The sequence below is a fragment of the Panthera uncia genome (genome assembly GCF_023721935.1).
Source record: "Panthera uncia isolate 11264 chromosome A1 unlocalized genomic scaffold, Puncia_PCG_1.0 HiC_scaffold_17, whole genome shotgun sequence".
NCBI lineage: Eukaryota > Metazoa > Chordata > Mammalia > Carnivora > Felidae > Panthera > Panthera uncia.
This window is the reverse complement of record NW_026057577.1, coordinates 76,512,699-76,584,787: the sequence shown is the minus strand read 5'-3', so window position 1 is coordinate 76,584,787 and position 72,089 is coordinate 76,512,699. Positions and strand designations below refer to the sequence as shown.

The following is a 72,089-nucleotide window of genomic DNA, read 5'->3' as shown; positions in this document are numbered from 1 at the left end:
TGAAAATGATTGACAAAAGGGTTTGATTAAATATATCACACTATTCTGCAGAATAGAATGTGTACAGTCAGTAAAAATAATTATGTTAAAAGCTACTAAGTTGAACATATATTAATTTTCCAAATTAAAAAATAGCCATTTATAAAACATTTTATATATGTAGTTAGGCATTTTCATGTTTGAGTATGTGTGTGCATATACAACATGTTACAGTGATAGGCTATCAGATTGTTTTAAATTTGTGGGCTCTAAGTGTGCATTTTCCAAAATTTTTATGATGAACATTTTCTTATTTCAAAAACCAGGATTAAAAAGTTCAATTTCTAAAGGTAATGCTAGACTTTCATTGTGAAAAGAGTTGGTATTAATTCGTAATGTGCTTAAAAAATAATTTGATAAAAAGATATTATTTAGCTTGTGATTTTTTATTCTGTTGTTTCTGGCGCCAAAATAATACTTATGCTTATTTACAACACTCTGGGACTCAAATCTGGGATCCTGAGCCTGCTGCTTCATCTGGCATATGTTTAACAAACAGATGGATCTTCCATTATACCCCAAGGGTCAGAAAACTTGGGCTCTTTCAAGCAAAGCAGTAAATTATTTAGTAACTTCCTCATGGTTCCATTAATGACCTGATAGATCAGCACATCAATGAAATGTGTAAAGTATACTAAATTGATGGTGGTATGAAAAATTCATTGAATACAAAAGGAAGAAACAGATTAATCAAAAAATAAGTGAGAAGAAAATTTGCCAACATACATTCCTCACAAAACCTTAAGGGAAATAATGAGGTAAACGAGAACAATGTAGAGAAGCATTAGGAAACAATGAGTTTAGAACCTTTGGAAGATGCTTTTTTGACTATATATGCTTAGAAAAAAATATATAAATTTCTGTTGTGAATTATGTCTTAAAAACATACTTGAAACAAAATCTAGAGGGCTTATGCATCGAAAAAAATTACTGGATTTGACTGCTTTTAAAGCATTCGATACAAATTAATTTTTTTGAGGGTTGGGCAAGTAACTATAATTTTTATTTTCCAATGTATCTGCCTAGTGATCTCCATGTACTAAGTGATCATGAAATCATTACTGAATTGAACAGAATTGATTGGAGTTTCCAAAAGTAAAAAAGTGGGGGAAAAAAGTGAAAAGTGATATATACAATTATATAAATCTGAAAAATGACAAGGCCAAATTCAGAAAACCTATCCTTTATTTGATATAAATGTTTTGCTCTCTAATTAATATTTCTGTATAGAAAGTACCTTTTAAAAATTTTTAGGTTTTAGAAAATTCATCCTTGTTTTAAGTTTTCCTGTGCCACTTATTTACTCTTTCCTTTTTAAGTCTTTTAAGACTAAGAACGGTGGGAGTAGAAATAGATGTTTTTTCAAGGTGAAACATTTTAAAAACCCAAAGTTCATAAATAATGAATGTATCTTGGCCTAGAATTTAACTGATGCACACAAAAGCTAGCCTACCCGATGAGGCTGACTTTCCCCTAAGCTTTGAAGGTAATAATAGCTTTAACCTTCTTAGATGAAGAGAAAAAAGAAAGGAAAAGCATGCCTCCAAGTAGGAGGCAGCTATGTTTATGAACCATGATGCCTGGCCAACAGATATTTTTGCATAAAACAAGGCTTGCTAACCATGGAAACATAAACCTAAATCATGTTAGTCAGCTCTGATTGTGAGACACAGCTGTAATGGAGAGTCTGACTGTAAAAACAACCTTGGTAGGTTTTCATGTTGCTTCAGCTAATATACATAGGTATTCACTCTGCAAGGGAGCATGAAAACAACAACAACAAAACAAAACAAAACAAAACAAAACAAAACAAAAACATGCTGCTAGGGTACAGACAAAAGAAACAAATAGAAAACAAAATTTAGATATCCACTAAGGAACCCAACTTATTACCAACTTCTTAAAGGTTCCTTCGTGATATCTGGGCAATCATATATCATCCTTCACTATTTTAAATTCTCTTTAATTAATCAAAAATTTTGGCTAAGGTATTCATTTGTTAAATGCAACGTATTGGCGATAAACTACAAAATAGATCCAAGAAGTCCAAGGTAATTTCTTTATGTACCATTTTTATGTCTGCAAAAGATAAACATTTTGCACACATTCTATATTTCATATCTTTTTATTTTAGTATTCTCCCATGAAATATATATTTATTCCTCACCATTATTAACTGAGATACCTCTGAAGCCTTAATGAATTGCATTTTAGTAGTGATATCAACTCTTTAATACTTAAAACTTGTCTTTAAGCCCAATTTTTGTAACCTATAGAAAAAGTAGTCTTGGATCCTATGACTCATGTTTTGAATCCACATTCTATCATAATAAGATAAATTTTGAATGATTAACCAGAATAAATGCCAGAAAGCCTACCATCCTCATAATCATAATTTCAAATATTTTATATTCCCAAACTATTTTCCATCTGGAAAGCTTACTCTTAATAACATTCCCATCACTTATGGAATACTTTTATTTCTTCAAGATCACCAACCCATTGATCTCTTCAGTTGTTTACAATCCATCAAGGCTGTCATGTTTTCAGATCTCTCATTGTCTAGTTTAGATTCCATTGCTAATCATTTTAATATTCACTTGCAAATACTCTCAAATGCCTTGCCTTCTATTTTTTCTTTTGCAATCACTTGGCAAAATCTAAACCCAGTTCTATCTATCATATAAATAGCTGAATACCTAAAATAATAATTATTCCCTATTCTCTTTCAAACAGAAGTCCGTTACATTTTTTCCTTATACCCATACTACTCATCATGACCAGGTAATTTAGGAAAGGCTGACTCAACCCCAGATGTAAATTCTGATTAGACTAAGCCGACTATATATATATATATATATATATATATATATATATGTGTGTGTGTGTGTGTGTGTGTGTGTGTATGTATGTGTGTGTGTGTGTGTGTGTGTGTGTGTGTGTGTATGGTCAAGTTAGCTAACATGCAGTGTAGTTAGTCTTGGTTTCAGGAGTAGATTCCTGTGATTCATTACTTACATATAACACCCAGTGCTCATCCCAACAAGTACCCTCCTCAGTGCCCATGACCCACCTTCTCCACCACACCCAACCCCCCACCCTCATCAACCCTCAGTTTGTTCTCTGTATTTAAGAGTCTCTTATGGTTTGCCTCCCTCTCTTTGTAACTTATTTTTCCTTCCCTTTCCCTATGGTCTTCTGTTAAGTTTCTCAAATTCCACATATAAGTGAAATCATTGGATATCTTTTTCTGACTTATTTCACTTAGGATAATACCCTCCAGTTCCAACCATGTTGTTGCAAATGGCAAGATTTCATTCCTTTTCATTGCCAAGAAGTATTTCATTGTATGTATGTATGTATGTATATGTGTGTGTGTGTGTGTGTGTGTATATATATACACCACATCTTCTTTATCCATTCGTCAGTTGATGGGCATTTGGGCTCTTCCCATAATTTGGCTATTGTTGATAGTGGTGCTATAAACATTGGGGACCATGTTTTCTCATTCTACTTGTTGGGGAGTGGTTGAAGCATGTAATTACGACAGAATTTGGGGCAATGAAAGAAGTTTCCTAAGTGGCTTCTAGAAACAGTTTTATTATTATTAACAGTTACAAAGAAATAATGGTGTTATAGTCTACCTTCTTTGGCTAGATGTCTGCATATGGGTCTAAAGCTTCGGCAACCATATTACATCCATAAGGGAGGCTGGTCTAAGAAAAGGTCAAAAACTTGGAGAATAGCCAAGGAAAGTTGCAAGAACTTTGGTTACTGCGACCCATTGACATAACTGGAATAATGAAACTTGAGACATCTTACTTGATAAAATAATTCCCCCTTACTGGTTAAGTTGATTTGGGATTCTGTCTTACTTATAAGCAAAAGTATTCTGAGAAATGTGGTTAAGTTGATTTGGGATTTTGTCTTACTTGTAAGCAAAAGTATTCTGAGAAATGATACTAATTAGCAAGTTAATCACATACCTGGTTTCCCTTTTAAATTATGATCAATTACTCTGCATAGACACTGTATACCACTGAGCACCGAGCAATCCCATATCCTTCCTAGTAATTTTACTTTTCTACTGATTGAAAATGCTATTTTATACCATCTCCTTTTTTTTTTTAAGATTTCCTTATCACTTTAATTCCATTCTTACTGATCATCTTATCAAAATCACAATTTTTTCATTCCTAATGTTTCAATCTTAGTGTCTGCATCCTACTTCTCCTTCCCTCTTGTTACATTTGAAGAAAACTTTATGCTTCTATAAAGTACCAAGCCCTCCGTTGAATTCTAAATCTCCATCACCCTTGGTCTCTAAAGGACTTAGATTCCCTAAGTCTTGTTTCTTCACTCCTGTTTTCTGTAAGAAAAAAATTGTTTTCTGTATTGCTCCTATTTGATCTCAAATTCAGTCTTAAACTTATTTTTTCTGGGTTAAGTCTCCACCATTTAATTAAGACCAATTTAGCAAAGCATTCAATAAATTTCATGTTTCTCAACTCAATATATGCTTTTACGTCATGTTATTAAAAACTTTCAACAGTATCTGATAGAATCAGTTGACCACTCCATCTTTCCCAAAACATTTTCCATTTCCCTTTCTCAGCCATGGTGTCAGCCTATAATTTTTCTTCTATTTCCATGGTAATTCTTCTTCTTCTTCTTCTTTTAATTCTTTTGCATATCTGTCTCCACTAAACCTTTAAAAGTTCAAGTTTCTCAGAGCTCAGTCTGGGGTCCTCTTCTCTGCTGAATGGACATGCTCTCCTATGTGACTGGGAACCCCCCTTCATTCTCATAACTTTTTCCCCCAAATCAAATATTACACACACAGACACATCCATATACATTTTCCGTAATCTATAATAAGTCAAGAACAGACAGGAGAATTCTTCACAAACTCTGGACATTGAGGTTTCTCAGATGATGATCTTATGACTTCTCCTCCCTAAATCTATATAATCTACCCAGGTAATTTCATTTTTACCCCATGATAAATACTGTCTTATGTTGATAATGTACAGTATCTTTACCTCCGTTCAAGAGCCATAGACTTAGATACCAACGCTTTGTGGCAATACTCAAATGTATACTTCACCTCCTTTGCCTTCCTGACCCATACCCAACTATCTACTTGATATCCTTACTTGCTCATCTCACTGAAATCTTACAATGGAAATCTTGATATATTGGTCATCCCCAGAAAATACTTATCTCAAACATAATCTTTTGTCAATCTGCCCTATCTCAGAATACTACAACTAACCCAATTACTGAAGAAATGAAATGGGGAGTCATTTTGACTTCTTTTTCTTTATCTCCCCAACCCAATCCATCAGTAGCTCCAACTGGTTTGTTGTGTGTATAAATTGTATTACATTTCATACACTTAGATCCATTTCACCTCTTACCACCTTACTCCTGCACACTACCTATTTATTTCAAAAGCCTTCTAACTAGTTTCTCTAATTTTCTCTGAACTCGCTCCAATGTAGTCTCCATATAACAGCCAGAGGGATCTTTTTAACACAAATTAGATTAAATCACTCTCTATTTTAATCCTTTCCGTAGCTTCCCATTTGCATTTCAGTTATAACAAAACCCAAATTTCTTGCCAGGCCTTTGTAACTGCGCAATCTGGCCCACGTTGGCTTTCTAACAGTGTACTAGTCTCTCCCACTAGCTCACTCAACCCCAGGCATTCTGGTGTTCTCTCAGTTTCTCTAATGGCTCAAATTAGTTTCTGTTTAGGAAGCTTTGAGAATGTAATTCCCTGGAATGCTCTCCCACTGGTTTTTCACACATAGATCTCTTTTCATTCCTCCAGGTCTCAATTTAAATGTACCTTCTTGGGGAAGAATTTCTTGAATCCTATGTAAAGGGGCTTACCCTGCCCCTACCAATACTTTTTTAATATAGCAACTACATGTTTCCTTCATAGTGCTTATCATAGTCAGTAATCATTTTATCTATGTTTGTGTACTGGTTTACTGTCTGTCTCCTTTACTGGAATATAAACTATATGTTTAGTTTACTCCACCACCTAGTGTGTGTGTGTGTGTGTGTGTGTGTGTGTGTGTGTGTGTGTGTGTATGTGTGTGTGTGTATCCAGTCCTTTCACTTTTAGGCAGAGCAACTAACACACAGTATGTGCTTAAAAATTTTTCTGGAATTAGTGACTATATTAAGACTCAATAATATTATCCATAATTCAAAGAGAAATGTGGGGTATGATAAACTTTTTACAGAAGTCCTTTAGAACTCTCCCTGAAAAATCCTGAGATACTAAGTCTTAAATTTTCATGCAACCTTTTCAATACTTTAATATTCAGAATTACGTACATTTATTTAAGCCAAGTCTTATTCTAAAATTAAACTTCAAAATCCTAAAGCACCTTTCGAAAATATAGTAAAAATTCCAAATTGAGGAAAAAAAAAAAAAAAAACTAAGGTAGGAAATTGCTTCAAAGTGGAACTAATGTATAACAGCAGTAACTATTACTTAGTGAGAAATGGTTTCACATAGACACTATGTTAACTATTTGCACTATCCTAAAACAGTCATCATACTGAGCTTATATTATCCCAGTTTTTCAAAATAGGAATACTGAGGTTTATGAAAATTAAGTAATGCCTATGACCACACAGCCAGTGGAGTGCGAATGCCACTAAGCCCGAGTGCTGAACCTACTATGTTGTATTTGCCACTATGATATTGTTGCTTCTCAACAAGGAAGGAAAAATGCAATAAAAACCAAGCGTGACAGATTGTACATATCTGCTTATTGATTACCCATTCTTACATGTTTTTTAGCTTGCCTTTCTGTAAAACAGACTGTAGAGCTGAAAACTGTCATCTCCAGACTGCTTTGCAGTATCAAGCAGAAGTTTGGCAATAAACTGGAACACAATCAGTCAGCCTTTGGGCAGGGACATCTGATCTGGCGTGTATAATCACAGAGGTATGCTTTTCTGGGGCAGCTGTAGCAGTTTGTTATCTAGCTCCTGGTGTCATAAGTGTTAGGAGATGTTTCCCTTTGTACAGTTTTTCTCCGGACCTTCTGGGGATTTTATGAACTAACTGTTGCTAATTAAATTATTTAGAATGCATTGTTCGTGCACCTAAGTACTGTGATTGGTTCAGTAATTGTTACTAGAGATAGGTTGCTATAAGTAACAGGAACTAAAATGTGGAATTGACTTAATGGATAGAGATGAAAATTCAGGTCTTAGATACTTGGCACTAGAAAATAGGTCACACTTTATACACAATGGAAAATATTTGGTTGGACTGTCATCTGAGGAACTTTGCAAAGCAAACTATATACTGACTGAGTCCTGTTGGAAAGAGTGGGACTGATCAGAATATTGGCTAGTGCTGATTCTATTACCACATTTAGGAAAATGAAGAGCTAGATGAACCCAAGTGAAAGGTAGATAGCTTGGAGGCATGGATGAGAGGAAATGCCACTTCGGCAAGAGAAGGGCTCTCTTCTCACAGTCTGACATCTGTATTGCCAGAGAATCCTATATTTTGAACTCTTAGAAGCCCAAAACAAAACAAAACAAAACAAAAACCACACAATTCGCATCCTAAATAGAAGGCATTGTAAAGCAGCAAACTTAATCAGAGATAGGACTGGTAGGCAGCCAGGCAAATGCAGCCAGTATGAAGGCAAAAATGAAATAAAGGGATTAGCCTTCCCCCAAACATATGATTTTAAATTACACCATGGCAATAACCATTAAGTTAAAGCAAGAAGAGGGGGCAGAATGTAATGGCCAGGCAATAAAGACAATATCCACTGTTAAAAATATTGACTAGATCATATCTTTAGCTATAGTTATACCTACAGGATAGTGACTGGACCTGTATAACCTGCTAGTGTGTGACAGAATTGTACGGTGGCCAAACATCTAGTCTGGACTGTAAACTCGTGCAACTGTCATTGCTCCACTAAAAAGGTACGAAACTATTCCCAGGATCCCCCAACACACAACTGCATGTAATTATTTTTAGAAACTGTACAAGAGGCTGAACTATCAGATCTGTGTAGCCCCTCACAGGGCAAAGTTAGAGACCACAACAATGCAATGAGAGAATACAGAGTTGTCTGATCCAGAGCTTCCTCTACCCCAGTTCAGGAGGTCCCTGCTATACAGGGTCCCTGCGGTCAACAGGACTTGAAGATTGCTATGAATGCTAATTCTCTGGGTTTTTTTCTTAATCCTCTATTCCCAAATGGAGGTTTTAATAACAGGAAAAAAAAAAAAAGGACCCACATTTCCTAGTCTGCACTGTTTCTTTACCCAACTATGAAACAGTTCTGGTCAGTGAGAGAAATATATTAAGGATTTCTGGAAAATTTCATTTTCCTCAGGTCATAGATAGATAATTTCTAAGGATGGCCATGAAAATTCCTTCTTTTGCTTTACAGGCATGTTCCCTCACCCCCAAGAGGTGGAGGTTTAGTTCCTGTTTTCTTGAATCTGAGATGGCCTTAGTGATTGACTTGACTGACAGGATATAGAAGGGATATTCAGAATTTCTGAAAGTAGGGCATATGGAAACCTGTTAGCGGCACAAAGTTTAGTGATAGTATGCCAAAGTAATGTAGAAAATAGAAAATTGTCCTAATGAATAGATATATCAGGGTAAGAAAAATGCCAGGCAGAAAGCTGAACATGCCAATTGGTTTCTGTTAGATGCAGAAGATAAGATCTAGATAAAGAAAGAATGAGCTAAAAAAGACAATATTCAACATTTTATAGAGGAATTTAGAGGATAAATAAAAGAGTTAGGACTTATTGGGCTCAAAAATAGAACTGTTTATCATGTCTAGTCTTTGCAACCTGCAAAAAGTTTCTCAAAATAAGAAACCACATCAGGGTAAAACTCAAACCCAGAATATTTCCGGTAACATGTAACAGGAGGGTAAAGTTCATTTTAGTGGTGCATTTGGAGCATCCTTCCCTGATACATAAGAAGCATTTATGACAAGCCTTCAACCGGATGAACAGGCTTCTATGAATATCACTGAATGTCTTATAGACTTTCCTAACTAAAAAATAGAGTTCCTAAGAATCCTAAAGATATGAACCCACACTATCAAGACTCTCAGACCAAAGTAGAGAGGAGCCTTTTTTGGGGGTGGGGGGTGGGGAGGGGGAGTGGGAATGTTGATTTTTTTTCTAATGGAGTGAACCCTAATAAAACTGGACTAAACAAGCAGTTCAAAACTTAAAAGAGCCCTTGGAGGCTCCAGCCTTCTGAAGGCAGAAAGCAGGCTGAGAAGACTACTCAGCAGCAAACACAGGCCAGTTGTAAAGGAAAAGAAGGGAAGTCTTAAGAGTGCAGCACCAGAAACCCAGAGGGCAGACAACTGGCACACAGCCTCATTCTCAGGGAGCAGGACTCGCCCCCACTCAAGGAACTGTTGATTCCTGTGTGCTCAGGCAGACTTCAGACTTCCTGTGCATGAGCGACTGCTATGTCTGTCAGACCGGATTTCTTTTTCAAATTGGGAGGTTTTTTTTTGTTTTTTTTTTTTTTTTTTTTTTTAATTGCAAATTCATACACATGCATCACCACTGTACTACTGAATGTGCTAGATAATTTATTGAGTTTATTTGGCAGACAACTTGTCTTTTTAGGCAAAAGGTTTCATTAGAGAGAAATCATGCTTGAGAAACTGCATTTGAGAAGTGAGACCCTCATCAACCCTTGATCCTGACTTAAATGATAAATCCTGGACTTTAAACCAATGTCATAATGCCTGCCACAACTTGGGAGACAGTGAAGGGCATTAGTCTACTCTGCATGTGGAAGGGAGATGAATATTAGTAGCCAGAGAGCAGACTGTAGTAGATACTCTCCAAAATTGGCCACCACTGATTCCTTGTCTCCATCCCCCTGTTGTTTCTCACATGATAAGCTAGGCTCTCATGACAAGCTTTCCTTCTCATGCATGAGTACACCTTCTTTTCTAACCAAAATAATGTGACTAGAAGTGGGACACGTGGGTGGTTCAATTGGTTAAGCATCCCACTCCTGATTTGGGTTCAGATCATGATCTCACAGTTTGTGAGTTTGAGCCCCGCATCGGGCTATGCGCTGACAGCATGCAGCCTGCTTGGAATTCTTTCTCTCCTTCTCTAATCCTCTCCTGCTCTTTCTCTCTCTCAAAAAATTAATAAACAAACAAACAATGTCACTAGAAGCAATGTTCTCAAACATCAGAGACCAGGTCATAAAAAGTCTTACTGCTTTGATTTTTAACACTTACTCTTGAGATGTTTTCTCAGAATACAGCTGCCATGCTATGAGAAGCCAAAGCCATGTGTAGGCATTTCAGCTGAGCTCCCAGACAACAGCCAGCATCAACTCAGCCATGAGTGTGTCACCTTGGATGTTCAGATCTGTTAAGCCTAAGATGCCTCCAGTCCCAGCCACAATCTGACTGTAAACATGAGAAATACCAAGTAAAAATGGCCAATTGAGCCTAAATCATTACATAGAACCATAGGTGATGATACTAAATTATTTTAAGCTACTAAGTTTTGAGAACGTTTGATATGAAATAATAAATGGCAAGAACACCTGTTACCAAGACCAACTATTTTTTTCTGGTAATTTCTTCCTTCCTTTTTCAATCAAAGGCATGATTCCTACAGCTATAACAATCATCTTGAGACCATGAAGGAAACACCAAGACATTTTTAGAGACTTTGACCCTGAATTTCTTGATCTATAAAAGAAACACTAGCAACCACAAACCTCTTGACTTCGAGATAATGAAAAAAATAATCTATTTGGATTTTCAGTTACATGTAGCCATGCTAATAAACTGATACTCCAGGAATGAGATGAATACACAAAATGATACACCATAAGGTGTTGTACTTTGCTAAACAGGGGTTGCTGGTTCAGCTTCAAGTTTTATGGGCAAAGAAAAGTCAGTCATACAAATTACAAAATTGCCAGATTACATAAAATAAATATCCAACTAGCTGCTCAATGGTAACACAAATATTTCTGGTACTCAACTGAAGGAAATATTTATCATTTCCTTGTATAAAAACTGATGTGATGTGATGTCATATACAACCTACTCATTGTTAACAAGTTAAATGTAACCTTATCTTTCACAGCTAAAAATTTCATAATCTCTCTCTTCAGCAAAGGCATAATCCCAGATAGTCCAAAGTGATTCTACAAAATGAAAAACAAAAGCAATGAGGTACAGCTTTACAGGCTATTGGCAGTCTGAATTAATCCAAGAATTGAATTCAAAGTGTAGAGGAATTGGTGGCCAGTGGTTTCTACTTCCAGTCTTCAAAAAAACTTCTTGCTAGTAAGATTTTGATGAATCAATATGATAATATCTAGTGCTGTAAATACTTTATTATTAAAGATAGATTCAAATGCCGATATGGAGACAGAGTTAACATTCTCTTATGGAAACTGAAGAGCCTAATTAGGATATGTGCCTGGGTGGAAGACTATAATTCAGTCCGCAGATTGGCCAAGATAGTAGTCAGTAACAGAATAAGGACTTTCTTGCAGAACATTTCTGTTCATTTTACAACAAAAATGGAAAACTGAGATATTAATAATCTAGCCCACAGAGTATAGGCCCCATAATTTTTTTATGCCCCATAATTTTAACTTGGAAAAATTAAATTTTGTACTGCCAAATGCTCTCTTTGATTATATGTATATGTGAACATGGTATTGACTAAATATGGCAGGTGAAGAAGATGCTAAGGAAGATTCTGTGACTTCTGGTTTGCATACTTAAGTGAATGCTGATGTCCTTCACTGAGAATTGGAACACAGAATAAGGCCTAGTTTGTGTGAGGATGATCATGAATTTGATGCCTCTATGGGCCATCCACATGGGGTGGGAAGTATATACAGGCGTTTAAATATATAGGTCTTAAATATCAGAGAAATTTAAGGAAATACACATCTGTGAATAACACGCTGACCAAAATGGCCTTAACATTCTATTCCCCTTAACTTGACTAAAAAGAAAACTTCTTCCTAACTCATGATTCCTTACCTACCTTTTTGTTTATTTATTTATTTGAGAAAACATAATTGTAAATTCTCTCTCTGCCCCTTTGAGATGTAAATCTTTTTTTTTTTTTTTTTTCCTTGTAACCTCCTGACAGTTTTACAACCCAGAATGTCTTTCTTAGGGACTTGGGAACCATCTGTTGGAAGCATAAGTAAACATCAAGGGAGATAGTACCCTTATCTCCCAGTTCTTGTGGGAGAACAGGAGCCCAACTCTTCTGGGGTCAAGTTGCAAAACTATCATCATAACGATATGCCAAGTTTATTTTTCATTTGGATAAAGTCAATTACTAAACGTATATGGCCTGTAACTTTACCAACATCCTCTAGTACTTTAGGGCTTAAGAACCCTTCTGATCTTTGTTTCAGTGGACTTTACATTTTGTTCTGGCCTCTATTCTTCTCTTTTTAAATAATTATTTATTATTTGGGGAGGGCAGGGACAGAGGGGGAGAGAGGAAGACAGGGAGAAGGAGGGATAGTGGGGGGAAGAGAGAGAGAGAGAGAGAGAGAGAGGGAGAGAGAATCTCAAGCAGGCTCCACATGCAGTGTGGAGCCCAACATGGGCCTCATTCCCATGACCCTGGGATCATGATCTGAGCCGAAACTAAGAGCTGAATGCTCAACTGACTGAACCACCCAGGCGCCCTAATATTCTGTCCACTATTGTAACAGCCTTGAATGAAGTCTTCCTTGCCTGGTGCAATTTTTGATTTGACACTGTCTGTATGATAAGTGAAGTCATGAGTAGTTATGCCAAACTTATGCTTATAGCCTAAGGACAGATCAAAGTATGAAGAGGAGAAGATCTAAGAGAAACCTAAAAGTAAAGAGAACTACAAACAAAAGGAGAAAGAGAGGAGGAAAAGCAAACACATGTTGAATAAGTGATTCCTTTTATAGGTTTTTTTAAAGAATATTTTGGTAAAGGCTGACTTAGATAACATTAAGACTTACCTTCCCGTTAGTATAAATCAGTAGATAGTTGCATAAAAACAGGATTATTTTGCTTTCCTGTGAAATTAATTTTACTGAATTATATTGGAGTGTGATGCCTACAGTCTATATTAAAAGACATTTTAAAAGATGTGCATGAGTTTATCATAAACATGTTGAAGAAAGAGTTATCAGAGGACCTTCATTATATTACTACTTGAGAACCCAGAAAAAGAAATTTCCTTCTAGTCCCTGTACTAGCAGTAACTGAATAGCTTTGCCATCCTCTTCAGTGACATTAAATGGCACACTTATAGCAAGGTATGGAATTTCATAGCATAGACATGAGATAATAAAATCATAGCATGACCTTATTTTCCTACCTATTCCTTCCCTGTATCTCAATTTTCTCACCTCTGCAAATTGATTTTATCTTTTTGTTGTGTGTACGTTTACAAACAACCTAATCCTTTCTTTGGAAACAAAGTGAGATTTACATTAGTAAAAACAAATTTCTTGAACTTATATTCAGTAGACTGTTCTGCTACTTTCTAGCTCTTGGATTTGAAACAAATTTTCCAATCTTTCTAAGCCTTAGTATCCTTATCTGCAAAATGAGGATAATAATCTCTCTCTCAAAGAGTTAGTATAAGAATTGAATGTATTAACAAACCTAAAGCATTTAGCACACTAGTCGTTCAGTTAGTATGAACTATTAGTTTTATGTGGAAAATAGGAGACAGTGAAAAAAGAAATACTGGAGTTACTAAGAGGAAAATGATGGAACCAGAATTCAGTACAAGATCTGTTAGACTCTGAAGCTCTGTTCTCAATCACAATGTGATTCATCGTTAGACTGGAAAAGGATCTCAATCTGAGTTTACAAAAGAATTGCTCATGTAGCTTTATTTTTTTTCCTTTTTCTTTTTAGTTTCTTTATTTTGAGAGAGAGTGTGAGCAGGGGAGGAGCAGAGAGAGAGAGAGAGAGAGACAGAGAGAGAGAATTTCAAGCAGGCTCCACACTGTCAGTGCAGACAATGAGGCGGGGCTTGATCTCATGAACCGCCAGATCATAAGCTGAGTGGAAATCCAGAGTTGGGCACTTAATACAGTGAGCCACCCAGGAGCCCCAGCTCATGTAGCTTTATTTTAATTTTTTTTTAATGTTTATTTATTTTTGAGAGAGGGAGAGAGGCAGAGACAGAGCGAGAGCAGGGATGGGGCAGAGAGCAGGGACGGGGCAGAGAGCATGAGCAGGGACAGCGCAGAGCCTGTCACAGGGCTCTAACTCATGAACCACCAGATCATGACTTGAGCCGAAGTCAGCTGCTTAACTGACTGAGCCACCCAGGCACTCTTTAGCTTTCTAACTGTACAGATGCTTAAGCCACTCCCAGTGCCAATATAACATGAATTCTTCAGTGTGGAACCAGCAAATGTATACTTAAAATAATTTTTTTTTTCCATAGGCCAGGAACCATCACACTTCCTGCAGAAAAGAAATCTTCTTGCTCTTTAATACTTCTAGGAAGAGATCCCCTTTGGTCCTACTAACAGTTCTGGCCTTCAGATCCCAAGATACAATTGTTTTTTTTAAACCATGTACATCATAAACAAATTAAAAGTAAACCTAACTGTGAACAGATACCCAGAGTAGGTGCGTTTGCTTGACAGCATACTAATTCAGGAGCAATAACCAGTGGGTTCCTATGGATGCCAGAAACAAGCTTGATTAATCAACCCCTATCTATCAAAGTCTATTTTACCACAGAGAGAAAACAAAATTACGGAATATTATGAAATAAAATTTGCGCATCCGTATCTTAAAAACAAAATACTGAAATCCATTAAAAGGTTAAGCCAAAGAATTGGGATGCTTACTTTTGGAGCCTAGCTTGCCATATTTCAAGGAAAAAAAAAATTCAGAATTTATCTTTTGTGAAAGACTGCACCTATTGATTTTACCTTAGATTTTAGGGTTTGTTTAACCCATAGCATGGGTATGGTGTATTGCAAATCTGATAAACCCTCTGACAAAGGTCACATGCCTGTTGCTTGGAAACAATAAATCTACAGGCTTCCTGGACCTCCCTGACCACACTGGTACTAGTCTATTTAAAATTTAGCTAATTAACCCATGAGAAGCTATTAGCTCATAATAGTTTATCAGCTTACTGAGTAAAATGTGGTTCGAATTTTAGGAGATTAGACCCTGAACAGATGAAGAGTTGCAACAGACTGAGTGGGAAAAATACATAAACCAAGGGGATAAGAGCTAAAGTCTGAAGCTTAAAGACTGCTACCCTTCCTGATTTGGAGATAAAGGATTTAAAAACAAAACAAAAACAAAACAAAACACAAGCTGCACTCTATGTCAAGAACTTTCTTCAGGCAAGGAGGTGAGCAGAGTCAAAGGATGAAGTGAACACCTAATCCTTCTTAGGTAATAACAATAGGTGGAGACTAAGGCTGCTTCAAAAAGGACACTGGCAGATTAAGAACAATAACTATCAGAGATGTTCGGCTTACTTTACTTCAAATGCCTGTTTAACAAAAGCAATCTGAGTGATTTTGTTTTATTCTTGGATGACATAGCATGGGTACTGAAAGAACCTGTATAGTAAGAATGGAGAGAAATACAAATAAAAACATATTTAGAGTGAGATGAAAAAAAAAAAATCAGAGCCAGACACCTGCCAATACATCCTATACTGTGGCTTTATAATAGGATCTTTTAATGGAACACACAGCATTCAAGGTTTCTCAATGAGCTAGTCATGAAAGCTTTGGGGAGGATTCCTCCCCTAATTTCTTCCCTCTATCTTTATCTCTTGCTTTGTAACAGGCTATTCCCATGGGCAGGTAAAATATATTGGAGTCTGTGGATTTAAAATGTTCAACTTCTGATATAGGAACTGATAGTGTAAAATGAGAAAATATCAAACATCTATCTTACTAAATCAAGCGTAGCATCTATATTGAGAATAATTTTTGCTTGATTCTTACAAGTCACTGAAACTGTTCATAAAAGTCATTACTGGGGCGCCTGGGTGGCGCAGTCGGTTAAGCGTCCGACTTCAGCCAGGTCACGATCTCGCGGTCCGTGAGTTCGAGCCCCGCGTCAGGCTCTGGGCTGATGGCTCGGAGCCTGGAGCCTGTTTCCGATTCTGTGTCTCCCTCTCTCTCTGCCCCTCCCCCGTTCATGCTCTGTCTCTCTCTGTCCCAAAAATAAATAAAAAACGTTTAAAAAAAAAAAAAAAAAAAAAGTCATTACTGACTAGGATAGCTTTGGTGGGGTAGCCAGAGAAATATTCACGGAAATAAGTATTTTAAATATTTATGGAATGGCTTCTTTCGCTACATTCATCCCTTCAATCCTTTTTTTCTAAGTTCTTTTTACATTCCAACATAAGAAAAACAAACTATCTTTCCTTTATTGATTCACTTAGAGAGGCAAATTAGGTAAAACTATACTACATAAGTAAAAAGGAATAAAGTTAAAAAGGACCAAAAGAAAAAAAAAACAAAGGACCAAAAAAAAAAAAAAAAAAAAAAGGATAGGTGATACAGGGTCATAGACTATACCGTCAGTGAGGCAACTAAACCCAGTAACCACCTGTGAGCTGACTCGGTGTGGTTTGAGTACCAAGCCCAACAGCTTGTCTTCACTGTATTGTAGTGACTGTCTACCTAATAATTATAAGAAATTAGGCAGAGAGAAGCTACTTAATTTTCTAGCCCTACGTGGTGATTGATCAGTTGAAGTGTATGACAACTATAAATTACTCCAAACCCATCTTTTCTCTAATTTACTCTAGTCCTAAACTATGACCACAATTATATTGCTTTCCATTGATCTCTAATTCCTAGGGTAGGTTCTTACCAACAAATTATAGCCACAAATAAGTAAAAAATGAGAAAGGAGAATAGTAACAGGTTTTCACAACATCTAAGATATCACCAGGTATTTTATAATGTACACATAACTTTATAGATGAAAATCCTAACCATTTTATCAGCATGCTTGTTACATATCCAATGAAACTAAAATCTGGCATACTATCTGGCACTTTAATCAAAGTGTGGCTTATTATGATTACTATTTAACAGATTTGCAGTTTAGTAATGATTATATGAATATAATGAAATAAGAGCATTTCTAACAAACATGCCAGAATTCCCATATTCAGTTGAAGGATATTCTCTTTAAAGTAGTCACTTAGAGAATTTGTGTATTTCTAATACACACACAATTTGTGTATTTCTAATAATAATAAATTTCTAATAAAGAAATAAGAGCATTTCTAACAAACATGCCAGAATTCCCATATTCAGTTGAAGGATATTCTCTTTAAAGTAGTCACTTAGAGAATTTGTGTATTTCTAATAAAGTTGCTGCTGCAACTTTATTTTATGAAAAAAACATTTCAGTAACGCCTTTTTTAATTTTTTTAAAAAATTTTTTTAATGTTTTTATTTATTTTTGAGACAGAGAGACAGAGCATGAGCAGGGGAGGGGCAGAGACGGGGGGGGGACAGAATCTGAAGCGGGCTCCAGGCTCTGAGCTGTCAGCACAGAGCCTGACGCGGGGCTCGAACTCACGGAGTGTGAGATCATGACCTGAGCTGAAGTCGGACATTCAACCGACTGAGCCACCCAGGCGCCCCAGTAACCCCTTTTTTAAACCTAACTTAGAGGGGTGCTTGGGTGGCTCAGTCAGTTAAACGTCTGACTCCAGCTCAAGTCATGATCTTGTGGTTTGTGAGATCAAGACCGGAGTCGGACTCTGTGCTGACAGCTCAGAGCCTGGAGCCTACTTCAGATTCTATGTCTCCCCCCCCCTCTCTGCCCCTCCCCTTCTTGTGTTCTGTCTCTCTCTCCTTCTCTCCCTCTCTCTCAAAAATAAATAAACATTAAAAAAAAATTATAAACCTAACTTGGAGATCATTTATTAAAATTATCTTTACTTCATCTTAAACATTATTCTTATCTTCAGGCAGATTTGATTTTTACCTCCATTTAGTTTTAAATCAAAAGTCAGTTTATAAACAACAGCAGTTAGTAAATTAATTATTACTATTTCTAAGATACTATAGTATATGATTTTCAAGTATCACAAAATGGTAGGTAGGGGGCTAAAATTAAATCCAAAATTATGTTGTTTTAATTACATTTAAAAATGAAGAAAGTTTATATAAGAAATCTGGATCCTTGGCTTCTCTTAGAAAACTATGAGTTCGTAGTACTGGGCAAGTGTTTCCTCATGGTAACTATTGGTGGCAGCTAAACTGAGGCTGCTCCCTTCAGAAGAGGAAATGTATTTTCACTTTTAAGTTCCTACTTAGACAACATATAAAAATACAGTGACATCAGGGGGACTAGACTTATTGTAGTTAATTTAAGCCAGTTAACATACTTGATAAAACTAGGTTGGCATTTCAGGTGGCCAAATACTCCAACTTACCTCATTGCTAGAGGATTACCTATCCTTGCCTTGTTGAACTCTGGAGTAGCCTTAGGGTGTGTTTTGGCCAATAAAATGTAGATGGAAATGAAATATATCACTTTAGGGCAGAAGCTTATGAACTAGCATGTAGTTCACCACATCTGGACATTTAGCTACGAGGCACTATTCCAGGCAGAGGTTTCTCCATCAGCATTGACCCTGAAGAAAAGACAACGGAAGAGTAGAATCACAGTCCATAACAAATGGGCAGCAATCTTTGTTGTAACCCACTGTGATCTGGGGACCATCTGTTACTACTAAACAACTTAGACTATCCTGATAGACACATATTTAAATTACCTCCCTGGCCCCTATCAGTAACTAAATTTGTGACCCATGCTTTTCCTGTAAGTTCCTTTCTAAGTTTTAGAATGTGGAAAACTGAAGCCCAACAGGGTTAAATAGCTTAGAGTTAATAAAGTCAGTCTCTGTATTCAGGTCTGTCTGACTCCAAAGTTTATGCACTTACTTTAATTCCTTTTTCTCCTGCACCAAAATATATGACTGGAATGTTTTGTCATTACTTCTATCTTTCACAATACTGTAAATAAATAAAATGGCCTTGAAATTCACATTTTTCTAAAATATCTAAGTTGCTCAATAAAATAATCTTTTTTGAAAGATTTTTCTAGAAACCATATAATATGTATATATTAATATATAATTCTACAGTCTTTGGGTTTATTCTGTAAACATATTCTGTCTGTACCTGTTAAAATAATTTTTACATCATTTATTGTTTTGCAAACAACTCAGACATTTATTAATTTACAAAAAAACACAAATGCAAAGTAATAAATTTGGCTTCTTTTTCCCAAAAAAATGGGAAATACATCTTGGTAAAGAAATTTTAAATTATTTTTACACACCAGTTGGTTGTTGGGATTTATAGTTTTATCAAGAAAAAAAAAAGGCAAAAATCCTCCCCAAAACAAAAAGTCCCCCCAAAACCCACAAAAAAACAAAACATTAACTGATTAATATATAAAACTGTTTACAACAATATGGTAAGCAAGAAACAATAACTGATCAGAAAACACCCTGCTTTAAAGTAATTTTCACACAGATTTCTACTATAGTGCAGTTCACTCCCAACAACTCTGAGCCCATTAAGAGCACTTCTGTACATTCAAAGACATAACAAAATGATACAGTATTTATTGCAACAACAAATTAAAGGTTGTTACAATATATATAACTTAAATACCCCGCCCCTAGTGATAAAGTGGCTTCTTATTCCTTAAACATAGAAATTCTGCTCTTCATTGTAGAAAGATGAAGTCCTTTCATCAAAAGGCACATTCTTATCTGCAAAAAACAAAACAAAAACAAAAACTATAAATGTTCATCCTGGAATAAACTTAAACACATTTTAAAATATCCCCAAAGATTTGGCCTGGCAGGAAGGTAATGAAAGTATTTAACGTAAGGGAATTACAATGAATGGCACTGAATAAAACAAATGATTATTTTGCCTATATTAATTAAATCAGACCCTATCTTTTGAATTATAATTCTAACAGTTCCAAAGAGATTTTATATGGTAGTGACATGTAGAAGAAGTACAGGCAAATCTATTTCAAATATATAGTCTCATGTGAAAACAGGAGTGACCATAATACTTAAAGCTTTGATTTATTTAAAATAGGGCATGCAACCTATTCGGCTATGTGTGCTAAGTTTAGTACTTAAATACATCACCAAACATATACCGAGCTATTATCTGTCAGAAAGAATGCTTGATACTGGGGAAGATGGTGATGACAAAAAAGAAAAAATAGAAAAATAATAAACATTATTCCCTGCTCTTATTATAGAACCACAAATAAAGGGCAGAAATCACTCAGAGGACAAAAAACCTGGCCTAGAAAGGAAGTCTGAATTCTAATACCATCTTGGTCAATTATTTACTGGATAAGTTCTTCTTCTTAAGAATGGTATAAAACAGGGATGCCTGGGTAGCTCAGTCAGTTAAGCATCCAACTTCAGGTCAGGTCATGATCTGGTTCATGAGTTCAAGCCCCGCAGTGGGCTCTGCACTAGTAGTGAGGAGCTTGCTTGGGGTTCTCTCTCTCTCTTTCTCTCTCTCTCTTTCTCCCACCTTCTCCCCCTCTCTCTCTTGCTCCCCCTGCCCCTTCCCCATTTGCTCACTCTCTCTCTCAAAATAAAGACATAAACTTAATTTAAAAAAAATTTAAAAATTAAAAAAAAAGTAAAGAAAATGGGATAAAACAGGGGCACCTGGGTGGCTCAGTCGGTTAAACATCTGACTCTTGGTTTCGGCTCAGGTCATGGTCTCATAGTTCGTGAATTCGAGCCCTGCATTAGCCTCTGCATTGACAGTGTGGAGCCTGCTTGAGATTCTCTTTCTCCCTCTCTCTCTCTCTGCCCCTCCCCTGTCCGTGCTCTCTCTCCTCAAAAATAAATAAATAAACAAAAAAATCTGCTTATTAAAGCTTTTTAAAAAAGAATGAGATGAAACAGTTTCCAAGAATTTAAGGATGTCTTTTTATGGAAACCTTCAGGATGAAAACAGAGAACTATTATAATAAGAGTCCAAGAGCTGAGAAAGAGTTGAGAGATGCAGACCAATCACACTATTTGTCAGGTGACATGGTAAGGAAGAAAAGCCAAGATTCAAGAAACAGAATTAAGGAGATTCAGTTATCAATGACAGAAGCTCAAGAAGCATTTCAGTCTACATAATCATATTCTGTTGCTCCTTATTTTACCACAGCACTCCTCAGTCATGAGGATTAGGTCACAGAAGTTTAAAGATTATATCAGATTAGATTAGCTGCTCTATCGTTCTATTGACAGAATTCCCACTGCACACACATACACAAAAAACTACTCTGTTTACATTGGATTCCTACTCATACATACTGCTCTGCAAAACAGCTACTTGTGAACAATAATTCCTTAAAACACATACATTCATTCTGTGACCTCCAAACCCAAATATTTCTCTTACTAGCTGCCGAATTTAACCTTCAGAAAACATCTTGAATAGTTAGGGTGACATATTATAAGCTGTGTATTTAACACTAATCTACTTTTTGTTTGCTGATAAAAATATTGACTCATTTTTGCCTTTGTTTTGCTAGCAAAAGGGGGTGGAGGTGTATTGGGAAGAATATAGTTCTGAGAAATTTTGACTTTCTGATAAAGAGACTGAGGTGGGGTGGGTTCTTGCCTACCACCCTCTTGTTACCCGAAACACAGATGTGGTGGCTGAAATTACAGCAGTCATATAACCAGGATAAGACAAGCATGAGGAAAGGCTGGAGAAAAGTGCATAAATTTAGACTCTGATCAAACAGCCATTGAGTCAATGTCAGGAGCCAACTACTACAGATTTCTTATGACATGACAGAAATTCTTGAATTCAGAAAAACTTCTGCTATTTTATGTTCTTTATTAAAATAGGGAAAAGTAAAAAAGTTGTAGAAAATAGTCAATCATAGAGAAGCAGAGAGTAGAATGGTGGTTGTTGGGGGCTGAGGGAGAATGAAATGCAGAATTGCTATTCTATGGGTATAAAATTTCAGTTATGCAAGATGAGTAAGTTCTAGATATTTGTCATACAGCGTTGCACCTATAGTTAATGATATTGTATTGTGTACCTAAAAATTTAAGAAAGTAGAGCTCATGTATTCTTAACACAATAAAAAAAAATCACCATGCTCTTCTATGAGGTAAAGCAACTGTGCAGTTTGTAATAATTTTTATGGAAACCTCAGTTTAAGTACTTTTCAAACCTCAAGAATGTTGTCTCTTCATATTACAAAATGATGCAATAATAAAAAAAGTCATTATTTTCAAGGACAACTTAAAAGCTACCTCAGAAAATCTTAAACTATCCTAACAGCTACAAATCCAAATCAAGTTAAAAAAAAATGTCTTAGTGCAGTCAAGAGTATTGTTACTCTTTATTCATTTAAATAAATTTGCAAATATTAGATGCCTGTTTTTGTTTTTGTTTTTGTTTGTTTGTTTTTCCTCCCAAATTCTTTTAAAGAAGATACAGTATCTATGGATCTGGAAGAATGAATAATATCTGAGAACACTAGGAAAGGTTAATGACTTAATAATTGTGTTTATAACTTTTCTGTCCATAAACTTGAGGTCTTTGTCCCTACATTGTCTTTAACCCCATTCAGGCACATCAGCCTCATGGGGTAGCTATGCTCTGCTTCCCATATCTGTCTATCTCAACTTAGAGGGACTACAATCCAAACAGTCACAGCGGGGTATAAATCCTGAACAAAAGCAGCAAGCATTTCATTAAATGGATCAACTGCTATATGGACAGAAATTTGTGATTTAACTGTTGTAGAAGTGTTCATTTAATAGAATTAATTTAAACCAGATCAAGCAAACATTTTTGCTCTAGGTCTGTTCTGTCCAACAGCCACTAGTCACATCTGGCAATTTAACTGTAATTTCAATTAGTTAAAATCCAGTAAAATTAAAACTTCAGTTTCTCAGTCACACTAGTCAAATTCAAATGTACGAGTCACATGTGGTTAGTAGCTATCAAATTAAATAGGATAACTCCAGATCATGCAATGAGATGAGAAAGGGCATTACCAAAAAATCTGATGTTACATAACATTTGTTAAAATAACATACAAATAATTCATGTTCTTGGGACACCTGGGTGGCTCAGTCAGTTGAGTGTCTGACTTTGGCTCAGGTCATGATCTCACAGTTTGTGGTTTCAAGCGCTGTGTCGGGCTCTGTGCTGACAGCTCAGAGACTAGAGCCTGCTTTGGATTCTGTGTCTCCCTCTCTCTCTGCCCCTCCCCTGCTCACACTCTCTCTCTAAAAAAAAATAAACATTAAAAAATAAATAAAAATAACTCATGTTCTTATGCACATTGTGATGTCTAATTAATGGAGCAAGGCAAATTTTCTTCTAAGGCTCAATGTCCACAGAAAAAACATACAACAACAAAAACAACAGGGGCATCTGGGTGGCTCAGTTGGTTGAGCATCCGACTTCAGCTCAGGTCATGATCCCACTAATCGTTAGTTTCAGTCCCACATCAGGCTCTGTGCTGACAGCTCAGAGCCTGGAGCCTGCTTCAGATTCTGTGTCTCCCCATCTCTACCCCTCCCATGCTCACACTCTGTGTCTGTCTCTCTCAAAAATAAATAAACATTAAAAAAAAAACCATTAAGGCTCTCTTTTATTACCTTTTATTAATTATTACTTTTATCATTTAAATAATGACAAAGATTGCATAGTACCCTTTAAATGGATAAAGTACAGACTAAACGTAACATTACCAATTTTTATCTAAAATAACCATTAGTACTTTCACATACTCTTATATTCTATTTACTTTGAATACTCTTAGTGTTTATTCTGATAATATGTTTCACAGTGAAAGTAGTGTCTTAGGAATGAGAACTATTTTCAAATTGGTAACTGAATAAGACCTTCTTAATGAGTGTTTCTGGTTAAATACTTATATATCAAATCTGCTTTCTAATTCTGATATAGTGATGTTAATATGAAAAAAATATTTTGTGGTCAAGTAACATTGAGCACAAATGTAATGAAGACATATATATTAAATTTAATGAAGCAGAATAGAAGTAGCTAAGAAGCAAATTTAGGGTTTTAAAAATTACATACTTGAAAAAATAGAGGTTAGAGTGGGAGAGAGCCAAAGCATAAGACTCTTAAAAACTGGGAACAAACTGAGGGTTGACTGGGGGGGTGGGAGGGAGGGAAGGGTAGGTGATGGGCATTGAAGAAGGCATCTTTTGGGATGAGCACTGGGTGTTGTATGGAAACCAATGTGACAATAAATGACATACATTAAAAAAAATTACATACTTGATAAAAATGACTAAAACAGCCTTGAAGTGATGTAAGTGCCAGCTTTTAGAAGCTGCTACCAAGCCTGTTAAACTGTCCTGTAGTGTACATCATTATAAAATACTACTGGTTATTTTAATGTTTGGTGGAAATCAAACAGAATAGCAAGAAAGTATTGTTCCCATTTGTTGTACATTGTTTTAAACTGTTTTGGGGACTGGTTATGAGTATTTGTTTCCAATATTCTTCTTCGAGGAAAAAGGGACTTTTTAGTCAGTATATGCTGATTCCTCAACAGTTTTTCTATGCAAGAGGGCTGAAACATCCTACACAACACTTAAAAACTGACATTTGCTTTTTTAGTTTTGTGATTTATTTGTGCAAAAAATTTTAGTAACCAAACATAAGAAATCACCTCTCATTTACAAAATTAGGATATCAATAGTAAATTCAAGAGAAGTTATATTAACCAAGTTGCTCAAGTTATTTTTTTTTCCCATTCATATATTTTCCCAATTTCACCATATTAATATTAATGTTTAAAGTACTACATATGAGGACACTGCTGGATAACTCCACAATATCCACTGGAACACAAATGATAATTCCTACCTAATAATGGTACTTCCATTTTCCTTCCCAGGAGTTTAGTTTAGAAATGGCCACATGACCAGTGATATGGAAAGCAAAAACAAAAACAACCTTATTTAGAATTTCTGGGGAAACTTTTCTCATTCCTAAGAAAGGGATACAAGAGAGCAAGTCGCTAACTTCCACTGAAAGTGCCATTCTAGATATTATTGTAGAAACTGCTGGCACTGTCCTATTATCAGCCTGAAAATAAAGCCAACACATGAAGATATGCAGAACCAAGAGGACTGCAAAGAAAAGAAGCCACAGCCTTAATGTACTGTGTCCAGAGTTAACCCTGTGACATACTATTATGTGAAATAATAAATTGCCTTGAATAAATTTAGATGAAACCATATATTGGCAGTTTCATATGGTTCCATCTAATACAAAGAAACAGTGAAAATAACTACCCCAAATCCTACCAACAACAAACATTAAAATTCTGATGTATTAAAAACCAAAGTAAAAACACTCCTCTCAGAAAGAGCTGACTACAAAAAGATAGTTTGAGGCTGTGATAAAATTCTAAGCAAGGAAATTCATTTGCCTCTCTGGAAATAACTTGCTTCCTGTTATTTTGTGGATAGAATCTGGAAAATAAAGAGGAACTAATTTTAGAAAGAACTTAAACAATGAAGGCAGCATCAGTAAGAGCTGATCCCACAAGAATTACTAGCAGTTATACTCTAAGACTAATATGATTCTGCACTGCAGTTGGCAAAGTAGGCATATCATAATATTTACATTCCTTATTTTTAGGGTCCTCGTTTGCAAAATAAAGAGTAATAGCAAGTGCTGATATAAAAGACAGAATGAAGAGAATTTAGAATTATTCTCTTTATTATAAAGGTATAAATCAAGTAAATATTTAAAAAATGGAATTAGGTTACAGCAGGAAGAGAAACCTATTATTTAAACTCTCTGAGACTCAAACATCCTAATCTTTAAAATAAGACCAATGTGAGAGTGGGGGGTGGCGGTGCCTGGGTGGCTCAGTCTGTTAAGCCTTGGACTTCAGCTCAGGTCATGATCTCATGGTTTATGGGTTTGAGCCCCACAACAGGCTCTGCACTATCAGCTCAAAGCTTGGAGCCTGCTTCGGATTCTGAGTCTCCCTCTCTCCCTGTCCCTCCCCCGCTTGTGCTCTCTTTCTCAAAAAATAAATAAACATTAAAAAAAAAAAAAGACCAACAGCAACTACTTTGCAAGACTGTCTTGATGATTTCATAGTACATGTAGGGAACCCAGTATAGTATCTGCTATATCCTCCACTAAAGGAGGTAAAGTAGGTACCTACTAATAAATGACTATTGTAATTGCTCCTATTGTAGTTCTCTGACCCCACTCAGTCCAGGCTCCCCACTGGGTTCATTGATAATATCCCTTATCTTATCCCTCTAAAGACATTTCTACCAATATCATCCATTCCCTTGATTTCTTCTATCATTTATACAGTAGGACTTCAGGTAAGTCTTTGGTGAAAGTCCTCTTTTAGAGCCTAAAAAGACCTTATAATACACTCTCCATAGAAGTACTGATTTTCCCTCTATATTAACTTTTTAAAAGTGTATTTGTTTGTTTTGAGAGAGCAAGAGTGCGTGGGCGGGGGAGGGGCAGAAAGAGAGAGAAAGAGAGAGAGAGAGAGAGAGAGAGAGAGAGAGAGATCTCAGGAATCCCATGAGCTCATGACCTGAGCCAAAATCAAGAGTTGGATCTTTGACTGAGCCACCTTGGTGCCCCTCCCCTCTTTTTAATGGGAGAAGCAAATGGTATCAACCCTGATTATCTGTTACTAAAGTCAGTCACCATAAGATCTGTATGTATCTTTCCCACAAGGTAAATATGAAATGTTGACTAAATTGATGGAATAATGCATGTTTAATTTCTAACACCAACATTAGAAGATCAGAGAGCTTTGCTCATTGAATCAGCTTCAAATGAAGTAGCAGAGTTTGGACTGTGTATCTCATTACAGACAATAATCTCTAAACTACAGAAGGTAACAGGAATATAAACACATAGCTAGTCACAAAGTAGAAAAGAAATGTGTCCACCTTCCCCAAAGTGAAAGACATTTCAAAAAAAGGGTCTGTAACTGTACAGACTATGAAAAAATTCAAAGCAGAGGTCTAGAATCAGTGTAGGTGTTATTTAAATGATGCTTAATATTGTTTGAAAAGGAATAAAAAGGGAGAATAGAATAATGGTTTGATGTTTGCTTCTTGGTGTATGGAAATATCCATCTCATTGCTCATTTTGCAAAAGTAGCTCTGGCCTAGTGAAGAACATTACCCCTGATTGTGCCAAGGTCAAAAACCAATTAGGTGAGGGGTTCCTGGGTGGCTCAGTTGTTAAGCGTCCAACTTCAGCTCAGGTCATGATCTCACAGTTTGCGAGTTCGAGCCCTGTGTTGGGCTCTGTGCTGACAGCTCAGAGCCTGGAGTCTGCCTTGGATTCTGTGTCTCCTCCTGTCTCTGCCCCTCCCATGCTCATGCTCTCTCTCTCTCTCTCTCTCTCTCTCTGTCTCTCAATAGTAAATTAAAACATTAAAACATTAAATTAAAACATTAAAAAAAAAAGGGTGGGGGGGCCTGGGTGGCTCAGTGGGTTAAGCCTCCAACTTCAGCTCAGGTCATGATCTCATGGTTTGTGAGTTCGAGCCCCACGTCGGGCTCTGTGCTGACAGCTCAGTACCTGGAGCCTGCTTCTGATTCTGTGTCTCCCTCTCTCTGCCCCTCCCCCCATTCACACTGTCTCTCTCTCCAAAAAAAACAAATAAACATTAAAAATTTACCAAAAAAAAACCAATTAGGGGAATCTCAAGTCTAGTCAAGATTTCTTTGTTCTGTATTCCTGGCCTACTACATTGCTAACTATATAAAGATGCTTTTTTTTTTTTTTTTTTGTCCAATTTTGTTCACTACCATATATCCCCACAGCTTAGTAGAGTATTTGGGGACAAATGACAGGCAGTTTATCACTGCTCTTAATGAAAAAATAAATTCATGAAATTTGCTATGTCCACTGGGATGCCTTATATTTTCATGGTTAAAACTGATTTTCACACTCTTTGACCCATAATCTCAGTACTAGAAATTTACTCTGAAAATGCACATGCACAAGGTTATTCATCGTAGTATAACTTGTAATTGCAAAGTAATTAAAACTATCTAAATGTCAAAGCATAGGCAATGGATTGAATAAACCATGGTACCTACACACCATGGGGTACTATGCAGGTGTTAAAAATGAAAAATATCTTTATGAACTTATAAAGCATGACTCACAGCAGATATTACAAAGTAACAAAAAGATATAAAATATTTTATACCTTTTGTGTAAAAAAGAGGAAAGCATAAGAAATACATATTTCTGCCAACTTCTATAAAAAAAAAAAACACAGGGTAGATAAACTATAAAATAATGAAACTGATTACCTAAAGGGGTGAGGTGGGGAAAATGACATGTAAAGAATATAAAAGGGAATGATATTTCTGAGTGTATGTGTGTGTATATTTTTCAAAAAAAATGTGTATAGTTTTTACTTTTGGAAGCATGTTAGTACTTTTCATATTAAAAATGCCAATGAAAATGGGAAGGGAGGAAAAATCTGAAACAGAAAGCAAACTCAAATGACTTAAATTATATTTCAAGTGATTATGATAATCACACTAAAGAGGGGAGGAAAAGAGAACCAAGCCAAATCACGTACATATCTAACTATATACTCTGTCTTGGGCAAGATGAGGTTGTAAAGAGAGAACTAACAAACTCTAAACCTTAGCTGGCTTGTTTATCATAGTGCCATAGGTAAAGCAATTCTGAAACTATATTAATATTATTTTAGGAATAAGCAAATGAGTAAATGTGCTGATGTTGTTGGGATCCAGAACATTGTTGGAAGTCATTCTCGTGACAGAACAAAGAGAATGCAGCTATGGAAAAGGAAGAAGGCAAGAAAGAACCCAGTGCCGATAGACCAGCATGATAGAATGGGAGGTATGAAGTAATACTATGTAAAGTTTATGTATATATGTGAATACGCATGTTTATATGGGCATCCGTGTGTGTGCCCACACATTTCATAGCCCTATTGGCTGAAAGGACCAAGAAGTAAGGACACACTTTAGTAACAAAGAGCTCATTTAGGGGCCACTAACAGAAACCAAAGCTCTTTGGACAAATGGCTGATTCCATCACTAGGGCAGGATAGATACAAAATGGGCCTGGAACACCTTATTAGGCCAGAAAGTAAGGAAGTGCTTTAAAAACAATGGGAGCAAATCACAAGGACACAGAAGCCAGCTTGAAGAGGCTCCCACTGGCAAGTACAACAATGAATTATACACCACTGAAACAAGAGAAGAATCATGATTCTATACTGTCAATAGTTAGATAAATGAATGCAGAAGGAACGAGGAAAAGCTCTTGCTTACACTATAGTATCAATGCTAATTGGTAAATATGAAGGAAATGTTGAACTTGGAAAATCATTACTTTGCCACTATCACAGTGAAGATCAGATCCGGCAAGAATTAAGATGAATGACTGCTAAACCTAGGGGAAAATTTTGATAAGAATATTTTCTGGGGCGCCTGGGTGGCTCAGTCAGTTGAGCGTCCGACTTCGGCTCAGGTCATGATCTCGCGGTTTGTGAGTTCGGGCCGCGTTGGGCCCTGTGCTGACAGCTCGGAGCCTGGAGCCTGCTTCGGATTCTGTGTCTCCTTCTCTCTCTGCCCCTCCCCAACTTGTGCTCTGTCTCTCTCTGCCTATCAAAAATAAATAAATGCAAAAAAAATTAAAAAAGAAAGAATATTTTCAGGATTTTAAAATATCTTCTTGGTTGCAGTGAGGAAAAAATTGTAACATACTAGAGAAACTGGGCAAAACTTTAGATAGATGCATCAAAATTACTACTGCTAATGAAGGAAAGAAGGACATTGTGTGTCTCCAGATATGATAGCCTGAGAAAGTACTTCAGGTAAGAATGTATAACCTGGATCTAATTACAAGGAAACATCAGAACATTAGGTAAACATAAAATGAGGGAGATGCATTTTTCTGTAGCTACACTATGAGGTAGAACACAAAAGAAGAAATGTAGTAAAATGTGTTGTTTTTATTTAAATTCTAGTTAGTTAGATATAATGTAATATTGGTTTCAGCAGTGGAAATTAGTGATTAATCACTTAGGTACAACACCCGATGCTCATCACAGCAAGTGCCCTCCTTAATACCCATCACTCACTTAGCCTATCCCCTGCCTACCTTCCCTCCAGCAACCCTCAGTTTGTTCTCTACAGTTAGTTAAGAGTCTCTTAAGTAAAATGTTAACAATAGGTAAATCTAGATTTAAAAATAATAGGATATTCTGGGATGCCTGGGTGGCTCAGTCAGTTAAGCGTCTGACTTCAGCTCAGGTCATGATCTCACAGTTTGTGAGTTTGAGCCCCGCGTCGGGCTCTGTGCTGACAGCTCAGAGCCGGGAGCCTGCTTCAGATTCTGTGCCTCCCTCTCTCTCTGCCCTTCCCCCACTCTTGCTCTGTCTCCTTCTCTCAAGAATAAACATTAAAAACCATTGAAAAAAATAATAGGATATTCTTTGTACTATTTTTATTCTTAGGACTTTTCTGAAATTATTCCCAAACAAAAAGTTTTTTTTTTTTTTTCCTAAAGTAGTGCATAAATATATGTTCTTGGGGGAAAAAAAATCAACATAGAAAGATATAGAAACGAAAATGAAATGTCAACCTCCCAATCTCAACCTTTCGTCACTAGAAGTTAACCTTCACAAAGTTAGAATTTTTTTTTTCTTTTTCTGTTCTGTTTTTGTTGCTCTATTGTATCCCAGGTCAGCGCTAGGCACTAAACAGTTGCTGTGTAAATTGCTTCTCAATCATTCATTTCTTGGATCAATAAATGAATGAATGAATGAATATGTAAGCACTGTTTATTTACTGTTCTCCCTACTTTAATTAAACATATCTACATTAAAGTTTTTTCTACGTCTTTTTTTTAAATAAGTGGAGTCATACATAGTAGTAAAAGATTATCACTGGGGCGCCTGGGTGGCTCAGTCGGTCAAGTATCTGACTTCAGCTCAGGTCATGATCTCATACTCCGTGAGTTCAAGCCCCGCATCGGGCTTTGTGCTGACAGCTCAGAGCCTGGAGCCTGCTTCAGATTCTGTGTCTCCCCCTCCTTCTGCCCCTCCCCTGCTCATGCTTTGTCTCTCTCTGTCTCAAAAGTAAAAATAAAAACATTAAAAAAAAATAAAAATAAATAAATAAAAGATTATCACTGATAATTATAATTACCCCTGAAACATGCTTTCCTATTATTATAACCATTTCTCCCGCCTTAACTCTCCAAACACAATTTCTAAATCTGATTCCTAATACCTTTCAAAGGCTCTTGAATAATTAACTTCTTTCCATTTCTCTTCTTTCCATTTCTCTTTCCATTTTTCTACTACTGGCCACCCCATGTACTTGCACCATCTAACTGGTCTTCCTGGTTGTCTTACTCCTTATCTTACTTTTCTCCAATCTATGTAATCTTCAAAACACAACTTTGATTATGTTTCCTATTTTAAAATTTTCTAAGTGGCTTTTCATAACCTGTAGAATAATTTCTCACTGATTGTCATGGATCATGATCTGCCTTTTGATTCTTTGTTCTTCCTTGCTCATCACTCTTACTTTTGCATTCAAAGCTCAAAAATTATTCACTCATTCATTTATCCTCACATAGATTGACATAGCATCTATTTAACTTCTTTTAGTTATTTTTATTACTTTTTAAACTTTATTTTTTAGAGAGAGGGAGTGAGCAATCAGGGCAGAGGGGGGTGGGGAAGGGGGAAGAGAGGAAGAGAGAGAGAGAGAGAAAGAGAGAGAGAGGATCTTAAGCAGGCTCAGCGCTCAACATGGAGCCTGACATGGGGCTCAATCTCACAACTGAGCTGAAATCAAGAGTTGGATGCTTAACTGACTGAGCCACCCAGGCACCCCAGCATCTATTTAACTTCTTTTAGATTCTTGAATACTCTAAATTCTCTTTTGCCTCTTGTGTTGTGTGCCTGCTGTTCTCTCTCCAACTCCCACCTCTACATCCACCTTTAACGTTGCTAATTTTTGCTCATTTTTCAGTACCCATTAACATATCACGTCTAATGGTTTCTGAACCATTAGTTTTTGCTTCAGTGTTCTATGTCCCTAGTACAAGTTCTCATACCACCCTGTATTTACTGTTTATGTAACTCTAATGTCTAGCTCCCTAATAGAACACAAAATTCATGACAAGTGGGCAACAAGAGTGGTGTAAGTATTAGAGAAAGGTCTGTGGTGAGGCAGGATACAAAATAAAAGATAACTACAGCTAATTACATCTCATGGAAACCATTCCCTCCTTTATATGCCTCCTATATTCCTTGGTTCTGTCCCTCTCAATCCTCAGCTCTTCTAGGCCACCTTCTCCACTACTACAAGACATACTCTTCTACAACATGAATCTGATTATCTGATTACAAACACTCCATACAACACCAATGGTTCCCCATTGACAGCAGGTTGATACCAAACTCTTTAGCAGATTATAAAACTCCACATTTCCCTCAAAAAAACAAAACAAAACAAAACAAAAAAACTTGCACATTCCTATGTCCTGCCAGAGCTGATCCTCCCATCCTTACATGTATAAAAATCCAAGATTTCTGTACTCATGGTATTTATAACTAAATCTGGATTCTAGTTTTCTTTTGCCCAAAAAATCTCCTCTCTATTCCAACATGTCTTTCCCTATTGAGGGGATTTTTTTTTACTACCTCCTTTCTTCATTCCATCTGCTTTGAAACTAAGTCCATAGCCGTTTAACTCTGCTTATCCAAACTTCTTAGGAAGCATCTTAACAGTCAGCAAGAATAGATCTGAGAATAGATATCAGACCATTAGCTACACTATCAGACCACTAATACCACAATTTGCACAAAAACATGATTTACAAATAGAATAACAGACTAAAATCAAAATAGTTTCAGAATGCAAAAAGAAAATCAAGTTTATTAATATTTCTCTTTCTTTCTCTCTCTTTCTCACGCACATACACACACACAGACTTACTACATGTTACATGTAGCAGCTGAAAGAACAAAGCTCTACAAGGAGACTTACAATGAAGATTTCTTGTGGGGATGATATTCTGTTTATACCTATTTTAGCAAAGCAATGTGCATGTGATCTATTGGTTGGGTAAAACAAAGAACTTCATTAAATAGAACTAAATAAAATCTGTTAGGATAAAAACTGCTAAATGAAATACTGTATTTTTTCTACTTTATTTTTTCACTTTACTTATCAAGAACTTGCCTCCTAATTCATGGAATGAAACTGTCCAACACTTACTTACCTTCGAGGATGATTGGCATCAAACAAAGTGTTATCATCATCCTCATCATCTTGTTCTAAAGGTGTCAACTCCATGTTTTCTATGTTAGTATCCAAAACTCCATATCTCCTAGTCTTTCGGTTTCTTCTTCTCATCCTATTAAATAGAGCATATTAATACATAAAAATTATTTGGATATGGCATAATGATTCTTATTTTATATGTAATTATAAATGAAAAATAAATTATCCCTCTGTTGCTGACATACGAGGCACTCAATATCAGAATGGCTACGTTTCAGAAATGGAAATGATCTACTACCTAGGATTATTTATGAAACAAAATCTATCTTAATCCTACATGTTGTGTACCATTTCTTCTGTCTGACACATTCTCTTCTCAATAAGCTTATGGTATAGACAGATAAACTTTTAAGCCTTAGTTTGGGTACCATGTTTTCACCGAAGCTTTCTATTCCAGTCTTTTCCCTACCTCCTCTATGCCTTCTTCCTATTGGGCAGGATTAGGTATTTTCTGCCCCACTAAGAAACTCTATGTGATACATGTTCAAATTCTACACTAAGTAGCTTACAAACCTGGCTGCATATTAGAATCACCTAGGGTATTTTAAAAAGCTCCACACTTAGTCCATATCTCCACATACTTAAATCAGATTTTCCAAGGAGAGGAACTAAGCATCAGTATTTTGTTAAAGTTCTCCAAGTTATTCCAGTGTGCTGAAAACCACTGTCAAGTCAGTGGTTCTTGAAGTGTCATTTCCTGGACCAGCAGAATCATAATCATCTAGGAATTTATTAGAAGTGTAAATCCTCATGCCCATTCAGACCTACTGAATACGAAACTTTGAACTTGGGGCCAAGAAACCTACGTTTTAACACTTCTTGTCAGTATGATACATGCTAAAGTTTCAGAACCACTGCCTTAGAGGACAGAAAATATTTTAGGGTGCTAAACATTAATCATTATTTGAATTCATATGGAAGTCTCTGACTTAGCATTGCACTCTAAGGTTTTCTCTCACATAACTTTTTCTTTTCCTTCAAATTATTTATCTCAGTTTGCATTTATATTTACTTGTGGATATGGTTCTTTGAGTGTTTATTTGCCTCTCTCTTCCACTAAGTTCCAGGAGGGCAGCTATACATGCCTTGTTTGCCATTGTATTACTGCTTTGTACAGCAGTTTCTGATTGATTAAGACACTCTTAAATACTTGAGGGTCTGAATGATACATTCTAGCTCAGTGATCCAAATCTGATCCTACAATCAATGCCTAAGTCACCTCCAATGCAATAACCTCAAATCCATACACAAGAAAATATGTTTTACACAAGTTTCTATGGGAGGTTAAAAACAAAACAGAAGATATTTCAGTAACAACATATATGTTTATGCTTCTGGGTCATTTTATATGATGTAGTAAGTGTAAAAAGACATACTATGACTACAGTGCCAACTGGGAAGAGCTATACAAGCCTCTGTAAAGATGGCAGTGGATCCCCTGAGAGACAAACTGTCTCACACATACATACATACTCAAGAAATATTTGACTCTTATGAAGCATCAAGCATTGTGCTAGCTTCTGAGGGTAAAGTACCCGGTCTCAGTGATGAAAATTTAGAAAATACTACTAAGTCTGGACAAAAACCAAGAAAAGATCCACCAGTCACTGCCTATAGATCTATCTATATGCCTACCCAAACATGTTGGAACAGGAAACAAGAAGTTTCAGTATAGTATTTAAAACTACAAATGCAACCAATGTAAGAGTTAATACTAATGTTAAAACTAATAAATAAAATAAAATAAAATAAAATAAAATAAAAATAGAAAAAAGTAAAAATAGCAGTAAGTAGTATAAGCTAGTCTTTTATATGGCAAGAAACTAAATGGTTAGGTTGTTAAATTAATAAGCACATCCATGTGTGCATGTCTGTATGTATGTATATGTGTGCAAGCACATTCATACACACTCACACCCATGTAGAGATCAGAAATCTAAACTTTTTCTGCAAAGGATCATATAGTAAATATTATAGACTCTGTAGCAATCACATACAGTCACTTGTCACATATTCACCTTAATTTTTTGCTGTTGTTACTTTGGTTTTTTACAACCCTTTAAAAATGTAAAGAAAGAAAAAAAATCTAGACTGATAGGTCTTAAAAAAATAGATCAAGAAACCACATGTGACTGATGGGCCATAGTTTACCAACCTGTGATTTAGACTAATAAAGGTATTCACAGAAAAACTAAGAAAATAAAAGTACTGATCCCGGAAATAGGAAAAGCACAAGGGAGATACACCTAACTAATGGTTCTTTTGAACTACCTAATTCAATAACCTTTGTCACGCATTCCTTTGGTTTCAAAAAGTGAATACACAAGAGTAAGTGAAGGGATGTGGCAGTGTAAGTTAAGGATATTCAGAGTTAGAATTTCTCCTCTTCCCTTTTGCCAGTCTTTCACTCAATTTTCTAAATCATGTGGCTTTTCAAACATTCTGGCATTTTCACTAAACAAAGAAGAAATTAATGTCAAGTGAATTATTTTTGATCCTTCCAGGTCATATATTATTTGTCAAAGAGTCAATACGTCAATAACCTAGTCATAGTCGGTCACAGGATACCTTGGCAAGTCTTAAAAAAGGGAATGATACAAACGTAGACCTTAAGGACTTGAAATTTTATCTCAGCTGACACTCCACTCCCAAGGTCTTCATTGTTTCTTGAATGAATCTTTCAGTGAGTGGCTGAACTAATCTGGCTAATCATGCTATTTTCTATACTTTGTATAGTGTAAATGTTTGACTATATTGGTATGAGTGAGCACTCTGTTACTTATTTTAGCTTGCACTGTCTTTTATCATTTATATAAATGCTGTCTTCCAAACATGAATCTAAGTTCTTTAAAAACAAGAACCTACAGAGAAACTACATTGTTAGGCACCCAATAAACAGGGGAATGCTGTTCAATTTAAGTGAAGTTAGCATCTTGGGGCGCCTGGCTGGCTCATTCGGTTAAAGCATCTGGCTCTTAGGCTCAGGGCATCATCTTATGGTTTATGAGATCGAGCCCTGTGTCAGGCTCTGTGCTGACAGCAGGAGAGAATTTAAAGAATGAAACTTAATTTAATAGAATTTAAAGTTGAAATGCAATTTCTCAAAAAGAAAAAAAAAAAAAAGTCCTAAGTCTAAAGATCTAGGCACTGATGGCTACATGGCTGTGATAGTAACATGGGTATAAAAACACCAAATATATCCACATGCAGTGATTTTTCTCAGGGAAGGTCAAAAACACTTGTAAACCTTTAAGTTATTGGGCCAATTTAATAAGCCATCTACTTAAAATAATAAATATTGAACATAAAATACAAAACACAAAATAAAAGTACACATTTTAACTAAAAAGGCTACTTTTATCTTAATATGCAGTGTACCTTAGTCTTAAACAAAAGTATAAGGGGGCTTTAAAATTCATGTAATTTTAACAGCTATGGTTCTTTTGTCACAATTGAATGTTTTCTTTAAGCTCATGACATCCCATCTTGTCTACATGTACTGGTAATTACATAAATCTATAGTTACACTTTTCTATTAAACATAGTAAATGCATATTGCAACCTGAAAAAAAAAATGTTGGCTCTCAATTAACAAAAAAAAATAAGGACTTTATAAATGTATAGAGGAAAATATAGAAGATTAAAAGGGCAAAAGAAAATAGCTATATGGTTGATTATATTGAATGATATTCACTCATCACATGGAATGCACAGGTAAATGATCTTGAGATCCCTTCTAGGTAGTCAAGTTAATAGCTAACCAATATAGTTTGCAAATTCTTCAAAATTTTATTTTACTAAGGTTGGTAGGAATTATTTCCATTTAAATAACATGTAAAAGCTACAGTACAAAAATAAAACTAAACTACTAAAGTAAGCTTGATAAAATTTTATGTAAAAATGTATGAGGCTACATAAAATAAACACAACAGAATAAAACTCCATTTCATTTTACTACTCTATGAAAGAGAGAAAACTGATCAATGTAACTTGCAGTACCCATCTGGTCTTATTCTTTTTGTGTTCTTTTAAATCAAAGCCTGTAGGTATTAAGTATGGAATAATGTAAGTAATATTACTTAATTTCTTCCAAAGCATATTCAAAACTAAACTGAGGAATATATCATCTACTGGATATTTTATACATAGAAACTTCTCTATATGAGAGACACAATGATTAAACTGAGTAATTTTTAAAATTTTTTTCTGGGGCGCCTGGGTGACTCAGTCGGTTGAGCAACCGAGTTCAGCTCAGGTCATGATCTTATGGTTTGTGGGTTCGAGCCCCATGTTGGGGTCTGTGCTGACAGCTCGGAGCCTGGAGCCTGCTTCAGATTCTGTATCTCCCTCTCTCTCTCTGCCCCTCTGTCTCAGAAATAAACATTAAAATTTTTTTTTTAATTTAATGTTTATTTTTGAGAGAGAGAGAAAGGGTGGGAGGGAGGGGCAAAGAGAGAGGGAGACACAGGATCTGAAGCAGACCCCAAGTTCTGAGTTGTCAACCAGAGCCAATGCAGGGCTCAAACTCACAAACCGCAAGATGATGACCTGAGCCCAAGTCAGATGCTTAACCGAATGAGCCACCCAGGTGCCCAAGCAGAGTAATTTTTTTTTCTTTTTAGTTTTTTTATACGTTTATTTATTTTTTAGAGACAGAGGGAGACAGAGCATGAGCCGAGGAGGGGCAGAGAGAAAGGGAAACACAGAATCCGAAGCAGGCTCCAGGCTGTGAGCTGTCAGCACAGAGCCCGACGCTGGGCTCTAACTCATGGACCATGAGATCATGACCTGAGCCAAAGTCAGATACTTAACCGAGTGAGCCACCTAGGCGCACCAGCAAGCAGAGTAATTCCTAATAAGTAAATGTACAACTACTACAAAATTTTTGACTTGACTATTTTTGGCAAAAAAGTAAATCAGTGACCAAGAATGATTTTGAAACAGATTCCTTTGCCATTGTAACATAATACAAATAAAAATTAGTGAGCCACAATTTTAGCCGCCTATGATTTATCAAGAAATCCAACTCAATTGGATATATAACATATTATAAAAATACTTTTATCTGACCTGTCTCTCATTTCCATATCCCATTGCCAAAACCGAATCCATCAGTTATCACTTCAAGTTCTTCAAGAAGTAGACACCAACAAGAGATAAGACTATGTTATGGCTTGAACTGTGTCTCCAAATTCATATGTTGAAATCCTAACTCCTAGATCCTGAGAACGTGACTTTATTTGAAGATAGAGTCTTAACTAGTCAATTAAGTTAAAGTCATTTAGAATGGGCCCTAATCCAGTGTGACTATTGTCAAAAAAAAAAAAAAGAAAGAAAGAAAGAAAGAAAAGAGAACAAAGAAGATGAAATTTGGAGATAGACTTCCAAGTGAAGATGAAGAGTCAAGGAGAGAAATCTGGAACAACCTTCCATATATTAATCTGCTCAGGCTGCCATAATGAAATACCATAAAATTAATTGCTTAAACAATGGAAATTTATTTGTTACTATTTTAGAGTCATCAAGGTATGAGCAAGGTAGGTTTCATTCTGAGGCTTCTTCTCTTGGCTTGTGGGCAGCTGCTATTTCACTGTGTGCCCACATGATCTCTTCTTTGTGTGTATAGGGAGAGAGCCCTTGTATCTCTTCCTTTTCTTATAAGATGCACCTGCCCTTTTGGATGAGGGCACTGTCCTTACGACCTCATTTTACTTTTATCCCATCTTCAAATACAGTCACATATGAATTTGGGGGGGTAAATAAACATTCAGTTCAGAATATTCCCTCATAGCCTTCAAAAGGATCCAAGTCTGTTAATTAATAGAGTAGAGGAGATTTATTAGGGGGAAGGCCTCTGAAGGACAGATGGAGAGAATAGGAGATCCTACAAAGGCTAATGCAGGCCTTATACCTGTGCAAGAGAGTGGAAAAGAAGCATAATTGGTTAGGAAGAGCAGTAGACAATAATGCAATTATGAGAAAGCTTTGACCAGGACAATGGGATGTCCTCACACAAAGGCTGCCCATTAGAGGAGGGAGTCCTCTGTTAATCAGGATGGCCAGATTTAGCCACAGTCAGTCACTGGCTGGAAAAGGCCTAAGAATTACAGCTCTGGCATGGATGCAATGATGGATCCAAAGCTGTGGCAGCTGGAAGTTGTTGGTCAACTATGCTTCCTACAGCAGGGTCTCTTAAAGGGAAGTCTATTCAGTGTAGCTTCATGGCTGTCACAATCACAAAGTCCTGTGATTGTACTTCCTGAGAATTACTGAAATCCACTTACGGTCTTCACCACTGCTATCACCAATTGCCTTGACTATTAAAATAGTTTAATAACCATAGCACTATCTACTCTGGCCACCCACTAACCTTCCCTCCATTTTCTAAAATCTCCAACAATTTCCTTTAGCTTAGCAGTGATGATTGTGTAATATGGCCTATAAAGTCCAACATAGCATGGCTCCTAACTTACCTTGCTAGCCTCACCTTGCTGTTTACTCTACATTCTGCTTCACCTTCTGCACCCCATCCACAAAGCCTTCTAACTCATTCCCATATAATGGCCACATGTGCTCTGTCATTGGCCTCATACTCTTCCCCACACACCACACTATTGCTGAGTTAATGCCTATTCATGTTTCAGCTCCAGCTCAGTTATCACTACCTTAGAGAAGTCTTCCTTAATCTGCCTAACTAGGTCATACATAAACACCCAGTACTGGCTTCCATAGCACCCCTGGTACATGTCCTTTAAAGTATTTATTCATGATATACTTGTATACTCTTTTGTGTAAACTATTTGTGTTCCCTACTAGATTTAATTTCAGGGGAGCAGGAAGTTAATTTGTTTTTGCTCACCGTGATAACCACAGCACACAGGGAATGGCATAAAGCAGATGCCTACTATCCGTCAAACTAAAATATATGGATTCACATATATATTGCATTTTCTATGTGTACCAACAAAACCTACAATTTTATATGTTAATCATCACCTCTGGGGTAAGAGAAGCCTGAAAAGAACATCATCTCCAAAATTATACCAAAACCTATAGGAGTTAGCCAATTGTTAAATCAGAATACACACAACAGCCTTCTGGCTCAGAGGGGGGAAAAAAAAGGACTAGAATAATTAAACATATCAAACATGCACTCACTCCAGGACTTCTTAGATACTCATTTAGGGTGTTTTAAGTTGAGTCCGGGTGCTTCTCATACGCTATCCAAACAAGAACCACTAGTATTCAGCTTGCAACCTGTACTGAGCAGTTTCATTTTCACCTTTTGGGTATGTAAAATTACCATGTTGTAATGTGTAGTTATACTTCATTTAGATTCTAAATAACTGAAGTTTATCCATTCAAAGCCATACTGACTTTTTCCTTATTTTCTTTTAAATTCTCAGCATTCTACATGGAGATATATCCAATGCTAACAATATCTCTACCCTATTATACAGGATAAAATGAGCTAATTCTACTATTTTAGATGTCTCAATATTATTATGATTATTCCATTTTGCTGTAAAACAATAATGCTCTCAGGAGCAACTGACCCCATGTTGAAGTTCTCAGACTATGGTGCTTTTTAAAAATTCTTTTGGCTTCCTTTCATAATTATAATTGGGTCCTCTCTATTGGCCTATCAGCTACCAAGCTCTGTCACTATCATGACCTTGACCAAGTGCAGCACTAAATAGAAGATTCCCTCAACAAAGTATCCTGCCATTCTTTATCTCCAGTAAAATGTTCACTGCTAACACCTAAAAGTTAAAAAAGATCAAATGCATGTTCAGGATACTGCACTGTTTTCTCTGATAGATCTCTTCTCACCCAGCTCCCTGTAATTTAGCACATACAATCAGTTCCTGTGTTTAGACTTGTCTCCTATTTTATGTTATAATGGTAGATAGCCCCAGGTGAAGTAAATCCTAAATAAGTATCATATAGCTTAGCTAGGACATGTCCTGTAGTAGTGCATAGCACATAGCTCCCTTGTTCATTTCTTGCCTTGGTCTTTACATGGATATCCTAGTGTTCTTTTCCTGGTACTAAAACTTGGGATGTGAGGCTTGATAAATTCTTCTGACCTCCACTTCTAAGAATTCAGCATGGAATTATTCCCCAACTAACTTTAAAGTACTATTTACAACTCAGCATTTCCAAAGTTCATCCTATTTCACCTTCCACTCTAAGACCAACCCCTCTAGTGGATTTCTCTTACAATCTCCTCAGCTCCCACCCTGTCTCTAATAATCTTGCCAGCCCTAACGTCTTGCTGATCATAGGTATTTTAGGTCAAATACTACATGTATAAAGAATGGTGTGAAGAGGTATCAAAAAACAGAGTAAAAACCCCAAAATATATTACAATTACAACTCTAGACATACAAAATCACTAATAAGGTTACCATTTACCCGGTCTGCACATATGACAGGCAGTGAGCTACGCAGCTTACAAGAATTACCTGATATAATCCTCACAACAATCCTATAAGTACCTTCATTTTATACATAGAAAAGCAGGGCTTGGAAAAAATTAAACTTGAGATAGTAAATGGTAGAGCTAGGATTCAAACACAGGCAATTTGGCTCCTGAGTCTGGGATCTTAAAACATTAAGCAAGACTGTCTTCCTAATGAATCAAAGTAATTTTAAAGAAGGTCACAAAATCAGTTACCAAAACAGTCTTCTGATCCCTAATATAATTATCTCACACTATACCAAAATGAACATATTATTTTAGTGAACTGCATTTTCTGGTTCATCCTTTTGCAGTAAAACTAATAACCCAGTAGCTACTTGCATTAACAAGTACATTTATGTTTTGGTAAGGCCATCTCTTAGTTCTGATCACAGAAACAGAATCTGCTTTTTGTTTATCCAAAAGGAAACCCTACTTTGCTTTAACAGAATCATGACTTGGTTTACAGAGCAATTGGGCCCAGCCCTAAGAGATACATAATGATCATAATAATTGGTGTAAACCTATCATGGAAATATAATTTTCCTTTTGCCAGTCATTGTTTAGGGCTGAGCAGATAAAGCAGTTCAGACAAATGAGATAGAAGGGGATGACTCTAGCAGTGTGGTTTCTGGGAAAGGCCCCCTTCTTTTTTGTGTTTGAAACACTACTGTGTGAGAACAGAATGCTTAAAGCTGAGGTAGCCATCTTATAAAGAGACAAGGATGGAAAAACCCAGAATTCTTGATGCTATCACAAAATCACAGAACCATGTCTGAGCCTTGTTCATATTCATGACAAGCAACACCACCACCAAAATATGTCCTTATTTTAAAGTCACTTTTAACTGGCATTTTATTACCTACAGGTAAAAACCTCCTAACTGATCAGGGCACCTAGCATCTTAGCTTCTCTGAGATGGGCTGCCAATCTTCCATAACTCAGATGTGTATTTCCTTCTGATGTTATTCTTTTTTAAGAATCTTTTAGGTTCTATTACCAATCCCTCCATTCTGAATATATTACTCACCTTTTTTTCTTAGCAGAGTTCGATAAAAAATCAGTGCCACATAATAAGCCCACTAAAACTTTTCACTTTCATTCTACCCTTGTTTTTCCAGTAATTCAGTAGTCTCAGCTCCATCTAGATCATCCAAACCTTTTCAGTTTTTTCTCTCCTCAGAGACTGAGCAGCCCAAATTCATGAACACAACAGTTCTTAAATTGGACTCCTCAGAGTGCTAGGTTTCAGTGGAAGTATAGCCAGTCTCTACCACTAAAAAAGATGGAGCTCTAATATTAGAACAAGGCCTGCTATCATGAGACCTGTCATGTCTGCTGTCCCTAGCCTAAGAAAAATTACTTTGCCTACAAGCTTTTTTGAACGAGTAACAACAGTTAATGGTATATTCTACTGTGCAAAAGTCCCCTACTCTCAGCCATAACTAAAAGCATCCTGGGATAGATACTTTTTTTCAAGGGCTATCAGTCAATCTCTAGAAGGGATTGTGACCCATGATGTGGCCTAGCCCATAAAGATAAGCCAATCAGAATACTCTTTAGGTAGTCAATGTAGAAGAAAACACATGCAACTATGTGCAAAAATGAACATGAGGCAATTTGAAGCTGCGATGGAGATTAACTCTTTCTCAAGAGTTAGTATAGTTAAAAAAAAAAAGAGGATAATTTTCCAGTGGGGATCAATGTGCATCCATTATAATGTATCCTATGGGTAAGAAAACATTGGGAAATAGTACAGACTAAGCTAACTGCAAAAGCGTTATTTAATTGTTTATTATTTTCAGTATCATTAAGAATTTGTTTTCCTGTTCTGTAAAATACAAATTCATCCCAATGAAAAAGTGATCAATCAATCACTTCAAAAACTGCTGTGCAATATAGAAGGAACACCAAAAATAGAATTCAAACTCTGGATTCTGCAGGAACTTGGATACTTTGTAGCTCAATGACCTTTGATATATCACTTTATATGGCAGACATTACTAGGGCTCACCAAATCTGGAACACACACACACTCTCTCTCACTCTGTCACTTCCCAGCTCATCATACAGTTAGGTTACTTTCCAGGCAGAGGCAATCAAACCCCTGGGCATTCTTTAGTCTCTTTTACCAAGCTCTGTAGCGGGCTTAGGTTGAAAGGGCAAAACCCTAAGATCAAAGGCAGCCAAACTGCTGAGTTGCTATGCAGAGGACAACTGTCCTGGAGGAGAGCCCAGGCCTGCAGCTGCATTTTCATAAGGGAGAAATAAACTTTTATTGCATTAAGTCATTGGAACTGAGACTGTTTATTATCTCAGCATAAGCTATGGTACCCTGATTAAAATATTCAGACTCTCATATGCATTCCAAAATCTGTAAAATCATCTACATAAGAGGTGAGGATAAAGTAATATAATGTTGATTTAAAAAAAAAAAACTTTATAGTGGTGTCTGGGTGGCTCAGTTGGTTAAGAATCCAGCTCTTGATTTCAGCTCAAGTCATGATCCCATGGTTCGTGAGATGGAGCCCCATGTGGGGCTTTGCATTGACAGCATGAAGCCTGCTTGGGATTCTCTCTCTCCCCCCTTTCTGCCCCTTCCCACAGCTCATATGTGCTCATGCACTCTCTCAAATAAAAAAAAAAATTAAAAAAAAATTTCTATGAAAGTTCTGCATAAACATATATGAACTAATATGAACTATGTCTAATATGCCTAATGAAAAGAAAAAGGATATAATTGATAACATAGGATTATAATTATTCAAAATACAGTATTGCTAACATGAATTGATATTTACAGGCTTGAGTATAAAAGAGGAGTAGAAGCCTACATGGAATAATACACATGTACACATTTGTATGTACGTACGTTAGCCAGTACAAAAGTTTATTTTTCACCTTTTGTCTTATTACTGAGAAAATCAGTGAATAAATAAAATTATAATATAAACTAGAGACAAGTCACAGTGCATTTTTACTTTAGAAAAACAACACAGTTTGGCCACCTCAAAGGAATAACATTATCTCTTAAGGAGACTCAGTATCCTCATGTTATTCTGAGAATTGCCAAGTCTATGCCTATTTACTGGTATAGGAAAAAAATAATATGAAAGAAATTAACAGTAAATATCTCTGAAAAATAACTAGGAAAAACCTAAATGATTTATTTTAAAATGTTTTGTTTATTTATTTTGAGAGAGAGGAACACAAGCAGGGGAGGGGTAGAGAGAGTAGGAGAGAGAGAGAGAGATAGAGAGAGAGAGAGAGGGAGAGGGAGAGGGAGAGGGAAAGAGAGAGAGAGAGAGAGAGAGAGAGAGAATCCCAAGCAGGCTCCACGCTGCCAGTACAGAGCCCAACATGGGACTCACATTCACGAATCATGAGATCGTGACCTGAGCCAAAATCAAGAGTCAGTCGTTTAACTGACTGAGCCACCCAGGCGCCCTGGAAAAACCTAAATGATTTCTTAGGAAAATGATTTTAATTACTATAAGATTCCAAATTTATGATTGAGGTATTTTTCATGCTATGTTTTACATCATACTGAGTGAGCAATGCAACTTATCAAGACATACCTTGCAACCCAACTTTAACTTTTTATTGTCTTTCTCATATTTGAGAAAAGACAAATTAAAGTAAATTAAAAACATAAATTTGATACTATCAAAAATAAAGTTAAAGGCAAATGCTGTAATATAGAAGATAAATACCAACAAGGGCAATGGACAAAACAACTCAAACTCTGAAGAGAAGGAAAAGCAGAGGTTGTATTCTAGATATTCAGCTATTTAACAACTGCAAGACGTAGAATCAACTAATCAAGACAGACAATGGCTGTAACAATTGGTCCAAATATACTGGAGAAGTATACTGGAATATACCATCTGAATATTAGTACTAAAGTTTCATAATTCTATTTGTTGATTATTTTATTTTCAGAAAAATTCCATTATAACTAACAAGATGCTTCTCAATTCAGTTTCTCCTGTTTGTCCCAAATCCAAACTTTCTTAGTTACCAGAAAATGCATCTCTCGGTTACACTTATACAACTCATCCTGATTACTGCATTTATCTTAGATATATGTAATGAATATTATCTTGAATAAATATATACAAATATTTATGTATTTTAAAGGGCTCCAATTGACTTTTCTGCACAGCCACAGATAATGAGTCCACAGCTCTTCAAGTACAGAAAATATGTGAAGTGGGGCACCTGGGTGGCTGAGTCAGTTAAGCATCTGACTTTGGCTCAGGTCATGATCTTACAGTTTGTGAGTTCGAGCCCTGTGTTGGGCTTTGTGCTGACAGCTCAGAGTCTGGAGCCTGCTTCGGATTCCGTGTCTCCTTCTCTCTCTGCCACTCCCCCACTCATGCTCTGTCTCTCTCTGTCTCTCAAAAACAAATAAACATTTAAAAAAATTAAAAGAATCAATAAAATCAGCTAGGAGACACTGTTTATGAATCAAAAACTAAGCTTTAGCCAGATACCAAAAATGTCAGTACCATGATGCTGGACTCCCATCATCAAGAATTGTGAGAAATAAATGTCTGTTGTTTATAAGCCACATGGTCTGTGGTACCTTGTGATAGCACCCTGAATGAACTAAGACAACAAAGGGGTCTGGCACCACAAAGGGTTTTTGATACAGCTGATGTTTTATTTCCATCTTAAAAGAAATGTTAGATAAAACAAAGAATGCATGCAATCTCTTTGTTTGAAAAATACATTTCCATAAAAATATGGCCATTTGAGACTAGAACACAAGATATACATGGAAAATGGTGAAAAAAAGATTGGGGAGGACCTTACATGCTAAGCTAAGGAATATGAACCTTATCCCATCAGATGCCATAGAATAACAATGCCCAACAGAACTTTCTGCAATGATGGAAATATCCTATACTGTGCAGTGCAATATGGTAGCCAATACACTCATGTGACTATTTATCTGTGAAATGTGGCTAGTGCATCTAACAAACAGAATTTAATTCTAATTTACTCAAGTTTTTAAAGCCACATGTAGTTGGCTACCATATTGCACAGCCATAAAGCACAAATTATAAGCACAGAGAATGATTGGATCTATACTTCAAAAGGAATGCTAGCTGTTTAGAATGTAGGTTGAAAGACAGATATACTTGGGAGTGAAGAGACAAGTTAGAATAGTACCACCAGTAGTCAAATGATATGAGCCTAAAGGAACGTGATATTAGTGAAGCTGGCCAAGTGGTAACGTAGTCAAGAGCTATTTAGAAAATGAAACTCTATGAGTGGATGTAGAAGGTAAACAAAAGGGAGACTTGGCATGGCTCAGGTTTCTAGTTCAAGAAACTATGTATATGGTGATACCATTTACCTTTAGAGAACAGTGAGGGAAAAGTTTGGGGACAAAAATGATGGTTACAAGTTTCAACTTTATGAGTTTGAATCATACATCCAGTAAAAGTTGGGTGGTTATACATGATGGAAACTCAGAGGCAGTTCATAACTTAGAGGTGGTATTTAAAGAAGTGAATTTTTGATGGATCACTCAGAACACATGGGCAGTCAAACTGCAGAGTTAAGGAAAGGACCTAGAAAATTCCCAAATATAAAAGAGGTGAAAGTCATTCTCTTCACAAACATTTAATAAAGTCTTTGTCTTCCAGGAACTGGGTAGGGTCTTTAGGGAATAAATATGAATAAGATATGGACTGTTCTCCAGATTAGAGGTGTAAAAGAATTCTAAGAGCAGGAAGAAGAGTCCTTGGAGAAATAAGTTCATGGATAACATGGACAACAAATATTGAAAGAGCTAAGAAAATCAGAAGATGAAGTAAGAGATAAAATATTGAGTGCTACAGGAAAGACAGGAAAAGTGTCCATGAACTGATGTGAAAAGGTTATTAATTATCCCCTGCAAGGGCACTTTTAGAATGGTAGAAGTAAAACCAGACTTCAACAACCAGAGGAGGAAATGAAAGGTGTGAAAATAGGGACATTTCAGTGGAGGTTATCTCTCCCTTCTCACCCATGCTATTCCTACACATTGGTTTTATTCAGATTCTTTCTCTCCATGATTTCTGAAGGACCTTCCTTTCCTTTAACGTCAATATTTCTTTTTCTACTAGCTCTTTTTGTATTACTAATATCTAAATATACTTCAACATTACATTCTTAAATGAATACTCCTCTCTCTCTTCTATTCAATACTTCTCCCTGACAACATAGCCGAGATTGTTAAGAGTGACCAAAACATATCCCAGGAGAAAAGGCCGACTGAAAAGTAGATTCAATTATAGGGAAAGTTTTTAGATCATTCATGTTGATTAGGAATAACAAGACTTCTATTCAAATTTAATAGTTTTTGCTGTATTAAGTGACTGTCCAAATAGTTTTGTCTATGGGAATGAGATTTCCAAGCAGCCCCCACCAATTAGCTTGATCTCTTGCAACATACTCCTAAAAGTTCAATGTGTTATCACAAAAAGCATCTACTTTACCCTAGATGTTAAGCTCCTTGAGAAACAATATCATCTTACTTATCCTTTAAGATCCAATGCTCAGAACAGTTTATGAAGTGACATAATAGTCACTCAAACTTAATCATGAAATGATTTGACTGGAATTAAACGTGGCCCATACAATAACTTGTCCAACCACTTCTTTGCATAGTCACATACATCACTATTTTACAAACACTCCCCAACCACTGTGCCACATATGAAAATGGTTTACTGATGTGCCAAAACAAAAATACCCTCAGCCCTTGGGTTGCTATCAGGGTTCAAGGTGGACAGACATCAGGGTAAATAGTCTCAAGCATTTACCCCACATGGATATTAATTTCTAAGTATGGAATGACATGGAAAAGGTTGGGAAGCATTGCCCTGGCCCAGATACCCCCAACATATTAACCTCATTGCTTTTGCCTCCCAGAACTGCATACCCGATGAACACTGCTTAAATACAGAAAATCCTGTTATCACATGTAAAAAACAAAAACAGAGGAAAGAAATAGTTTTAAAAGCATTCCCTAAAGCCAAGATTATTACAGGTGAAAAGAGAAAAGACAAGTGGAAGAGATCAGAAAAGAGTAATGAAAGAAGAAAAATAATAGTCATCACTATTAAAATTCATTAAGCAGTTATTATGCCCCAGGAACTGTGCTAAATGTTTTGTAGAGATTCTTCACACAATCCTTTCTGGTAAATACTATCATTTTCTCTATTTTGCAACACCTAAGCTAAACCTTAGGGTTGCCATTTAACTCACCCAAGGATATACACCAAGTGTATTCTCATAAAAAACTACTATAAGAACTCAGGGAATCTGACTTCCCATCAGGCTACACTGAAATGGGATCATGATAGCATAATAGAACAGAAGTCAGGAGTGGAAAAATTACTCAAGAACTAAATTACTCAAGAATACAGCCAAACTGTTCAGAATAAAGACTCTCCTCGTAGAATAAAGAACACTTGGGGAGCGCTGGGTGGTTCAGTCAGTTGGGGGTCTGACTTCGGCTTAGGTCATGATCTCACCGTTCAGTTCGTGAGTTCAAACCCCTTGTCGGGTTCTGTGCTGACAGCTCAGAGCCTGGAGCCTGTTTCATATTCTGTCTCTGTCTCTGTCTCTGTCTCTCTCTCTCTGTTCCTCCCCTGCTCATGCTCTGTGTGTCTCTCAAAAAGTTAATAAACATTAAAAAAAATAAGAAAAAAAAGAACACTTAGTAATTTGAAGGTAGTGACTTTACAGACTGGTGGTAAAATTGCAGTATACTTTTTGAGCCAGGCATGAGAACTGGCACTTTAAACTGATGGATTAGGGGCGCCTGGGTGGTTCAGTTGGTTAAGCATCTGACTTCTGCTCGGGTCATGATCTTGCAGCTCGTAAATTTGAGCCCTGCATTGGGCTCTGTGCTGACAGCTCAGAGCCTAGAGCCTGCTTCAGATTCTGTATCTCCCTCTCTCTCTCTCTGCCCCACCTCCACTCACACTCTGTCTCTCTCTCAAAAATAAATAACTGTTAAAAAAAAATTTTAAAACGCTGGATTAAAAAACATCTAGCAAGATGGGTATGAATAATTTATATTCCTCTTTGAAACCTAGAGGAAAGATGGATCAGGGAGGTAAACATCTGTTGTTTTTGGTGACTGCATCCTTTTCCTGTTTGCACTCATATTCCTTTACTGGTAGTATCTCTACCACAATAGTCTGGTGAGATATTAGGATTGCTACCATCTCTGCTAAAAGATAGGCCAAATTTATTTCTCCATCCAAGGAATTCAATCCCTGAGCTGAGGGACAAAAAAAATTGAAAACCACTGCATATCTATACAGTAGGGTGGAAAGAAACTTCTGTTTTGGGTTCTTATCTCCTAAGCTGCTTTTAGTTCCTACCTATTACCAAAACCTGATTCTTTAGTTACTCTTTGACTTTTTGAGATATAAATAAATAAATAAATAAATAAATAAAATAAATCCCTTCTAGTTTAAGTTAGCCAGGGCTGTTTCATGAAACCATGTTTTATGGTTACTATTTCAACCAAAATAGTAAGTGATACAAGCAGTAACCTAATTCTTTAATATTAGAAGGAAGCAGGAAAGGAAAAGTATATATAAGGAGATAGATGAGGGATGTCATTTCTTTCTTTCTTCGAGGGAGGGAGGGATGTTATTTCTTTTGAGAAACCTAATGACTATTTTCCCTAACTAAACATTTATTTTCTTAGTCTAGTCAAACCTATTCCATTTATTAAATATCTGGGTGCAAATACTATGCTTAGTCCTGGATGAAAAATAAGTAAATTGCCTCTGCTCTCATAGAGTTTCTCTAAGTTCTCCATCAACTTCATTTCTCAATGATCTTGGACATATGAGATTGGTATATCACTGATACATAATCACCTTGACATTTTGGCATTTGACCTCAAAGCCAAATTAACATTTTACAATATTTTAAGTGTACGGCTAAACATTTTGGGAAGGTTAAGTTTCATCTGTGCAAAGAATATCAATTCTTTAAGAATGTATACTTGTTAAATATATTTCCAAGTTCTGAGTCTTTGTATAAAACATTCAGTATATACTATCTAGCTGAACAAATGATGCCAAACCAGGACAATTTGTACATGTTGAGAAAATTCCACTTTCCAAGGATGCATAAACACATAGAATGGAGTCCCAAAAAGGCAGAGACTTCTTGCATCTTGAGCCCTGCTAATTCTCACCACAGGGCCCACCACTGACACAATTTAAGTGCTCAAGAGTATTTACCAAATAAATGGCAGTGAGAAAATATATAAATGTTAAATAGTGGAAGTATTCCCTATTTTTGCCTAAAATGAGTGATTCCTATTGATGTCTTATGATTTTACAAGCTTCTTGTAAGTAACCAGACGGGAAAGATATCATTACCAATCCCACATCCATAATTCAATAATGAATTGCTCCAGGAGGAATTGAAGTAGAAATATGTATGATTAGATTAATAGAAGTTGCTGTAAAATAACACTACTCCCAGACTGTGTCTAGCAAATCAAGAAAACCTTTGGAGGAGGGAAGGGAAGCAGGGAATTGAGGTAGGATATTAAATTATTTGAGCTTGGCACAGACACAATAATCAATAAATGCCAAGGTTAACTCACTTTTTAAAATAAAATTTGAGACTTTTAATATTCACAAAACTCACTATGTTTTAAACAGAAAGATACTGTGCATATAATATTCACTTGTTTTTTGTTCGAAAATAAGCTAGCCATCCTTATGTACAGTATCACTTTAAATTGGTTACTTTAAGTAATCACAGGAAGCAGGATGGTTAGTAGGCATGTTGGAAAAGTTCAGACAGAGCTAGGTTTCAGTGCAGTTTTGCCATGGCCCAACCATGTGTCCTTGGACAAATTATTTAAAATAATGTTAAAAAATAAAATAAAATAAAATAAAATAAAATAAAATAAAATAATTATTAAATTAAAATAAAATTAAATTAAAAAAATAATGTTTCAGTTAGAAAGTAAGGTTATTTTAAAGAAAACTAATTTTGTGTCTTAGCTTATTGGTATAGGAACAATTAAGATTAAATTAATATTGTGTAATTACTAGACACTAGGTATTAATAGTACTTGCCTTTTATTACTTTTTCATAGCATCCTGTGTGTTCTTCATTATAACAATTGTTTGATTAGTGTCTCTCTGCTCCTCTAGTCTATAAGTGCCATGGAGGAAGAAATGTCTATTTCGCTCACAACAGATCCCCAGTGCCTAGTTATGAGCAGCTGAATAAATACTGACCGCCTAAATAAAGGCCAGCATACTAAATTTCATGCTCATCTCCACTATATAAAGTACCTTTCTTTCCCCATTTTTAATGAGGAGATCTTACACTGGAAAGGTTAAGTGACTTGCTAAAGATCAGAAAGGAAGAAAGGGTCAGGATTGGAATCTAAGCCTTGGTCTCCTAATATACCATATTGAATACAAAATGAAAAAGCATCAATGCCATGGCATGAAAAAAGAAATAATTTCCTGCTTTTAAGGCAAGGACCATTCTTCACAAAGTTATACCAAAATTGCTTATAATAATTGTTTATAATAATCAACCTACATGCTAAAAAATAATGACCCTACAACTTTTTTTCTTGTTTTATAGATTTTACTGTGACAAGAATGTCCTACAGAGAGAAAGGAAATCTAAGTATTAATGGAGATGTTCATTCCTCCCTATTCTATCAATAAGAAGCAAATACCATTAAATTGCTAAATCTTCACCATCTATAACAATATAAAAAAAAAATAAGAATGCTCAACCATTAGACAACCACTTATACAACGCCTATCATATGTTGTACATAATATTTAGCACTTAGGATATAGCAGAAGATAAGACAGACAAGGAGCCTCTTATCATAGAAACTGGGTATTTTTAATATTAGGAAGCCTACTCTTTCCTTTGTAAACATTTTCCAATTTCTACTGAGATAATCTAATTGTTCTTTGGAATATTTTCAGGTTCCAAGTGAATGTTATTTCTAGTTGCATATTCATTGTAACTGAATTAGATTAAAACAAAACAATTTGGAAATTTCATGGAGTTCAAGTATTTTACAAATAAAATATTCTCCTCATAAATGTTACCACATAAGAGTTAGGGAAATGATTTTCACCCATTCTTTCCTGTGACACAAATAAACTAGCACTGGTGTGCTGTGACAAATACTTTTAAAGTGGGGAGGCAAAATGAGCATTCACCAAAATAAATAATTCACTAAAATAAATAATTTCATCCCATAATCTGGAAGCAAATATATGAGTTCTGAACATTGCCCAAACACTGTCAGCAACAATCAAGCTTTGGACATCAGGAAGCCAGCTAATTTTAGGACTTGAACTGAATGAATATATTAGATGCTGGTTAAAGAGCACAGTTTTCCTAAGCTATAGTTCAGAATTTGGCTTTTAACATACAATATGTTAGTGAGTTATCCAATAGAGTCATACCGAAAAGTCTGTACTCTTCTGAGCATTATAGAAATGAAGACAGAAAATCAATGGCAATAAACATTATATATAAGATTTATAAAAGCAAATTATAGAAGCAAAATAAAAACATAAGGATCATCCCAAAGTTATCATCAGGCCCATAATTTACAAGTATAAGAAATATAATACTCAGGGTACTCTGGACTTTCATAGGACTATACAGATAGCACTAAATAACAGATAGTGAGAAAAATAATTTCTGCTTCAATCTTTATATCAAAATCTTCTAATCTTTATATCAAAAACAAAGTCTCAGTTTGGTGGTAATATGTCTTTAACACCTCACGAATATTTACTTACTTCCACTTTAACAGAAAGTGGACCTGGATTCACTGGCTTTGTGAACCAATAGTACCCACCTCAGATAATGCGATTTACACCAGTGGTTCTCAAATGTTTTGGTCTTTTACATTCTTAAAAATTATTCAGGATTCCAAAGAATTTATATGTATGTGAACTATGCATATCAATATTTAATGTTAATTAAACGTAAGAAACTTTTAAAATATCATTTAAAATAAATCCATTACATGTTAACTTTTTTATGAAAAATATATTGTCAAAAAGAAAACCAAAAAAGTGAAAAAGTCACACTGACAGACTTTTCCAAATCCCTTTAATGTCTGGCTTAAATAAACAGAACTACATAGAAAAAGATAAACTGCCAGGTTTTCATATTTTCTCCTGCAATCATTTCCAATGTGTTTGGCTGAAATATATGAAGAAAATTGCGGTTCACATAGATATGAACTTGGAAAAAGGAAGACCATTTTAATAGCCTTCTTAGATACTAGTGCGTAGTTTGTTTTTTAATACTACACCAAAACTCCACAAGAGGTAAAAACTACTTAGTGCTTCCTCAGCACTTTTCTTGGATGGATCCTTCAAAGAGTGAAGCCTTGGCTCTGTAAGTCAACTCTTCAGAGAGGGAGTAACCAATGAAGCCACTTTAATCATCTTATAGATTTTCAACCTTGTAAGTCTTATTACAGATTTGTTCTAAGTCAATCTTATAACATGGAATATTTAAATATTATGATTGATGCCATAAAACAATTTACATCAGTAATAAAAGAATGTATCAAACGAAGGTTATCATAATAAATGTCACCAATTGGATTATATCATTCCTTTTCAACTTTATAAGGCATTAAGTAGAATAATAAGTGGCAATCAATCATCTACTTTTATTCATAACCTGATATTTACAACATAATGACCTGGTCTACTTAATCAAAAGTCTGATCATATGTCAGACCTAGACATCTTGTTAAAGGGGAAAAAAAAGAAGGAAAAAAATTCAAACAAAGAGTGGAATTTGCAATCCTGGATTATCGTTAGACCCCGTGGGACACTAGATAAATCACTTTACTCTCCTGAGTCATCTTTGTCATATTTAAGGTGTCATTTAAGTCATCATTTCTGTTCCAAATCGAATATTTAAAGAACTCCACGATCTAGCATTCTATAGTAAGAATAGGCTCAAAAAATTTATTTTGTAAATTTAAACTTTTGAATGAGTTAGAACTATTATTTATAGATGAATTCATTTTAGAAAGGATTTTTTCAGAGGGTGAAATATCAAATTTACCCACTAATTCAAAATTTGGTATATATAAAGTCAGATATATTTAGTTTTGTTAGGTATTAAATAATTGCTCCAATATTAAAAGTGACTATATTTGCCATTTTTTTTTCCTTTGCCACATAGGAAAGGAAATGTTATCATGCAACTGATAACATTGTGCATTTAAATACTTTGTGCCATGCAAAATGAATGCTGTTTCTGACTAATGGGGTATATGACGTAGATTGAAGCATACAAAATTGTTACTTTTCCAGGTCGAAAACAGTGGAATGCAGGAAACCTCATATAGTATAAGCAAATTACTTAAGGGAAGATTAAAGACCAATAACAAGAAAATGCTGGTAAGGAATAACTTTTCTTCTTTTAAATTTTATGAGATAAAATATTCATAAGATTTTTCTGCACTACTATTATTCCAAATAATAATGATCTTCTAGTAAGTAACAGTACCGTACAAAGAACTCTAGGACTCACAGACACTACTAAATAGGAATCCTGCCCTTAAGAGGTCTGCATTCTGATAGGCAAAATGAAAGTACGCAACAATATATAAAGCAGAAAGACAGAAGTATTACAAGATAGTGTGGTCAAATACAAGATTAGTTCCTAAGCGGAAAGCATGCCCTTTGAACAAGGTAAAGAGATTTGGAGGTGAGGTATTAATTTATAATTTATAAATGAAAGCGAGTAACTATTTGGTTGTTTAACTTCTTATGGTACATAGGCTTTTAAAGACAACCGTCATGATCTCAGGCAGGCACCCTTGATAATGGGGGCAGGGAGGAGTAACACCAGGTCAAAGAAATCTGCCTTGCTAGGTCACCAGGCAGCCCATCTTAGGCCTGCAGGGAAAGCTCACTGAGGCTTCGCCTCACCTGACCGTCCTGACGACGAAGTACACCAGCACCGCGCCGCTCACCACCATCAACACGGTCAGGGCCCGCTGGGTCATTGGCTTGTCGCCGGGGTTGGGGCTCACAGCAAGGCTGCCACCCAATGAGTCTTCTTCCCCGGCCTTCCCTCCTGAGTCTTCTGACGCAAGTCCTGCCCGGGGGCTGCTGCCATTGCCGCCCTCAGAGCCCCGCGGCCCTTTAGCTTCTGCGGGAGCGCGGCCCGTGGACTGGGCAACGGCGGGACCCGGAGGCACGGGCGACAGGGTCCGCGGCCCGGGGTCCGGCGCGGCCTCGGCCGCCTGCAGCAGCACAGCCAAAGGCCCTCCCAAACCTGGCAGCAGTAGCAGAAGCAGGAAAGCGGAGATCAAGAGGGGACTGAGGCAGCAGTTGCAGTGCGGGGCCTTCATCGTCCCCGGACCGTCCTCTCACCACGCGGGAGCCGCCAGGCTCGCCGCCCTGGCTCCAAGAGGAACCATGGGCGCAGTGGAGAACGAAGAAGAGGTGACCAAATCGGGAACTGAGGCCCAGCTGTGGCAGGTGGTAGGGGCAGCAACAGCGGCAGCGGCAGCGGCCAGGAAAACCGGAAGTTCGTACATCTCAGCAGCCAGTGATACTACGGACGCTTTAGGTTGCTAACAAGTAGGGGCAGGCGCGTCCAATGACGTCAGGCGCGCCTGGTAGTCTGCGCACGCGCTTTGCCAGGACAAGGGCAAATCTTTCGGTTTCGTCACAGGTAAGAAAGTAAACACGAAAGGATGGTGTAAAGTGTGCAGCAACTCTGCTTGGGAAAACCATGAGAAATTGGAAGCTCATAATTGAGGTCCTCGGTGCAAAACTGCAGAAACACAGCTAATCATTGATCAAGCGAGCTTGACTTTGCCTCAGCTCAGGTACAAATTATGGTCATGTTTCCGACTGTCCCTAAGACCCTGACTCCCTTTCCTTAGTGCATTTACTTTAGAAACTTGTGATTGTAAATTCATTCTCTGCCTTTTTGAGATACAAATCCTTTTAAAAGTTCTTGCCAGTTTTACAACCAAAGGCTGTATTTCTTAAGGAACATCTTTTTTGAAATGTGACAGCCACCCTAATAAGTCCCAGGCTCTGTGGAAGGGTAGGAGAGCCTAACTCAAGCAGGCCCCTTGACCAAGTTCTAAAACTACCTTCTGTCACAAAACTATGAGAAAAATTAACCATTTCCCTCCGGGAAGACCAATTAGTAAACACAGGTGTTCTATGATGCACCCTACCTCAGCTTTTAAAATCTCCAGCTGTTTCTGAGGACTTGAACTAGAATAGAGTTATGCGATAATTTTGAGTAAAATCTTCCTTATCTGTTTAACTTTGACATCAGTAATATAGAATGTTGGTTTGAGCAGATAACTATAAACAAAAGAGGCCGGACCGCAAGCCAAAGTGAATATTTGTTCTTATTTAAAAAACTTACTTATTCAACAAATTGATTAGAAATTCTACTCCTTGATTAGCATTGTGGTAAATTATGTGTATCGGACAATAGACAAATAAGATTGGATCCTTGCTCTTATAACACTTAAGTTCAAGTAGAGATAACACGATGAGCAGTTACATTAATTCTGAATTCTGAAGTGTTACAAATGACAAGTACAGATCTAGGGTAAAACTTTTGTAAAGGGCTTTTGTAGGTAGTGTAGATAGGATAATATCTTTTAGCCACTTGGAAGTAACAGAGTAATGCAATTGCTCCTGCCTGGTAAAATTACAGGGACTAGACATCTTAATTCTGGGTTGCAGTGTGAGGGAGAGCATTAGTGACACACCCTAATTTTAGCTTTCAACCTGGCACTTATCAGTAATAAAATGGCTGTTTGGATTTTCTATCTTCCTTTATTCACAGTTTTCATCGGAGTCGTATATAGAAGAGTGTTGGTATTATATGCTCTCCACCACCTCTCAAAAACCTCCAGTATACAACACATCAACCCCCCCACCCCCCAAAAAAAGGTATCATCTTTCCTTCCTTAAAATATATCATTTTACCAGTGTGTACTTTATTTTGATTTGATGGTATTATTCTTCTCCAAGATGCTGAAGTATAAAATTGGAGTCATCCATTACAATTGGTTTACCATCTGCAGCAGTCTTTGCCAGTAACTGGAATATACAAAGTACTAAATAATTTAAATAGCAGAGTCAAATTATTGTTTCTAAATGATTAGAGTATGTCATGTTCTGATTTTTTTCCAAATATTACTCTCAGCCACCTGAATCAGAATCTGAAATGGAGTATGTATAAAATGCAGGTTTAGGTCACTATTCCAGAAATTCTGAGCTAGAATTCTTGGGATTGGGGACAAGGACCATCTGCATTTTTACTAAGCTCTCAGAGTGATTTTCATTTGCATTAAAGTTTAAGGATCTTTTTCCTTTCCCTTGCCACATGCATCCAGATGTTGTCAAATCTTACGCACTTCCCTCTCATCTTTTTCATTAATTCTTTTTTGTGCTTCTGACAGGGAATCATTTTTTTATATTGCTAGGGCTATTATGTTGGTTATTTGGGTCCCAGCCCTTTTTACCTTTAATTAAACTTTATGTACTACTGCTGGGGTAAACTTTCAAGCTCAGATCTCTTTTAAAATAACAACACCAAGTATATTTTTACCCAGAGATTTTTAGTCCTCAACAACAGTGAGGACTGAAAAGCAGCTACAAATTATTGAGTTCTTGGAAAAACACTATTATTTCCAAAGCATAATGAAAAAAAATATTTTCAATTTCATCACAGGAACTAGGAGCAAGTTTCCCAGGAGAAAATACTATATTTTGCTTGTGTATAAAATGACAACTTGAGCCACACATGTCTATTTAAAAAACATTATATAATTATACCCAACTATATAATTAGTGTTTCTGAATTATCACTATTAACAATAAAACTACATGTTCATTTCCTTGTTTTCATTTGGCTTGTCAACAAGTTGTGCCGACCACTAGAGATTTAGAAACATATAAGTGAGAAAAATTCTTATAACAAAGAATTTATATAAACTTATTTAAGTTAATATGCATAATGGGAAAAGGTTGTCATTATTCTGATTTATCAAGGAATACCTCAGCTGACCGACAACAGTCTTCCATGAAAATACAGTGGCCTGCTGAGTAAAGTCTAAAGCCTACAGTCTGGTATTGAATAATGATACTGAGTACTAATTAAGTATCTATTGTGTACTAGAATTCATATTATCAAATGTTAAGCTATTATGTGTTTAATCCTCACAAAAAGCCATCATTATTCCTGTTTCGTAATTAAGGAAACTGAAACACAGGATCATCATTTGGGTGAAAATCCATTTGAGTGAAAAAGAGCTGGGCAGTCTAGCAGCAGAGGGGGGCTATTTCCTCTTACATTTTTATCTTCTCCTAATTAAGAGTTTCCAATTTTTGACCCTAGCTTATAGTCTCAACCAGCTTGTCTCGAATCAGTGCTCCATAACCAATAGCAAAAAGATCTCAGTGGCATACAGCAAATAGGCATTTATTTTGCACATGTTTGATGAAGCTGAGGTTGACTAATTTAAGCTGACCTTGTATAGGCTTGGTTCCAGGCCAAAGACTGAGTTCACTTTTACTCCAGGCACCTCTCATTCTGGGATCTCATGGCCTCCTGGGTCATGTCCTTCACAAGTCTAAGATCAGAACTTCACGAAGCAGAATGGGTGAGTGGAAAGGCAATAGGCATAATTCTCAAGGAGACAATAGGCATAATGAGAAATGAGGAGCCATGTGCATCTTTTTTTAAACGAAAACAACTGGTTACCACAAAGTCCTACCTTATGCCCTTGACATGCATTTCATTGGAAAGAGATGTGTTACATGGGCACTTCTGGCTTTCAGGAATCTGGGAATTTTAATATTTAGATGGATGTTTTCTAGTCTCTAGCCAAATTGTATTTATGCTAACAAAGAAAAAAAGGAAAGTTTATATTGATAGGTATTTCATTTTTAGTTCAATGTAATGGCGAGCAAGGCTCAATAAGTGTTCCCTGGTGTTAGAATCTCCTTGTCCACTAAAATGAGGGAAGATGGGAGGATGGCTCAACTGTAATAGTCATTCATAGTCATATCTGACTGAAGGAATCTCTTACCTTTTAAGGGGCAGAAACTTCATATCAGTGGATTGTCTATATTCTGAAATCCAAAAGTAAACAGAGTCCAATTGTCCAGAAAAGAGAATATGAACTGATTACATAACCAACAGGCCAAGAGAATTTACTGAAACCTAGAGTATAGAGGCAGAATTAGAATGTCAGTTAGACAACTAAAGAGCAATAGTCAAGAATAAGGGAACAGTGCTATTGGGATAAGTGCAGCATAACCAAGTAGGAACATGAATAAATGTTAGAATTAAGTGTCTAAAAGAAAATTACCACACTAATGGGCTATGGTTCCTGAGAGGAAAGAAAAAGGTGAGCCTACAGTTGCTCTGGACCTCTGTTTGGGGAAAATTTCCCAGCTCCAATGCAGTGATCTGAAATTCAGTCAGAATATGGAAGTCTTTCTTATCTAAGGAGGCAGAGATGAATGAGAGTTTGAAGTGGTTGGAATCTGTGGGGCAGGGATTAAGAGAAGGAGTCTGTAGAGTTATGAGTCTGTAGAGTTATGTCATTCATATGAGGGTTCTCCATAAGTCCTTTACTGAGAGCTGGGCTGGACAGCCACAGGCATGGCCCCTCAACGCTTACAGGAGAGTGACTGCTACAGAGGTGAGAGCAGAACAGAGATGTTAAGACATTAGAGTGCTGAGGACCTTGAAATTTTGGCCCAGACATACTGAATAGACCTTAATAACTCCTAACAACATGGAAATCAAGCTGAGTCACTGCTGAATGATAAAGGCCACACCCAGAGAAAGGCCCACTCTAACAAAGCTTAAAACCAAGGCCTAATATGATTTTTAGAGGACGCAGAGTTTGGAGTTCCAACCTCTCCAGTTTAGAGGGACTTAGAACATAGAAAATATAGCCTCAGGAACAGAGATATAAAGATTCAAGAAAAGTGAACAGAACCTCATGATCTTAAGGGACACTATTACATGATTTAATACGCGCATTGGAGCTCCAAAAGAATAATCAGAATATAGTGAGGCAATAAACATTTTTGAAAAATGAGAGCAGAAAATGTTTACTTACAGTGCCAAAAGGATCACATCAGAATACAAAGAAAACTACCTTTAGGCATATCAGACTCCTATAGACAGTCACAAATATCATAATCCAAAATAGAATATCTTGAAGGGAGATATATAAAAACAGATGCATTACATTCAAAAAACAATGATAGAAATGAAGGCATACATTTAATTAGAAACAATATAGACTAGGATACAAATGTAAAGACATCTTTAAGTTGCTAGAAAAATAAAACAGCTATTAGTCTTGAATTAAATGGGTGATAAAATTAACTTCTAAAATATATGGTGAAATAAAAATATTTTCAGGCAATTGAAATACAGATGCCATGTATAACATTGGGTCAAAAGTTTACAAATATTAGGTTACAGCAAATAATTACCCTTCAATAAACAAAATACATTTTTAAAAATCTTCATCAATAGGGAGTAAATAACACAAAACTATTCCATATGATATAATCTACACTAGTTAACCACAACTGCATTACTGGTTTTCATTGGACACAAATTGGCATATCTAACTTCTCTGCCAGGCTTTATAAAGAAAAATAGTAAATAATGACAATGTGTGAGCTCACATATGGTAAAGGTAGAAAATCATTGCTATAAAAATAATGTTACTGCAAAAATTCATGATCTTAATTTTACTTAATTGTATCTGAATTCCATATGTCTAGTGTAAATTTATCCTTAAAAAGTTCTGCCAAACAGGTAAAACAAGAATGTCTAATTGTGCAGAATTCGTCTGTATTATGTACTAACTATATCATTTTACACAAAATTGTTGCCTTCCAAAGTACTCCTTCCAAATGGGACAGTGTTATATGAGTGAGATTTTAATGTTTCTAAAATTCTCTTTTCTAAAGACTTTTAAATAGATAACCTATAGAAATGAGATTCATACAAGAATGCCTATTGGATTCAGTGCAGCTTGAAGTTAAGCTAGGATTTCAAAATATTTGAAGCTGAGAAAACTGCTAAGTGCTTGTTTTTGATAGCACAGAATGGGTTTAAAGATTTTTTTTTATCATTTGGGAGGGATTTTTTCCATTTATTTATTTTTATATATAATTTATTGTCAAGTTAGCTAACATAAAGTATATGTAGGGTGCTCTTGGCTTTGGAAGTAGATTCCTGTGATTATCACTTACATAAAATACCTAGTGCTTATCCCAACAAGTTCCCTCTTCAATGCCCATCAACCATTTTCCCCACGACCTCCTCACCCCAATCAACTCTCGGTTTGTTCTCTGTATTTAAGAGTCTCTTGTAGGGGTGCCTGGATGGCTCAGGTCATGATCTCATGGCTTGTGAGTTCAAGCCCGCTGACAGCTCAGAGCCTGAGGCCTGCTTCAGTTTCTGTTTACCTTTCTCTCTGCCCCTCCCCTGCTCACACTCTGTCTCTTAAGGTTTGCCTCCCTCTCTGTTTGTAACTTATTTTCCCTTGCCTTCCCCTATGGTCTTCTGTTAAGTTTCTCAAATTCCACATCTGAGTGAAAACATACGATACCTGTTTATCTGACTGACTTACTTCACTTGGCATAATACCTTCCAGTTCCATCCACGCTGCTGCAAATGGCAGGATTTCATTCTTTCTCATTAACAAGTAGTATTACATTGTACATATAAACCACATCTTCTTTATCCATTCATCAGTTGATGGACATTTGGGCTCTTTCCACAATTTGGCTATTGTTGATAATGCTGCTATAAATATTGGGGTACATGTGCCCCTATGAATCAGTGCTCCTATATCCTTTGGATAAATTCCTAGTAGTGCTATTGCTGGGTCATAGGGTAATTCTTTTTTTAATTTTTTGAGGAACCTCCACACTGTTTTCCCCAGGGGCTGCACCAGTTTGTATTCCCACCAACAATGCAGAGCGTCCCCCTTTTTCCACATCCTTGCCAATATCTCTTGTTTCCCAAGTTGTTAATTTTAGCCACTTTGACTGGTGTGAGGTGGTATCTCAATGTGGTTTTGATTTGTGTGTCGCTGATGATGAGGGATGTTGAGCATCTTTTCATGTGTCTGTTAGCCATTTGGATGTCTTCTTTGGAAAAGTGTCTATTCATGTCTTCTGCCCATTTCTTCACTGGCTTATTTGTTTTTCAGGTGTTGAGTTTGGTAAGTTCCTTATAGATTTTGGATACTAACCCTTTATCCGATATGTCATTTGTAAATTGACATAGTAATGAAAAGCCATTCTGAGGAATACTGTATTATTGAAGATTGGTAGTGAGGATTGGGAAATTTAATCTCATTCTGGAAAAGAAACCTGGAGATTTATACTTTGAAGTGATAGAGAGGTAAGTCTACACAAACTGCAGATTCTTGGCCAATTCAAATTAAAGCAGGTATTAGACATTTATTTCTAGTCACTAGAGAGTGGTATTGTGTTAAACATCAAGGTAAAGGCAAATGTGTGTAGTAGATACATTAGGAGAATTTCAGAATTAGATTTTAGTCTACTCAGATGAAATCAAAATGCCTATGAAGAAAATTGCTTATCACAAAAAGATAGGAATAGCAGAAAAGTATATTATTAACTGATTTCAATTTTTAAGTGTTCATTTAAAAACACTGTGTTATTGGGACACCAGGGTGGCTCAGTTGGTTAAGTGGCTGTCAGTTCGGGTCATGGTCTTGTGGTTCGTGAGTTCGAACCCCGCGTCAGCTCTGTGCTGACATCTCAGAGTCTGGAGCCTGCTTCAGATTCTGTGTCTCCCTCTCTCACTGCCCCTCCTCTGCTCACACTTTGTCTCTCTCTCTCTCAAAAATAAATAAACATTAAAAAATTTTAAAAAACTGAATTATTAAGAGACAAGCATACATTAGTTTAAGAAATATACATAGTGTATGTACATTTCCTATTCCTGTGATAAGCTGAAAATCCTTTTTCACACTAACATGGAGAGTAAATCTAGAGCAGACTTTGGGTATTAGTCATCTTGGGTCTCAAAAGCTTGGGAATAACCAGTGAGCCCCAAGCAACCCCATTTCCTCTTTGCGTCCATGAATCTGTCATCCTCAAGGTACTCTCATTCTCCTAAACCTCCATCCCCAACATGTTCAAAATTTGATTATAGAAGTAATGCCACTAAACCTGGGAGGAGATACCAAGGAAATGACTCGTTAGTGGCTACCTGAGGGAATAAGAGATTTTATTTCTAGAACTTCCTTTCACTTTAGTTTTTATTGTGTCAATTCTGATATACTCTTCCCCTTTGCCTATTCTCCAAAGAGAGCACACCATCTTAAATTTTTGTTTTAATCTTTTTAAATCTTTTCATGTGTCTCTTAGTCATGTGGATGTCTTCTAAAGTGTCTATTCATGTCTTCTGCCCATTTCTTCACTGGATTATTTGCTTTTCAGGCACTGAGTTTGGTAAATTCTTTATAGATTTTGGATACTAACTCTTTATCTGATATGTCATTTGCAAATATCTCCTCCCATTTTGTTGGTTGCTTTGCAGTTTTGCTGATTGTTTACTTTGCAGTGCAGAAGCTTTTCATCGTGATGAGGTCCCAGTAGTTTTTTTTTTTTTTTATTTCCCTTGCCTTCGGAGACGTGTCAAGTAAGAAATTGCTGCAGCTGAGGTCAAAGAGGTTGTTGCCTGTAATCTCCTCTAGGGCTTTGATGGTTTCCTGTCTCACATTTAGGTCTTTCATCCCTTTTGAGTTTATTTTTGTGTATGGTATAAGAAAGTGGTCTAATTTCATTCTTCTGCAGGTTGCTGTCCAGTTCTCCCAGCACCATTTGCTAAAGAAACTTTTGTTTTGTTTTTTTTTTGTTTTTTTCCACTGGATACTTTTTCCTGCTTTGTTAAAGATTAGTTGGCCATACAATTGAGGGTCCATTTCTGGCTTCTCTATTCTATTCCATTGGTCTGTGTTGTTAGTTAGTTTGTTTTTTTATTGCCAATACCATACTGTCTTGATGATTACAGCATTGTAGTACAGGTTAAAGTCCGGAATTGTGATGCCTCCAGCTTTGGTTTTCTTTTTCAACATTAGACTGTTTGGGATGTTTTGTGGTTCCATACAAATTTTAGGACTGTTTGTTCTAGCTCTGAGAAGAATGCCAGTGCAATTTTGATTGGGATTGCATTGAATATGTAGATCACTTTGGGTAGTTGTAGAGAGACAGGTCCTAAAGGTGTGGTGAGGAGAGAATTAGAAAGCACGGGGTTAAGACTCTCCAGGAGACAAAGCACCGGTCTCCTGGCTCAAGCCTCGTTTATTTTTGCAAATTGTCTGATAAAAGCAAGCACATACAACATAGTATGTGGCATCCTGATGGGTCGTGCACCTGCAGTGTATTCCATACTGGGTCATGAGTACATCTGGCACCAGACAAAACATTCCTATCCCAGGCCTGGTGCCCATATGATGTCTTTCTGGAGAGAATGCACAGTCCTGGCGGCTTTCCACCTGGGAATGGAACTGCTTTAAGTTCCTTGCTGCTCCATCCCTTTCCTTCAAGACATTCTTACAGTGCCTCTGGCTTCTTGTCCTCCAACAAGTATTATTGACATTTTAACAATATTTGTTCTTCCAATCCATGAACATGGAGTGTTTTTACATTTCTTTGTGTCATCTTCAATTTCTTTCTTAATCTTCTATAGTTTTCAGCATGCAGATCGTTTACAATCTTTGGGGTTTATTCCTAGGTATTTTATGATTTTTGGTGCAGTTTTAAATGGGATTGATATCTTGATTTCTCTTTTTGTTGCTCATTATTGGTGTATAGAAATGCAACTGTTTTCTGTACATTGATTTTATATCCTGCAACTTTGCTGAATTCATATATCTGTTATAGCAGCTGTTTGGTGGAGACTTTTGGGTTTTCCATGTAGAGTGTCATATCATCTGCAAAAAGTGAAAGTTTGACTTTTTTTGGCCAATTTGGATCCCTTTTATTTCATTTTGTTGTCTAATTGCTGAGGCTAGGACTTCCAACACTATGTTAAACAACAGTGGTGAGAGTGGACATCCCTGTCTTGTTCCTGATCTCAGAGGGAAAGCTCTCAGTTTTTCCCCATTGAGGATGATATTAGCTATGGGCTTTCCATATATGGCTTTTATGATGTTAAGGTATATTCCTCTATCCTTACTTTCTTTAGGTTTTTTTTTTTTAAGAAAGAATGCTGTATTTTATCAAATGCTTTTTATGCATCTATTGGCACGATCATATGGTTCTTATCCATACATATATATATGTGTGTATATATATATATATGTGTGTGTGTGTGTATATATATATATATATGTGTGTGTGTATATATATATGTGTGTGTGTATATACACACACTACACACCCTAGGTTCGGTGTAGTGCCACTCTGCCCAGCTGACAAAGGGCCTCTGGCTGGTGGGTGCCTGCAGGGTCTTTTGTCCTTGGAGGGGCTATATGCCCTCTTCTCACAGCACTCGAGGGAGGGGACTGCCCCCTCTGACTGCTCCTGTGAGCTCACTACCAAGCCGGAGCTGGCTTCCCCTTCCCCCCAGTGCACACAGGACAGCCAGCCCCAGTCCAGAGGAAGTCCTACAACCCTGGACCCTCATTGTTAAGGCTATTTGCAAGTTAGAAATTGGTTCTTTCTCCATTTTTTTTTGTTTTTTTTTTTGTTTGTTTTGTTTTGTTTTGTTTTGTTTTGTTTTGTTTTGTTTTCTGTTCCCTAGTCCAATCTGTGGTCTGGGGAGGTTTCTCTCTTTTCCAAATACAATCCTAGGCTTCCACAGCTTTTCTTTCTCTGCCTTTGTCTCTCCACAGAAGGGGATACCTCCCCTCCATGCCTACACTGCCCATTTTATCTCTCTCAATTTGCAATCATGCACCTGTGGCCCGCCAGGTTGTCCCCATGGGCCCCTGGAGATGTTTCTGTCACTCTGTAGCCCAGATTCCTGGAATTAAAAGTCTTCTGGCCTCAATACTGCTGTGTTTGAGGGACTAGGGAACTTCTGGTCCCCCGACTTCACCATGTTGACCTATTCCCCCTAAATTTTTTTTAATGTTTATTTATTTTTTAAAGAGAGAAAGAGACAGAGACAGAGAGTGTGTGAGGGAGGGGCAGAGACAGAAGGAGACACAGAAGCTGAAGCTGGCTCCAGACTCTAAGCTGTCAGCACAGAGCCCAACGTGGGGCTCAAACTCATGAGCTTCAAGATTATGACCTGAGCCCAAGTCGGATGCTTAACCGACTGAGCCACCCAGGCACCCCAGTACTATTTTTGTACATTTAAAAGAATATACATGTTTTGTTACAAAAGTCTAGTAATATTGAGGATGATATTCAAATCTCTTGTATCATTTCTTTGACTCCTCAAGCTATTGAAGTCTGAGATAAATAAGTTGTTGTCTCCTAACATTAAGTTGTCTTGGAAGGTGGGAGGGTGATAATCTTTGTGTCTAATATTTTTACTTTATATATTTTGCTTCTTCATTAAAGGGATGTGTGTTTATAAATGGTCATAACTTTATAGCTTTTCTTGTTGTGACAGATTTATACTCATCCCATGAATACAATATAAGACATTTTTCTTGAGTACTGTGTCATTTAATATAAAATTCCCATTTTAAAATATTTTTATTTTCCTTTATCTTCTTTTTTGCTTCTGTGTTACTTATTTCCTTAGTTTTAGTTTTCTAGTATAAAACTACCCGCATTTTACTTTCATTTTCTTCTTCAATAATATGTAAAAGGTTTTTAATCTTAATTTACACTTATCATAAGCTCTTACTTAATTATATTGATTGGTTTTATATTCCAAGCTATTAGGTTTCTTATGGTTTTTTTTTTATCATTTATGAATTTTGCTAAAATAAGACTTTTATTCATTCCATTTTTCTTTTACATAATTGGAATGTTTTTATGTCAAATTTGTGTTTTCATAGGGGTATCATTAATTTTTTAAAATGTATTTATACCTATAGATTTTAAGAAATGTGATGCTTTTCTGATCTTCTTTATGTGTAGTCTGTTTTTCTATTTAAAAAATATTTAAAAATAAATTTCATGTTACAATTGTTCTGAAATGTCCCTATGTAATGGTGAGATTTTTGCATATATCATTGTCATAATTTATTAAAAAGTTGTTATGATTATTCTCACCTTTGTACTCTTCCCAGAATCTCAAAACTTCATCTATGAATGTTGAAACTTTCTCTTATTATCCCATTGTAGCTGTGAAACAGCAATTTATGTCTGAGCTTTTATGTCCAAGAAATTCTAGGCAAGGAAGTCTCTAGAGGAAAAAGAGGGGATCTTTGAATATGAATACCTGACTTTTGCCCTGAAAACTTGTCAGTTTATTTTGGAAGATGCACATATAACCAACTTATTCAAATCCAAATATATCAGTAATGAGTAGAGATGAACTGGGGTCAGAAAAGAAAATAAGGACAGAAGGAAGAACTTAAAAGAATAAGAGAAAGTGTGAAATGACTGGCATATTCACACACTAAGTAGTGATAGAGTGAATGTAAAGACGAAACGGCATGGGACTGAGTGGCAAGGGATCTAACTAGGAATGGTAATGGATATGTGAATAAGAGAATTGGGACTATGAACTTCATCCTTTATGCAGTTAGAATAATTGAAAGCTTTTGTTCAAGGGAATGATATGAAAAGGCTTACGTTTAAGGATAACTCAGGTAATGAGTGGAAAGTGACTTAGAACTGAGATGAAAAGTCTGTGAACAAGGGTAGGGAAGAAAAAAATGGAAGCAGAGAATTTACTTAAAGACATTTTTTGTACCAACTTATCGAAATTCATAAATAAATTGCATGTGGGTATTATTGGAGATGGAGTGGTCAGAATTATCTATTATACTTCAGGTATGAATAATTGTTGGATGCTGTAGCCATTAACTGAGCTTTGAACAATGTGGGAAAGGAAGTTTCATTGTACATAATTTTTTTTTAATTGGGAAGCAGTAGAATTCAGCAATAAAATTCAAATGAAATAATGAATTAAAATCATTGCACTTGCTTTTACTGACTTTTTGACATTGCTCACATTACTTAACCATTTTTAGTTTCATTCATCAAAAATACATAGAGTAATTCCTTTGAAGGGATTATTATAATATTAAAACAGATAGTATTTAATAAATCCATTACTATTTCTATCATAACAATATAATAATTATCACTATTACTATTTTTTTACATAATATACCTGAGATTTCTATTGGAGAGCTATATAGAGTTTCAGAGTTTTTTTTTAATTTTTTAATATAATTTATTGTCAAATTGGTTTCCATACAACACCCAGTGCTCATCTCAACAAGTGCCTTCCTCAATGCCCATCACCCACTTTCCTCTCTCCCCCACCCCCCATCAACCCTCAGTTTGTTCTCAGTATCCAGGAGTCTCTTATGGTTTGCCTCCCTCCCTCTCTGTAACTTTTTTTTTTCCCCTTTCCCTCTCCCATGGTCTTCTGTTAAGTTTCTCAGGATCCACATATGAATGAAAATATTTGGTATCTTCCTTTCTCTGAGTTATGTCATTTAGCATAATAACCTCCAGTTCCATCCACATTGCTGCAAATGGCATGATTTCATTCTTTCTCATTGTCAGGTAGTATTCCATTGTATATATAAGCCACATCTTCTTTATCCATCCGTCAGTTGATGGACATTTAGGCTCTTTCCATAGTTTAGCTGTTGTTGAAAGTGCTGCTATAAACATTGGGGTACAGGGGCGCCTGGGTGGCGCAGTCGGTTAAGCGTCCGACTTCAGCCAGGTCACGATCTCGCGGTCCGTGAGTTCGAGCCCCGCGTCAGGCTCTGGGCTGATGGCTCGGAGCCTGGAGCCTGTTTCTGATTCTGTGTCTCCCTCTCTCTCTGCCCCTCCCCCGTTCATGCTCTGTCTCTCTCTGTCCCAAAAATAAATAAAAAACGTTGAAAAAAAAATTTTTTTTAAACATTGGGGTACATATGCCCTTATGCATCAGCACTCCTGTATCCCTTGGGTAAATTCCTAGCAGTTGCTGAGTCATGGGGTAGTTCTATTTTTAGTTTTTTGAGGAACCTCTGTTTTCCAGAGCAGCTACACCAGTTTGCATTCCCACCGATAATGCAAGAGGGTTCACATTTCTCCACATCCTCGCCAGCATTTATAGTCTCCTGATTTGTTCATTTTAGCCACTCTGACTGGCATGAGGTGGTATCTCAGTGTGGCTTTGATTTGTATTTCCCTGATGATGAGTGACACTGAGCATCATTTCATGTGTCTGTTGGCCATCTGGATGTCTTCTTTGGAAAAGTGTCTATTCATGTCTTCTGCCCATTTCTTCACTGGATTATTTGTTTCTTGGGTGTGGAGTTTGGTGAGTTCTTTATAGATTTTGGATACTAGCCCTTTGTCTGATATGTCATTTGCAAATATCTTTTCCCATTCCCTTGGTTGCCTTTTAGTTTTGTTGATTGTTTTCTTTGCAGTGCAGAAGCTTTTTATCTTCATGAGGTCGCGATAGTTCATTTTTGCTTTTAATTCCCTTGCCTTTGCAGATGTGTTGAGTAAGAAATCACTGCAGTTGGGGCGCCTGAGTGGCTCAGTCGGTTAAGCGGTAGACTTCGGCTCAGGTCATGATCTCGCTGTCTGTGAGTTCGAGCCCCGCGTCGGGCTCTGGGCTGACAACTCAGAGCCTGGAGCCTGTTTCTGATTCTGTGTCTCCCTCTCTCTGACCCTCCCCCGTTCATGCTCTGTCTCTCTCTGTCTCAAAAGTAAATAAACGTTAAAAAAAAATTTTAAAAATTAAAAAAAAAAAAAAAAGAAATCACTGCAGCTTAGGTCATAGATTTCTCCTCTAGGGTTTTGATGGTTTCCTGTCTCACATTCAGATCCTTTATCCATTTTGAGTTTATTTTTGTGTATGGTGTAAGAAAGTGGTCTAGTTTCATTCTTCTGAATGTTGCTATCCAGTTCTCTGAGCACTGTTTGTTAACGAGACTGTCTTTTTTTCCACTGGATACTCTTTCCTGCTATGTCAAAGATTAGTTGGCCATACATTTGTGGGTCCAGTTCTGGGTTCTCTATTCCGTTGGTCTATGTGTCTGTTTTTGTGCCAATTAGAGGTTCAGAGTTTAGTAGTTCAACCAAAATGAGCCTTGCATCCAGGAGAAAGTTAAATACTGGAGAAATAATTTTGTATAATGGATATTATGGGAGAGACTGTATAAAACCATAACATGAAAAAGATGGTCATCTGTGGGTAAGAGAGCATATGAAAAACTAATGCTAAGCCAGCCAGAAAAATAATTGTAAGTGTTAAGAAGGAAAATCAAAATAGTACTGCCAGTTAAGCCAGAAAAGAAGAGAATATCTAGGAAGACAGATATCACAAATAAATAAAGGCAGGCAAAAAATGAAAAGTCTATTTGACAATCCAGGAGTCAACTTCCAGTAGTTTCAGTGGAGTGGTAGAGGGAGAAAAATACAGTGCAGTGGATTCAAGACTCACTGAGAGGCAGAAGAGTGAAAAAGGTGGTATAGATTGCTCTTGAGAGTCTATTGTCAGAAAAGAGAAAGAAGTAGAAACTGAAATACACTGATCATTTTGTTCATTTTCTGGAAGGAGTGGAAAGGACTAAACATGTTTGTAGGCCAAGGTGAGGGTATCAATTAAGAGATAGGCTAGGGACTCAGGGAGTGTAGTAAAGGTACAGTGAAACCAATAAAGAAAATGGGAAGAAGTCAATAAGAAGATGTTGACTTATGATCATATAGTTACATGCAAAAGTAGAAAAAAGAAAAACATCTGCATTCAAATAAGAATTGAAATAACATCTCAACACAGAGCTCTGTATCTTATATTTTCTATAGTTTCCATTAGTCTTTCCTGTTATAAGATGTATATATCATTTCTATGACCCTCACAAGTATGACAAAAGCCATATAATACTCTCTGATTTTTAGATTTTGTT

The 72,089-nt window shown here is 36.5% G+C and overlaps 1 protein-coding gene across 3 annotated transcripts; it reads right to left on the bottom strand.

Annotated features, from left to right (window-relative positions):
• Positions 1-17,932: 17,932 nt before the first annotated feature.
• FAM174A (family with sequence similarity 174 member A) lies at positions 17,933-56,560 on the bottom strand. Of its 3 annotated transcripts, XR_007461323.1 has the most exons (4): positions 55,966-56,557; positions 33,446-33,580; positions 19,781-19,881; positions 17,933-18,732 (listed from the first exon to the last, which is right to left on the bottom strand). XR_007461323.1 is itself a non-coding variant. In XM_049647648.1 (3 exons), the coding sequence occupies exons 1-3, from the start codon at positions 56,388-56,390 to the stop codon at positions 19,878-19,880; spliced, it is 564 nt and encodes a 187-aa protein (XP_049503605.1). In that variant the 5' UTR covers positions 56,391-56,557; the 3' UTR covers positions 19,292-19,877. The 3 variants fall into 3 exon arrangements, 2 of the variants coding, with proteins under 2 accessions (XP_049503605.1, XP_049503606.1); XM_049647648.1 differs by lacking the exon at positions 17,933-18,732 and having other exon boundaries at positions 19,292-19,881; XM_049647649.1 differs by lacking the exons at positions 17,933-18,732; positions 19,781-19,881 and having other exon boundaries at positions 30,741-33,580; positions 55,966-56,560.
• Between the last annotated feature and the right edge of the window lie 15,529 nt (positions 56,561-72,089).

Coding starts and splice junctions, on each gene's coding strand:
- FAM174A (XM_049647649.1), bottom strand. CDS start 56,390: ATGAAGGCCCCGCACTGCAACTGCTGCCTCAGTCCCCTCTTGATCTCC. Junction 33,581..55,965: donor TTCGTCGTCAGGACGGTCAG/GTGAGGCGAAGC, acceptor TCTATTTAATAG/GATGAGAAGAAGAAACCGAA.